Source organism: Anopheles cruzii, chromosome 2 (genome assembly GCF_943734635.1).
Source record: "Anopheles cruzii chromosome 2, idAnoCruzAS_RS32_06, whole genome shotgun sequence".
NCBI lineage: Eukaryota > Metazoa > Arthropoda > Insecta > Diptera > Culicidae > Anopheles > Anopheles cruzii.
The window spans coordinates 1,793,016-1,855,423 of NC_069144.1; the positions used below are offsets into that span (position 1 = coordinate 1,793,016).

At 51.3% G+C, this 62,408-nt stretch overlaps 7 protein-coding genes and 1 long non-coding RNA gene across 10 annotated transcripts; 6 read left to right on the forward strand and 2 right to left on the reverse strand.

Annotated features, from left to right (window-relative positions):
* Nucleotides 1-16,490: 16,490 nt before the first annotated feature.
* LOC128269457 (translation initiation factor IF-2) lies at nucleotides 16,491-21,123 on the reverse strand. 2 transcript variants are annotated; one of them, XM_053006922.1, is made up of 6 exons: nucleotides 21,068-21,123; nucleotides 20,564-20,995; nucleotides 19,762-19,773; nucleotides 17,137-17,378; nucleotides 16,861-17,070; nucleotides 16,491-16,795 (listed from the first exon to the last, which is right to left on the reverse strand). In XM_053006922.1, exons 2-6 carry the CDS (start codon nucleotides 20,580-20,582, stop codon nucleotides 16,709-16,711), a joined length of 570 nt encoding a protein of 189 aa, XP_052862882.1. In that variant the 5' UTR covers nucleotides 20,583-20,995; nucleotides 21,068-21,123; the 3' UTR covers nucleotides 16,491-16,708. The 2 variants fall into 2 exon arrangements, with proteins under 2 accessions (XP_052862882.1, XP_052862881.1); XM_053006921.1 differs by lacking the exon at nucleotides 19,762-19,773.
* A 778-nt stretch (nucleotides 21,124-21,901) lies between these two features.
* LOC128268014 (centrosomal protein of 131 kDa) lies at nucleotides 21,902-26,560 on the forward strand. The gene is made up of 7 exons (XM_053005001.1): nucleotides 21,902-21,934; nucleotides 22,056-22,905; nucleotides 23,026-24,327; nucleotides 24,586-24,859; nucleotides 24,930-26,006; nucleotides 26,061-26,354; nucleotides 26,428-26,560. Exons 1-7 carry the CDS (start codon nucleotides 21,908-21,910, stop codon nucleotides 26,558-26,560), a joined length of 3,957 nt encoding a protein of 1,318 aa, XP_052860961.1. The 5' UTR covers nucleotides 21,902-21,907.
* A 3,729-nt stretch (nucleotides 26,561-30,289) lies between these two features.
* Nucleotides 30,290-35,207, reverse strand: LOC128278249 (proteoglycan 4-like). Its single transcript, XM_053016931.1, has 2 exons — nucleotides 34,867-35,207; nucleotides 30,290-32,263 (listed from the first exon to the last, which is right to left on the reverse strand). The coding sequence occupies exons 1-2, from the start codon at nucleotides 35,113-35,115 to the stop codon at nucleotides 30,401-30,403; spliced, it is 2,112 nt and encodes a 703-aa protein (XP_052872891.1). The 5' UTR covers nucleotides 35,116-35,207; the 3' UTR covers nucleotides 30,290-30,400.
* Nucleotides 35,208-39,406: 4,199 nt separating this feature from the next.
* On the forward strand, nucleotides 39,407-44,373 carry LOC128278196 (sister chromatid cohesion protein PDS5 homolog B-B). 2 transcript variants are annotated; one of them, XM_053016870.1, is made up of 7 exons: nucleotides 39,407-39,873; nucleotides 39,947-42,311; nucleotides 42,379-42,515; nucleotides 42,573-42,649; nucleotides 42,722-42,984; nucleotides 43,053-43,355; nucleotides 43,398-44,373. In XM_053016870.1, exons 1-7 carry the CDS (start codon nucleotides 39,407-39,409, stop codon nucleotides 43,677-43,679), a joined length of 3,894 nt encoding a protein of 1,297 aa, XP_052872830.1. In that variant the 3' UTR covers nucleotides 43,680-44,373. The 2 variants fall into 2 exon arrangements, with proteins under 2 accessions (XP_052872830.1, XP_052872829.1); XM_053016869.1 differs by having other exon boundaries at nucleotides 43,053-43,328; nucleotides 43,386-44,373.
* A 1,299-nt stretch (nucleotides 44,374-45,672) lies between these two features.
* Nucleotides 45,673-48,283, forward strand: LOC128269336 (protein phyllopod). Its single transcript, XM_053006776.1, has 2 exons — nucleotides 45,673-45,990; nucleotides 47,235-48,283. Exons 1-2 carry the CDS (start codon nucleotides 45,673-45,675, stop codon nucleotides 48,162-48,164), a joined length of 1,248 nt encoding a protein of 415 aa, XP_052862736.1. The 3' UTR covers nucleotides 48,165-48,283.
* A 1,376-nt stretch (nucleotides 48,284-49,659) lies between these two features.
* Nucleotides 49,660-59,543, forward strand: LOC128268240 (polyadenylate-binding protein 4-like). Its single transcript, XM_053005279.1, has 4 exons — nucleotides 49,660-50,479; nucleotides 54,475-55,962; nucleotides 56,050-56,471; nucleotides 56,543-59,543. Exons 1-3 carry the CDS (start codon nucleotides 50,287-50,289, stop codon nucleotides 56,301-56,303), a joined length of 1,935 nt encoding a protein of 644 aa, XP_052861239.1. The 5' UTR covers nucleotides 49,660-50,286; the 3' UTR covers nucleotides 56,304-56,471; nucleotides 56,543-59,543.
* Nucleotides 51,459-52,018, forward strand: LOC128268241 (uncharacterized). The gene is made up of 3 exons (XR_008269131.1): nucleotides 51,459-51,604; nucleotides 51,674-51,728; nucleotides 51,796-52,018. It is a non-coding gene; the product is annotated as an uncharacterized LOC128268241 (long non-coding RNA).
* A 343-nt stretch (nucleotides 59,544-59,886) lies between the features above and the next one.
* Nucleotides 59,887-60,739, forward strand: LOC128268409 (uncharacterized). The gene is made up of 2 exons (XM_053005487.1): nucleotides 59,887-60,424; nucleotides 60,504-60,739. The coding sequence occupies exons 1-2, from the start codon at nucleotides 59,920-59,922 to the stop codon at nucleotides 60,737-60,739; spliced, it is 741 nt and encodes a 246-aa protein (XP_052861447.1). The 5' UTR covers nucleotides 59,887-59,919.
* The last annotated feature ends 1,669 nt before the right edge of the window (nucleotides 60,740-62,408 follow it).

The following is a 62,408-nucleotide window of genomic DNA, read 5'->3' on the forward strand; positions in this document are numbered from 1 at the left end:
ACTTTCTCCGAACCGCGCGAACGGGTGCGCCCCGGGTTGGCCTTCACCACGCTGGGTTGGCCAGTCCTAATTGTTGGTACCGAACTTCCGTTCCGCGGACTAAACAACCGACCGAGCGCGACCTTCGCGCGGACGAGGATTAATCGGGATGGTGTGTGCGTGTGTGGCCGTTGCTTTCTGTCACTCAATTAACTCAAGATGGGGGGGAGCCCTGAACACCGAATTACCGGAAATATTCTCGATCGGTCGATCGGTTATTATTTTATGAAAATAAACATCGACATCGGTGTGATTACGAAACGATGGCGACGACGGCGACGGGGTCATAAAAAGTGTACGGTCAACAAACGGGAACACGGTGCTCCGTGCGGTGCGGTTGATTTCCCGGTGTGGCTTACCCCAAATTTAGAACTCATCAGCAGTCGCCGGGCAGTAAGCACATCGCATCCTGCGAAAATAGAGCGAAACGGAGCGAAACGGAACGGAATTAGTTGGAATGTTGTTGGTAACCTTCAAACGCGGCCCACGTGTTACAAAGAAATCAATCAAACGGCGGACCACGGAACAATGTATCCGACGGCGGCTTCTCGTTTCAAACGATCACCGAACCGAATGACGGCTGCGAGAAGTCGAGCGGAGCGGGTCGAAGGGCGAATCTCCTTAAATTACACGTTAAATTTGATCCCTCACTTTCGCCGATCGATCGATCTTCGCGGTTCGCTTCAATTATGTAATTCCCATTCCGGCTTAATAATGGATCCGGCACACGGCACACGGAGTTCCAACCGGACCCCTTTCCAGACGGACGAAGTCTCAAGTGGTCGTTGGTTTCGTGACGTCCACAACCGCAGGGCATGAAATTAGCATAACGCCCCGAATCGTTGACCCCGCGCGAGCACCAAAAGTCATGTAAGTTTCGCGCCATGGCCGTGTGATTAGCCCGAGCAGCCAGCCCGGGCGGGTGAGTTAATGCTCCGTGATTAATGGCGCTCCGGCGGCTCCCGCTTTTTATTTTTAGCAACCAGCAGCAGCTCCAGTGCCACTAGTGCCCGGCCAGCCGGCATACACGTGCGATAAGAAGGCAGAAGGGTTCGTCGAGAAGGCGACCCAACCCAGCTAACCGGTATTTGGCGGTACGGATTGAACAGCAAACATCAAAGAGACCCCGCGGTCGTGGAAATCGGAGGAAAACTCTGCGCGGTCCGTGGCCATTAGTTTCGCGTTACACAAAGCGAAACATCGATGACGTTTGGAGGGCCCGGGGCGGCTCGAATTACTCGCCTGGGAACGCGGCCCATATGACGGCTCGCTCGTGCTTATCGCTTTCCACCGGCTCCAAACATGACCCCAAACGGAAGACGGAATGAGTCACACGCGGCTCGGGCTTATGAAACAATATCAAATCCGTCATCAATCCGGAGGGGGAGTTGACGTCATTTCGGGCGAACCGTCACCGGGATTAGTCAGCGTGTCAGCGGACAAAACTGGGACACGACTCGCACGTCACAAACGACTTTTGCCGCACGATTCGCAAGAGTTTGCTAACTAAGCGCGATAAAAGTGGCCAGCGGCATCCCCCCATTGGCGTCACATGGCGTCAGTGTCGGTCGGCAGTTCGCTAACCTGCCACTTGCGTAGTCGGCCGTTGAAAGAAGGTGCTGAAAGTCCCTCGACCGTGGATGGAACTGGATGATTCGTCACCTTCCGTGTAGTTTGAACGGCCGCCGTTCTAAACCTATTCCGCCTCGATGACTACTTTTCAGACGCATTTCCTGTTTGTTGACCCACTTTTCACCTTCCACTCCCATCGGCAGTGATGAGCACAGATCAGCACCACCACTCCGAAGTGGGCCGGCGCACGCAACAACACAATCGGCACTGCTGGGGCCACCAGCCAGCCGGCCGGCCAACCCAAGCCAAGTTTGGCCAGTACGGGGTGTGTTCAAAAAGTTCTGATAATTTTCTATTTACGCGGGCTACGTATGTTCGACTTTCGAATTTTTGGTGGCGTTTTATTGCTACTTATCAGTCAATATTTGACAACTGTTTTGCTTGGACAAGTTTTGGCTCATAGTCGATTTTTACTTCAAAAAATGGATGGCAAAGAATCTGTAATAAGTCACACCGATACACTGTCCGGTCGCCATGTAATAGGTTCGATTGTAAAGGTGAGATCGACGGTCGATGGGCGAACGTATGAAGAAAAACACTTAGAATGTTTTTCCTACACGGTACGATCATTGGGAGAGCAACGGGCCTTACCATGGTAGGGGGACATCGAGCTTCCTTTGAGGAAATCAGAAGTCTAAACGCGAAGTTTCTCCTTTGATATCCACCTTCAGACTCACTGTCCTCTGTTGGGGATCCTGCTTTATTTCTACTGCCCTTTTTGGGCTACTCATCGTTTTGCATACGTTTCCATCGTGTCCAATATGGAACTCAGTGTTTTGGCGTTTAATATTTTGTGACAGTTAGGGTTTTGGCGGTTAATACTACACCTAGCTCAACCGTTTATCAGTCATGCTACAAATCTTTATCAAATTTTGTGTGGAAAACGAAATTCAGAGCTCGGACGCAATCGAAATGTTGACTATGGCTTATCGTGAAGCTATTTTGGCCTAAAGCAGCGCTTATCAATGGTTCAAAATGTTCCCGAGAGGGCCGAGAAGATCTGAACGTCGAAAAGCCAACTTTGGTTGAATGTGAACAGTTTTGCCTTCAGTTTTCTTCGATTGCCGTGGTCGTGATGCATCACGAGTTGTTGCCAAAGGATAGAACGGTCAATAAGGAATATTACCTGCGAGTTATGCGCAATTTACCCAAAGCAATCCGTGCAAAAGGCGCAAATATGCGCGAATTTTTGGCCCATAAATGATGTATTCCCGAGATCTCAAATTACCGCTTCGTGGCCAACAAATTTTGGAGAAGCCAAATTTGAGTAGCCCGCGTAAATACAATATTACCAGAACTTTTTGAACACACCTCGTACCGCATGGAGTGCGATGCGCGTGCCCAACCGTCGTTAAGCTTTGGGCACGGCACGGAACGGGTCTAATCTACGATCCCCGGGATGCGAGTGCGTGTTATGCGCCACTAATCGCCACCGATGGACCGGTGGACGCCCTCCCAACATGTGTGCGTGCCCCAGCCGGCCAGTAACGAAAGATACTAATCCAGAAATAGTACCCAACAGCAACCAACCCGTGCTGTCCGTCCGTCATCGGCGGTCCGAGGCCCACCCCAGCTAACATTGTGTCCGGGGACCAGAGTTGTCCGGGGATCCGCGGGACGAAGCAAAGCGGACGCCTGGTGCCCCGTGGCTGGATTTTGATGAACCCATTCCGTGGTCTAAAATGGCGCGCTTTCTGTGCCCTAAGCCCTGTCCTGGGACACCTCACACGAATTTTTGAAAATAGACCGATCGCTCGCAGTCTGATAGTGCTGGGACGACCACCGCACTGCCGGCGTGGTTTCCTTTCTTTTTAAAAATAGACCCAAACAACGGCGTTGTCCGTTCCGTACCGGAGACGACCTCTTAAAAGCACATCTGTCTCGCCGGTGATGATGCTCCACTTTTCGGCCCATGATATTGATACACGCGGCGCGCTATCATCCGTTGGGCCTGGTACCTGGGCCGCCGACTGACGTCACAAGGATCGGGCGCCACAAAAGCCGTAATGTGTTATTTTCGATGTGCAAAATACGCAAAAGCAACATTAAGCCCCTAACCGGGTCGAAACCGGATTCCGGTGGAAACAGGCTGTAAGGTGCAGCGCAAGGCAGCAAACTGACTCCACACACACACACTGACGCGCTGACCATTGTTACCGGCCGGTGTTGTTGTTTCACTCGCGACCGGCGCGGCCACCGGCGGCGTTATAAAAAGATTGTTATTAACAAAACATTAAAAATAGCCGAGCGAAGCTGCGTGTGGCCTATTTTACCGCTCGCCGCGAGAGCAGACACTCGGGAACCACCAGACCGGCGGCGCACCGCATTAAAGAGAATTAGAACGGGTGTCACTTCCTGTGCCGATGATGATCCGGCCCACAATCAGAGCCCAATTTGCTGGCCATTAGAATGAATGATCTCTCTCTCGATCTGTCCATTGATGACGAACGCACGGAACGGAACCGGTTCAGCCCTGACACTGTCGCGTAACCCGGGGGAAATCCGTGGCGTGGTGGTCCTTAGTTGAGGCGCCAAACGGGGTGCTCCTTGGAGAGCACTTAGCAGCGGCCACAGGCTTTCTATTCACTCGCTAGTCGTGCGTTTACTAAAACGCAACGATGCGGTCCCACTTCGTTTCGTTTTCTGGTTCCTCTCTTAGTTTCATTCCCTAATGGACCTCCGGCCCAAAGACCGGATATGTCACGGCGCGAAACGGAAACAAAAGACCCAACACCGCCAACACTGACACGCAAGCGGTGCGTAAAAGAACGCGCTGTTTATAGGTGTTGGCCACTGTATTGCCAAGGCGAGGCAAGGCGTTAATGAATACACCAAACAAACCGCTTTTATCCGGCCAGCCACTGGGTCGGTCGGAAGAAACCTTATCCGTTACGCCGGTGCCGGTGGCCGGTCGGCCGCTGAATGTTGAGTGAAAGTCACGGCGAAGAGTACAGTTATTGATCACACACCAAACTTTTCGCCTTCGCGGCGCGGCCACCACGATCCGGTTCCGCGATTAATGTTTGTCGCAGTGCCCGGAGATTTATTACGATAAGCCTCAGGCCAGGTGTACTGTATTATTTAACACCACTTCACCCCAGCGGACCATCTTCGGCCACCTTTTGGGCAATTAAATGTGCGTTCCCCACGTGCGAAACACCTTCGATGGCCCGCGAGAATGGAGATGGGACATAACCTTCGATCGGCCACAATGTGACTCGCACAGAAACAGAAACAACCGCGCGCTACCCACATTGTCGTGGCCACCCGTGGGAAGCGTACCAGCTTTTGTAAGCGCCGTGACCGGAGTAGGTGGGTGTGTGAGCGCGCCCCAAAGGATTCGCGGTGAGCAGGCAACGAGAGAGCGAGAGAGAGAGAGAGATGAATGAATGGTGAATTATAAATAATGATGAGCAAGCAAATGAGCCACGCAGCACCGCGCCGCTGCGGTTTTCGGTGTGCGGATCCAACATCGAGAATCACCCACTCTCGGGCGCCCCCTCATGGGACACATCGCGCGCCCACATCGAAAGCACACCGTCAACTCTACGTGCTCGCTCTGCTTTGCCACGTTCGCACAGGAACGACCCCCGCGGACGGGGCGGCGAGCCCGGAGCCCGGCAGTTAATCCCGTGTGTGTCGGGTCGTAAAACGGGACAACCGTCAACTCGTCTTCCTTAAGATCTAATCGAGCCTCCGGTGCCATTACTCGGCAAATGGATGAGCCCTTCCCCCTCTGCCGGGGGCCTGCCTTCAGGGACTCCCCGCAATCCGGGGGGCTTCCTTCCGGTAGATGGCAGCTCGCTGACGGAACTCTTCTCGCGAGGAGTCATGACGTCATTCGGAGTTCGGAGCATTACCAACACGCGGCAGGGCATGGCAGCAGCTTCCGCCCGACCCCACACAAAGGAACCGCTCTGCTCCTGGCTCCTGGCCATCATCACAGCGCAGAGCGTGAAAACTCTCTGAGTGAGCGAGAGATAAACAATCGAGAGCGGAAGAGTGATTTGAGAAAAATCATCAAAGGACTCCACGCTCGACATTCGTTCGTAAAGATGCGCTCCTTCTCACTATGGCGAGCGTACTCACCGCGTGTGAGAAGATCGATCTGTGTGAGGAGTGGGCCGCCACGATGACTCACCAGAGAGCCAGCTAGATGGAGTTCGAAGTTTCAAAGCCCAAATCGCTGTGCCCATTCTGTGGAGTGTGACACAGAAGAGACACACAAAACTAGGCCAATTCGGTGGATCCTTGCCAGGACATTAGTTAGCGCCGTTTTACTGCGCGAATTCACAGCGTCGTTGTCGTGCGGATTTAGGGGAATGGTTAAAAAGGGCACATAAAATGTAAATTCCGTGGTCTGCCGACATCTTAACGGAGCTTGCCACCGATCGGATGGAAGAGCCATTAAAAAAACCGGGGCGCGAGAAGCGTCAGCAAAGCAAGGCGGATCGGGTGCGGGCCTGGGGCGGTCTGTCATGGTCAAGATATGGTCGAAACGCACACGCACGACGATGTGTGCCCATGTTTGGGACCGACTTGGGCGCCGACTGGTTTCGCACTCGGTTTCAATGTCAACCGGTTTTTTATTTGCGTCCACTGGAACACCCGGGAGGCTGACTCTGACTCACCGGAGGACTTTCGGCATTGTCTTTCCCAAAGTTATGGTCTAACTCTAACACACCTCGATCGGTCCAACACACACAAGCGCGTAAATTAGTGTGGCACGGCACGGCACGAACACTGGCAGTGGGCGCCGATGAATATCTTCAAGTGGCGGCGTCACGCAAGTCACGGGTGGACACTCTTTCACGTGCAAAAATCGATTACCGGCCGCTAGGAAAACATAGCACCCGAGTGTAGAGAGCTGGGACCCGCCGCGGACAACGCTATCTTGAAAACATTTCATTTAGATTAATATTTCAATCTTCGGAGTACGACAGCGACATCATCACGCAATTCATTTACGACCGAGTTATGCGCAATCTGCAATTCTGACTTGGAATCCTTTGAGGTGGCAGAGGCTGGCTGCTGAAGAGCACTTAATTCCTTAATCTAATTAACTCTTTCTAGGTCAGCCATGGAAACGCGGAGCGCCCGACTAGAAGTCGACCCAACGATGGCCAGAGAGAGCGAGAGCACGGAGCAAGGAAAATCGACTCTTTTCTTGTTCTCGCAACCCCGCGAGGCCGGAGACAGAATCCGCGTGCGCCCCGGCGACCCATTTTCCACTCACAGGCGGACACGACGCTTATAGCCGGAAAAATATGGATGCCCAGCTCCCAGCAGCAGCAGCAGCAACCGACGACGTCCTCGTCGTGGCCGTCGCCTCCGACGTCATCGTCGTGTCGAAGTGTAGTTTTGCGAGTTAATTTTATGATCCACTTGCACCCGAGGGGGGGTCCGGGCCGGGCATTACGTCTGTTGGCCGCGCGCGTGCCAAAAGTGCCACTTCAAATATGCTACTAATGTTGCCACTGCCGAGGGCCCAGGAGATGCGATGCCACCCACGGACAGCAGTCGTAAACTTTCCGTCGAAAGATGTGACGGCGGCGCATAAATAGACATCTGTTCGGGCCGCAGCTCTGGCCATCGCTGTCTGTCGCAAAACGCGGTTCACATCCAGAGCAAGGAAGGATCTTCCCCCGAAAAAGGCTTCGGGGCCATTCCGCTGGGTTGTTGGGTCGAACAAACCAAAACCTCAACCACCTGGTTTTGGACCAGATGCGAAATTAGCTTTCCCGTGAAGCGCCGCGAAAAATAAAGGGGAAAACTCATTTCCCTGACCGGGCCACCGGCTCGGGCCACACATCCATCACTCGCCACTGCTGGGGCCGACCGGTTTTTCACCTTCTTTCTTTCGCTAACCACACAACAAACCCACCACCGTCAGAACACAATCGATCGTAATCCCTGTAACGATCAGCATCAACTGACACCGACCGTGGGATGACTCGCCGGTGCCGGCGCCAGCACCGTCACCGGGTGTGGGTTTTTCCAACCCACCCAATCTGGGTTGGAAGGTAAACAAATCTAAATCACCACCAGTTTCGCCCGACATTCTGCTGCCTGTGGTCGACTGTCTGTGCTAAACGATATTAATCATGGGCCAATTTAAATTTAGCGTCCAGCTTTTGTTCAGACAAAACCCTATAAATAGTACGGAGGATGGCCACAAAACCGTTTGGTCCTGTCCAATCTCGCGCATCGGCAGAGAGATCGGAGATAGTGGATCCGGATTCCAATTTGCACTTCAGCCCGACACCGACACCGAACGACGAGGCAGAGTCGTTGAGTTCTTCCGGGCCTGAAACTCATTGCAAACTGAACCGGAACCTAAGGCGGTCAAGGATGGGGACGAGTTCATCAACGCTTTCGTGGCTGTTTTATCTCACGGAATCTCCGATGCTTTATCAGGGGGCAGAAAATCACGACGTCGCATCTCAAGCCCCGTTGTTGTGTGGCGGATGTGCTGACACTTGCCGTTTTTATCGCTTGTTAGTCGGCCTAGGAACCGGTAAGGTGCAGTACGAACAGGCGAGCATTGGAAGGATTTTCCTAAAAGGTTAACGATGCGTTGATGAACGGAGAGCTCTAAGACGGGGAAGGCAAATGGTCAAGAGGCGCATCATCAGCCTCTCTTATCGTTAGCAGAACAGAGACGGAGCACCTTCCAGTTCGAGGAGTGCCTTCTCTCTCTCTCTCGACTGACGTTTATCAGCGTCGAGTGCGAGCCGAGAACCAAATGTCAGACTGCAAATGCATCGGGGTCTTTTATCTCAAAAAAGCGGTGCCTGACGTCGACTCGGAAAGAGACGCTGCACTCGAGTGGCTGCACTTATCTAGCCGCTGCAGGGGCCGTTGTATTTGTTATTCCCGGCCTTGGAGGCAAGTACGCCGTCGTTTTTTTTTTCTACCCTTTCGAGGCAATGGAGGCAAATGCACAAGGCAGAAATGGCCACTGATAGGCACACGAATGTGTGCGTAACTCGGCTCGGAATATTCAACGGTATTCATAAACGGGGAGTTGCGCCCAGCCCACTGGAAGCCGTTCGCCGTCCTTGGCTTCATCAATCAATACCGGCCAGCTCTGCCAGCGGCGACCACCGAGGCGAAAGAGGTTAGCCACTTCACTACCGGCCCCGCAGCGTAATCGAAGCCGGATCTTCATTTGCTCGGGCCAGGCCATCACCGACCGCCGACGCAGCAATCCAGGTCGTCGGACGTCGGTCGGACGAAAAAAGAGCAAGGAAAACCCGATTCAGAATGCGCTCTCGGTGGTGGTGGCTTTTCCAGATCGGTTTGAAAATCGATACTCGGTTGACACAGTTCTCTGCCTTGGTGGGCCGCCGATTGCGGAAAACCACCCCTCGGTGCATTCGGTGGCATTCTGGATATGGGCCAATGCAGATTACGGAGGCTTACGAGCCGAGCGCACGGTGACATTTGCAGCAGAGCAGCGCTTCCTCTTTTGGCAACCCTTTTTCGATCCCCTTTGGAACTCTGCTCTTTCGCAGAAAAGTTCTAAAAGTTGTTGGAAAACTCCAACAACAGCTTTGTGAGAACTTTTCCGCGCCAACTCACACGGCTCGCTCACCCGATTGAGAGCCGACTTGTGTGAGAAAGTGTGCCGACGCGTGAGCAGTGAGCAGCTGCTCGAAAGCCGCGCGGTGAGACGACGGTCACTTTGACGGTTCGCTGCTTCTCGGTTTCGGTCGGTCCCACCTCGTATACGCGGATTCTCCATTCGCCGTGGGGCGCCCCACAGCCAGCGAGTTCACTGGGTGAGAAAATCGATTTTTCACAAATAATTATGTAAATCCGCTCGGGGCCCAGTTGCAGCACTCCGGAAAACTCGGTGACTTTTACGGGAAACTAATCGCAACTCATGCCACTTACCGCGATTGGGGCCGGAGTGCCGCGGAATTCCGACTAGAGAGACACTGGTGTTACACACACACACACACAAACCGTGCACCGTGAAAACTTCCGTTTCCGGTGAACTCTTCACTCCGGGGGGAAAACTCCTGTGAATTCAAGGGCCGCGCACACGTAAAACCAAAAAAATTACACTTCAAATAACACTCTTTTGGGTTTGTGACCACTTCAGGCGCTTCCTCCAGCGCACGCTAACCCCTTTCGCGGCGGAGTATCCCGATTTCCGGTTCAGCCAACAGCGCACACCGCAGCTCATCGACCACCGCACTCAAACGGGGCTGCACGGCTAATGAGCAGCATTTACCGAGCAACGGAACGGCGACGGCGTTTGTGAGAAAAGGAGCTGTGCGCGCGTGAGAAAGCTCTCACTGTACACGTCCTGGTACTCCAGCAGGCGGCGCACGGTGGGGCGGCTGCTGGGCGGTCTGTCACACACACGTTCAGCCCACGGAACGGAAATATGCTGCTCGTACACTTCAACAACCGAAAACCAACGGGGCACCAACACAGACGCACGCGCTACGAACACGGCCGCCAGGAACCGCGCGAAACATGAACGGAGCACGGAAAATTGGGGAAATTAAAATAAGACACTCGCAACGTCGAACTTTCAGCTGCCAGCTTCATCAGACTACTCCGATCTCTGGTCTGGCAACTTTCCTAGTAACCGTCTAAATTCGTACAGCAAATCTCCATCACTGCCTCCTGCGATGTGCTGGTTGACAGTTCACCTTTGACATTTCTCGAGCACGAACCGGGAGAGGCGCCCCCAATAACCGAAAGGATTTTATTGTGTAACGAACGAATCGCCAGACGGGCGGGGTGGGGAAGGCGAGTGGTTCGCCACCACCTGTCTCGTCGGGATGGAAAATCCCAAGCGTCCTACGGAGAGCTCTTGTGACTTCGACAACGGCGTGAGATGAACTGGTGCGAGTCCGTGGAATCCTCGAGAAAATCGCGACACTATTCTCTGCCGTCCGCTGACTCTCTCGCTCTCTCTGTCTGACTCCATTTCCTCCTTTCTGCCTTGGCTATTGCTCAATTTTCCCGGCATTGGATGAGAATGAGAGGGAACCTCCTTTCTAGAAGCTCCATTAATTTTCTCCATTCCAATCTCACTCGCTCTATTGATCCCGCTCTGCTCTTCGGTGGCCATTCTTGGTGGCCACAAGCAAAGAATGTTCGATCCTCATCCACCTACAACAACACCCCGCCGCTGGTGCCGTAGTCCCCGCCATCTGGGGCTTTCCAGTGAAAGTGAGTAACAGCTGAGAAAGCAGCGCTTGCGAGTGAGAGCGCGTCGCTCTCTCACCAAAGCGAACGAGCCCGACTTCTCTCACCTCTCGCGCGATCTCGCATTTCCCACGGGCCACCCGATGTGAAAATCTGTGAAAGGCCCGACGGAACCGAGGGAAAGTGAGGCCCGAGAAGGGCTGAAGTGTGTTGTACCACGGGAAAAAGCTATTACATAATTTTCCTCCGACGGCGGAGCAAAAAATCACGAGCACGACTCTCGAGGGGGGCTTACGACTACCAACAGAACTGTGAGATGTGTGTGTGCACGTGAATGTAGGCACACGCGGGGACACACACACGCACCCACACGTGCCAAAGGCCATAGAAAAAGGGATCGGAGAAAAATCGCCCAAAAATTCATCAATATTTGCTTTGGTTGGAAAAGCAACAAACGAAACGTGCGTTTCTCGTGCAGTTTTTCCGACCACCACTCATTAGGATTTTCTCACGCGGAGAAAAGGCGACCGAACGCACACAATCAGACCCAAGCGATGGGGTCAAGAAAGTCGACCAAAAATCAATAACCATCGTGGTGTTGGCGGCGCGCGCGATGGAGTGACTTTTGCCTCGGAAACGACGGCTCCTCCACGGTCACGTCCCCCCCAGCAGCAGTGAGCTTGCTTGGTGGTCAGTACGAGTCAGAGTCCGGTACGGAACGGGGACACCAACCAGCAATCAATGACGACGACGACGGCGCAGACGGAGCCCCGCACAAACCGTTCTATATTAAAGTCTCAAGCAAACGGCTTTTGTTCCGTGGCCGCGCTAGGTGCTTTCAGGATTTCACGTTTTCAAGTATCGTTTCGCACAGCCGCCCCGCATCGCCCATCGCGTGGTCACCCCGCGGATATATTCGATTTGATCGATTGCTTTCGAGTGGACGAACGCCCTCCGCGTGTTCCTTCAACATATTCAGGGTCACACACGCGGCACACACACGCAGGCACTGAACCGTGGGGTTCCCGGGGGGAGACCGCTTGGGTCGCTACGGAAAAGTGGACGCGGTTAACGAAGTCATTTTATCGGTTTTCCTTGTCACAATGCTGATGCTGGTGGGGGGCCAGCGGAAGAAAAGTGGGGCGCAGGTTCCCTTTTCACCTTAGGACACAAAATTCGACGACGACGTCGACACGGCAGCACGAAGCGACTAGCGCGCGCGACCACTTGCGGCGGACTTGCTGCACGGTCTCTCGCGGAAAAAGCGCCAGGCGGCCGGAGCGAGCTCATTTTCTCACTCGCTCTCTCTCTCTCTGGGGTTTTGAGTGGGAAAATTCAGCACGAAAACTCACGAGAGTGGACGACCCGCATCTCGCACGCTGTGAGAAAGATTTTCCGCAACGTGAGAGACCGACTCAGGCTCACTCAGGCGCTGAGTGAGTCCGTCGAACGATCGTCGTCCGACTACCAAATTTCCCGGCCAACGATTGGGGAAAACTTCATTCCACCGGTTGATCGGCAACCGCCACGTGGTGGTAGGTGACCGGGAGACAAACGGTTCTGCCGATCGATCGATCCATCATCGAGAGGATCCTGTCAGCTTCTCGGCACATCGCGACATTTGCAAACGGCCGCAACGCCACCAACGCACGCGACAGCCGTCTTTTTGTTGGAAGTCAAGGAAATTATTCCAAGATTAGAACAAACGATGAAAGACGCGGAGTGTCCTTGGACGCTCCGTGCTCCGTGCCGTGGTGATGGTGGTTGTTCACGAGCCGGGTTCGTGCGAGGGCCGGGTTCGTTCACATTTCGTCTTGTGGATTGTGATAAAAGGAAAAAGCAATGCGAAACCGGAATGGAGCGGAGCGCACGGCGAGTTCGAGAAATGGTCAGTGATGGCAAACCAGTGACGCCAAGGGGGGCCACTCTTGTCGAGATTATTAGATGGAAAACTAGACACTAGTGTTCCGACATTCTATCCGTAGGTGAAATTCGTACCAATCGGGTACCGAAGGCCTTTAGTTTCGATTGATTGTTTCGTGGAAGATGGACTTGTTGGACTTCGAAATAAATAATGTTCGCTTGAAGAAAAGGCAACGTTCGCTAGCACCGACCGCAACGCGGAGCATCCCGCTTCCGACGGACCCGACGGATAATTCCTTCCCCGGGGGCCAGAGCAGGAATACCGAGAGCAACGGGAACGGGAGCAGGATGGCCGGCTGGTGCTCGGTAGCACACACAAATGTTTATATTTAGCAGCGTGTTATATGGCCACCCAAGCCGAGACCAGATGCACCACCAAAACCGACACGCGCGTTGGTGGCCGCACGGTTTTGCGGGGGAACTCGCTCGCGATGCGCCGGACACGCCGAGCTCCGGTGCCGCCTGCCTGCCAACGCCTCCATTCTGCGTTGTGGTGGTCATCATCTTCCCCGCACGGCACGGCTCCCTCTCGTCCATGACCACCGCGCGTGACAGCCACGTAAAGCGCGATCGATTCGGTCATCGGCTGGGAATTCGTTCGATTCGTTGCGAGGCGTTATGCAACCACAGCGACCAACCAACCTAGCACCGCCTATGTTCCGTGGGCCGAGGTGGGCCGAGAACCTTGAAAATTGCATTCTTCTTTTCCCTCCAATTTTCACCAAATGACACACACGAGCCGCGTGCGTCACAATAATGATTTAAATGGCCGACACCGATTGTTTTACCGATTTAACATTCACGCGAGAGAAAGGTCTATTCCTGCCAACCTTTCCGTGCGCACATGAATGCTGTAAAGAGCGGTTAATTGAATCGTTAATTAATCTCAAGTGTCGGCCATCGGGATTTCCTTCTTTGAAGTCCAGTGCCCAAACGGACGACAATTGCCACTAGAAGCATTCATTTTGGTTGCCTTTTAACGGCTCGACGACGATTTCTTTCGATTTCAAATAAAAACTCAGAAACAAATATGAAACCGCCACCGTTGGCCTTACCGCTAAACAAGGTGGAAGGCAGCGGCGCGTGAAGGGGTCGATTGCAACGGGGCAAAAAAAGGCCAGAAAGAAAATGTGACCAGCATTCCAAGCCACCCGCTCGGATCTCGGAATGTGGGGTGCCGTTTTACCTTGCCCGTTCACTAATTGCACTCGGCCGAGGCGGGCCGGATGGCCACACAGCCACATTCTGTGTTTACCTGCTGTCACTCGGCTGTTGGATTTATTCGCCCCGGCGGCGGCCCTTAACGAGGTTAAGTTTCTGCTGTGCCTTATGGGGCCGTAAATTAACGAATTACCTGGCCCCGCGGACGTGTGTAGGCAAACGCACCCGTTGCCGGCTCCAGAGATAGGGGCCGCCGCCGGCGAGGTAAACAAAAACAAAGTTCCCGGCCGCCCGGTGCACACACAGAGATCGCGTTCCTGGAACACCGACCGACATCGGGGCGATCGGCGTTTTAATCGGATCCGCTCCAAACTTTGAATGACAGCAGATCGCGCGTCCAACGCACACACACACGCAGTGGCGTGGTCGATAACGGACCGGGCCAGGCCGTCACGATCGAACAAACAAACACTTTCGTCGAGGTTAAGATTATGGTGTGAACAAAACGGTTCCATAAGCCTTTTCCCAAGTCAAGGAGGAAAGCCGTGTGGCCCCATCGTGCCCCGCTCTGTGTGTGTGTGTGCATGGTGCATCCGCTCCACAAACGCATCGAGTACGTAACGAAAACCGCGGTTGCATAGCAATGCTGTCGCGCTCTTTCTCTCTCGCTCGCTTTCTCTCGCTCTCCTTCTTTCCCATCAGCTGCCTGCCAACTTCAGCGAATCGCACAGCCTACCAATCAATAAAGTTTCACTTCACGGAAAGGAAAACTCCTCGCTAATTGCTTCGAGGACCTGAGGAAACGGTTTAAAGCAAACATAATTAACGTAACACTCTGCCCCCACCATGCTGTCCACACGGGCACTTACCTTTGAATCCGCCAGGCACTGAATACGGGTCGAGTTTAGCTTTTCTCCCTCAATCTCGGGACAACCGCGCGTCTTCGCAACGCGGTGACGTATATTTTCGCTTCTTAGCAACCCTTTTTCTGCCAAACACACACACGAACACACTCTCACGACTCCGTTGATCGATCGAGCCAATCGATGGGCCTTAGTGGCAAATCAATTTTCGGACGTCACTTGCTGCCGCTTCGGCTTCGTTTCCCCCGTCACGTACTCGCGTAGTTCACCGAGCTCTCTTCGAGGACACACGCGGGCTGATAATGGCCAACTATGTTTGCGCGGTGGGGCCGTGTGTTTGAGCAAGTGTACGGCCGCCAGCAAGGGGTTTGCTGCCCTCCGGTGGCCGACTTTCGCTGGCGATACGTTTCACAAGATGCGATCCGATCGCATCGCAGATCACAGCCGCGTTTCGCCAAAACAGCGGCCTGTCACCAGCGTCACACATACACACATACACATTAGACGCTTTCTGCGGGGCACGATTTCGAAACAATTTGGACACCAACAGGATTGGACAATGCACCGGGATTGTGAAAATCGATCACGGTTGCCGAGGTCCGGTCGTTGAACGGGTGAGGGCGCGGAAAAACCTGATTATGGACCTCGCGGACGGGAAATTATCTATCCACACGCGCGCATTTTTGTTTGAATTTTGAAACTCTGTGTATTTTCTGACCTTTTCCACTGACTTTTCGATCCGACCCGCCGTTCCCGGGCTCTTTCGAAAATTCGAATTTCGAATTCTAAAACAACAAGAAGAAGAACTAGAAGAAATGCAAACCTGACTTTTGAACCTGACCTTTCTTTACCGAAACTGACCATCCTGTTCTAAATCTCTGTTGGTACTAAAAACAACTGACGGCGGCTGTCGAACGGTCATACGAGCGCCTTTTTTAAACGAGCCGTTTCGAAGGCAATATTTCAACGACCTCCGAATCGCAGGGAAATGCTTTTAAAATCATGGTTCCGGATACTTTTCGGACAAAACAAAACGTTTACGCGTATTCGTGCCATCCAGTGTGTATTTGGTGGTTTACAATATTGAAAGCGATTTCTTAAAATCTTTAGTTAACCCAACCACATAGGGCCACAAACAAGAAGCTTAGTGTTTCCATTTTGTATTACTTAAGCTGCTAAAAGAATTTTATTTTTCCACTTTAAAAGACTGGTGACCGACTGTTAAACCAAACTCATTCCGAATGTCGCTGATCGATTACTCGTGTGGCCATCGTGTGGCCGTCGAAAGTATGTAAAATTAAGCCCTTCCAATGGAGAAAAACACACACACGGAACACACGGAGCAGGTAATTACAACACGTTAAGGCGTCTGTTGGCATTCGGTACAATCTGCAAAAGTGCGAAGGTTCGTGGCTGTAAGGCGACGGCGCATCGGCCATTGGGGGAGGGCTTTCGGTTCTATTGGTGGTTCCCTGCTGCTGTGTCTAGCGTGTGTAGCCGGTCTCTGCTGGACTATCACATGTGGCGCATATTATATCGCGGTGGAAATGTGCTTATGCTTTGTACGATCAGTTGTATAAACTTCCGTATATGGCTTCTGTGTGACGGTTATGAAGCTTCGTCGTGCCTTTTTGCGCTCCGTCCCCGCTCTCTCTAGCTCCTTTCTCCATCCCTGGTCCTAGGCCGCTCGGACCGACGGTACACATTAATAGTAATGGGTTTTATTTTAAAAAATATCTTCCAAAAAGCTTAATATCATCACGTTGCTTGGCTAACAACGACGCAACGAAGCTGCTGCTGCTGCTGCCGACGCGCAAATCTGTGTGCAAAGAGCATATATCTTAAGGTGCTACAGGATTACTTCCGGAGATTCGTTTCGACGAGTTCCGTTGTCGCTCCGTGGGACACGTTGTGGCCGTTTACTTTCCGAGATTCAGCTTGCCAAGCAGCCCGGCAGCACCGGTAGCGGCAGTGTCCTGTGCCTTTGCCGTTACTTCGGTTACTTTCTGCAATCGAAAAGGATGAATCGATGTTAGATCGTTTCCCCGTCGTTTGCCCCCAAGTGACGGACCTGCTCCAGCTCGCCACGCTTCTCGTCGGCGAACCGGTTCGCTTCCTGCAGCTTCCGGTCGACTTCGGCACTGGCCAGCTTCATCCCTTCGTCCACCTTCTCCTCGGCCACCTTCATCTGCTCCTCGACCGCCTTCTCCACGACGACGGCGCTCTGCTGGATCGCATTCTCGGCCGCCTGTTTCGCTTGGTCCATCAGAGTTCCGGCCGCCTGGAAGAGAACGATTTCGTATTAGGACACATTAGGAGGCTGTTGAACACCATCCGGTGGACTCACCTGGGCGCCGGTCTCCGCAGCGGCTGATGCCTGCTGCTTCGTGGCATCGATTTCACCGGCGGCCGACGAAGCGAGTGCCTCGGCCTCGCCCTTGGTCTTGGTGAACGCTTCCTGCGTCTTCTTGGCCTGGTCCTCGGCCATGCTGGAGGCCGCCTGCACCTTCTCGTTCGTCAGATCCTGGGCTTCCTTCTTCTTCTTGTCGAACAGACCCTCCGCCTTGCTGCCGAGGTTCTTCAACGACGCTGTGTAACGGGACGCACCCCAAACCGGAATTGTAACGGAAAGTGGACATTCAGTGACCTCGTATTTCAAACATTATACGGCTGCTAGAATTCATTTTTTCGGGCCACCCCGACACGCGGGTGCGTTTGTTTACAAGTCAACAGAACCGGAAAGCGATGCCCCATCAACGTGCTACGAATTTGTTACATTCCCTTGAGAGTTGTGGTCGTCTGCGCAGTAGCAGGGAAGGCCACCGCCATAAAATAGTGTGGCACACATACACACCGGTGGGTTGTGATGTTGTGAGCCGACGTGTCGCTCGCTGATGTCATCCGAACAGCGCGCGTGGTGAGAAGCAAGCGCGATGCAAACCGCGCCAAGGTCGGCGACGACGATGATGTGTCGATGACGATCGGGAGCTGCTGGGAGCGGAATACGGGATACAATATACCCCGAGCCAGGCACCGTACACACAACGGAGCACATTCCCGGCTTCGCTGGGAGTTTTATGGGGGGTGTGCCCTCCAACGGGCACGCTGCTGGCTCGTGCTAGTTCTTCGCCACTACTCACAACGGCGCCCATCTGACCCCACTGGGGAGCTGACTCATGTAGTTCAAAAATATTATTCAAACAAAAGAACAGGTTGGAATCTCGCCAGAGCAACGCTAATCAATGTTGTGCAGTAAAGTGTAAACATTTCCATCCGAATGGAGCGGATGTAGGCGCGAGAAGCAAAAGGTCGTAGGGTTTTCGAAACACAGCGACCGAAAACGGACATTCCAACGGACGCTGTCTGATGGTAGCAATTGAGGGTCAGATTTTGGAGCACATTTGGTAGATCTGAGGGCATATAATAATCGAAGCTACATCAAAATCAATCTGAAATAGACTCATCATTATTACAGCCAGCCTAACCAACCAAAAAGAAAAACAGAAACGAACACTTAATGCAGCAAGCCACCGGACCCGGCCGACTACGGCCAGAGTTCCGTTTTTAGCCGGCGATGATGTTGGAGGTGGTTTGCACACGAACGCGATGGGCGATGATGTCATACGCAGTGCGCTACTTGAGACGTGCTGCGCTGATCGTCTTCACAACCTCAAGCCTCTTGAAACACGGGAAACCTCTCTCGCATTTATGCTCCGCTTTTCACTACTCTTCACAAGTACGTCCGGCCGTTTGCAGGAAGACCGAATGGCCAATCGAAACTGTGCAGGGACCGCAACATTTGAAATGGAAATAGAGGCCAACCGGAGTGATGTCTGAACTCCTGAACTTCTCTTGACCGTGCCCGGACCGCGGTTCCTTTCGGACAGATGTTCCCCGTCGGACCGGTCGATTGCCTCGCCCTTGCAGTTGTCCTTGGCGTGTGGATCGGCGGCGATGGAGTGCAATGTTTTATGTAACTCCAAATGTTAGTTATTTACTGCGAGAAGCCAGCCCTTCCCAGGAAGTGTTCCGGCTCTTGATATCGCTACGCTCAGGATCGCTCGTAGCGACTTTGTTGCGCGCGAGATGATTTATTTTTAACCCGTGCCGGACGGATTACTGCAGGATGAGAAGATAGGTTCTCGGCCATTATTTCTCGTGTGTTTATACCGGCGGTCTCGTTCCGCTTCGCTGTACCCGCTGAGCCGTGCGCCAGAATATCACAAATCTCGCTAAATCAACAATTCGCTGTATCTGCAGACGGAATTAACTCGAATGAAGAGCTCACTGAAAAGGGGCATCCTTGAGTAGGCATTTCGGTTCATTACAAACGAACACACGGGGCAAACGAGAGTGCTTACACGCCTCAATGAACCGTTTGGAAGGAATGTTAAAAAATCGCATGTCATTACAATTTCAAAACAGAAACCAAGCGGCGACCGGATGTCGGTCAAACCACACACACCTTTCGGGGCAAAAAAGCATCGGAAATCTTTGCAACGAATATGCTGCGAAAGGAATTCCGGACTGCATCGGGTGGGGATTAATTTGAAGGCAGTAATCGCTGCCACGAGGCGTTACTTAACCACAGCCAGAAGCCTTACTCTATAGCAGCGTTTCAGTCGCTTAGCAAATTCCAGGGCTCTGACTTCATCACGGCCCAGCGCTACATTATCGATTGTAGAACATTCTTTTACAGCATTGCGTCTGAAAGTCAGACGAACAACGCTCCGATGGCATGATAATAAACATTCTCCGCCACACCGGAATCAATAATTTTCTTCCAGAACTGGAGCAGCAATGTGCCGCCATTGGGAGGAAGAATTGTTTGCCGGACACGACTCTCAGTCTCGTGGGTTTGAATAATAAACGGGTTAACCGATCCTGGTACTATCGACGCCAGGGACTAATAGAGAAGCTTATCGGTGGCACAGTTAAAGCGTTTTAATGTTCGACTCTGTTGACAACTTACATTTGGCTCCTCCTGCGGCGTCCAAGAAAAAAGGGTGATGGATTCCAAAAAAACACAGTCATGAGTCAAAATATGGGGCAGTAATGATGTTGTGAGTGACACAGATCTTTGGAAAGGCGTGGAGGTCGCGCAAGTCGCAGCAAAAGAAGCAAGATTTAATCAAATTATAATAGCATTCAGCAATTACCGAGCCCTGATCGAGGGACCGGACGACAGATCGCTGATAGGACCACGGACCATCGGCACACAGGGGCCACCGAATTAGTTGACCCCCCGCTGTAGTTGGAGCATGACCACTCCACCACCACCGCAGCTTCCTTCGCCCGCTCCGGAAGAGGGGTGGTGGCTAATGAAGCGCGCATGATTCGAATTCCAAAAGACGCGACACGATGGCGGCGCGCATGTAGCGGCCGCCACCGCCATCAGTAATCTTACGAAACGGGACACAGAACGGCGGGGTGGTGGGGGAAATGCCATCAAAACATCTCCCAGGGCGTGTAAACGTGTGTTGTGTGGAACGGAAACGCCACCAAGGGACCGACCGAGAGCGAGGATCGATTAAAAATTCAAATCCATCCAAGCGCCGAATTCGGTCGGTTGACGACGATGGCCTCGCGGCGCCGCCGCATACCAAGTGGGGGGACCAGGAGGTTGGACTTTGGAAACTTTGAGGCATTCTTGGGGTGCAGAAAATAAACGAAAACGATGCGATGCGTAATAAGAAGCGTCGCCGCATCGAAATTGCACAATAAATTTGAAACTTCGCTGCGCCGGGACTCATCTTCGCTTCACTTTCACTCACCGGTGATTCCGCTGAACATTTTCTGGCCGGCACTTCTGGTGACTGGCGCGGGGTGGAGGCGTGGAAAACGTTGGCCTTGAACCGGCTCTCGCACGGGGCACGCGGGACCGCGGAAAAACAGGGGCACTTCTCGAGAGCAGCTGCGCTTGCTGCCTTTTTTTCGCCAACTGCAACTTCGCCGCACACACGCGGATCCCTCACTCGCGCGTTCCCTTTTTTCTGCGCCGCAACAAACGCACCGAGCACAAACACACACGCAAACGATGCACGTGGGCACGGTGGCACGGGGACACAGGGGGGTCTAATGGCGTCGTCCTATCTTTTTTCTCTCCTCTTCTTCGGCACCACAAACTGTCGCACAGATACAGTACGGCGTCGTGTGTGTTGGTCTTGGACCCAAACTGGTTTTTCAGCTTCTGGTTGGGGATGATGCTGAAAAATCGAAACGCAAAAAGGTGGTTACTGTGCGGGGTTTCCTCTTTTCTCGGGATGATTCGAACTTACTAGCGCTTCTCGCGAGTACGGTTTTGAAAATGCGTCTCAACGGTCCGAGCATTTACGAACAACTGCGAACGGGCCGCGAACGATTGGACCTCGACTCGCGGGCATCCGCGACGAGTGTGACGCGAAGCCGCGAGTCGCGCATGACGCTTCCTTCTCTGTCAGGACGGCGCATCGGCGTATGTGTCTATCGCAGTCCCTCACGAACACGATTCTTGCGAGAGCGCGGCCGCTACATCAAAGGGTTAAATTCTCCCAGCGGGCGCTTTTCCAGTGAGATGGGCCACCGAAGATCGGTAAGTTCACTCCGGAAAACGTGCAACCCAAGTGAGAAAAGATGACGAACCTCTAAGGGCGTGTTCTACTATTAGGGTGATCAGTGTTTTGAAAACTAAATCAGTCGCGTAAACGTAAGAAAACGCTCCCTAATTGGGTAGACATGTGGCAATTTAAATTCCACAGCATGCTGCGGGCCGACCGCTTGTTGACAGAGCTAGGTTCTACAAGTGTCCCGAGTCGCCACAACAAACCGAGCGTGGCGTCTCCATCACCAAACTCCTTGCCTAGTCACGTGGTCAGACGGTTTGTTTGCATTTTCGAGTGCCTTAGAAACGGACCTCAAAACATTCCAGCCCGCACAACGTTGCCCCTGGCAACGTATCAATGGCAGCGGTTGCCATATTTACAAGCGCTCAACAACAAAACATTTTGCTTGATTTGTACGACGCGGACGACGACGTTTGGCGCAGGGACTCGGCTTAATTTAGTGTTTCATCAGAGAAAATCACACTAAATGGCATGTGTTCGCCCGCCATCGCGTAGCGGATGTTTCTGTGCAGCAGTATGGAGCTAAGCCTGTATGGTTCGCAGGTGAGAAGAGGGAAATAGTGGCGATGGAAAGCTTGCCCACTGCCCAAAACAAGGTAGGTCATGGTGCGCCATTACGTTTGACATGCGATCCTTTTTTTTCGGTGCTGCCGATTTTTGACAGATCAGCCTAGCAACGCGCGAAAAGCCGAACAACACAAACCAAAGGGAGCGCCCCGGGTCGGCACTGCAGCAGCACAGCACCAACCGGCCATACTCGGGGCCCGGACCCCACGCCATCCGGCGTCCGCTTTCGGCCGACAGCACACAGTACGCGCGCCACCGGAAGCGCCCGTCGTCCTGCGGGAGCCCGAGTACCGGTAGCCGACTGACCTCCCCGTTCCACCAGCTCTCGAAGCGAAGCACCTCTTCGTCGAGTTTGCTGTTGAAACATTTGCTCACCGAACCGACCTCACGCTACTGGGAATCGAAAGTGCCCCCGAAGCTGGGTGGCCACGGACCGCCAGCAAACGCGGAACGTGTTGGCCAACTCCGCCGTCAGCAAACGCAATCGTCCCTCAACTCCAAAAGCAAACCCCGCAAACGATCGACGAGCGGTGGCGGTAGTAGCAAGCGGCCCCAGAAGCCAGACGATCATCGGAGTCGGCGGGCTAGACGTAGAAACAGTTCCGAGGAGGAGGAAGAGGAGGACGAGGAGGAACGAGAAAGCAGCATGGACGAGATGGACGATACACAGGAGTCGAACAACGAGGCCGAACTGGAGGGCATATGGCGGGGTAAGCCGGCCGAGCGGGCGGCCGACAAGAAACGGTCAGCTCCGTTGCCGATGGTCGCGGTACCGCTGCACCGGAAGCAAGGATCGGGCACGGGAGCGAAGAAGAACAACAACGTGTCGCCGGAGAAGAAGGCCCGAAAGATGGATCTACCCGGCCGGGTCAGCTTCAGCTCGAACGATCCGTACGAGATCGATTACAGTGACTTCGAGGAGAACGAATTTCACAGTCTGCGGGCGAGTCAGCCGAAGCCACCACGGAAAGCGGTGAAAGTGTCCAGCTTGAAGGGCGGCTTGGATCAGAAACCAGCGCCGCCCTTCGGTGGGTCCAGCTACACGGACGAGCAGCTGCTGGAGGAAGTGACGGTCCGGTTTGGTGGCGTTAAGTTTGAGGATGACCTGACGACCAGTACGTCGGGCTACGACACAAAGTGTGACGATGGTAAGGGAGCTCTGGCCAAGCATGGCCAAGCGAGCCCACCGTCTTCCCAGGCCGTCTGTGGTGTGAGCGAATCGAACCGAATCATCGAAGACTACAAGAAGGAAATCGAGGACCTTAACCGACGGCACGATATGGAGCTACGGTTGGCGGTACACCGTCCCCCGGACGAGGACGACGCCGGAGTGCTGCTGAGTTCCGGAGCGAAACCGTACGATCCGAAGTGTTTCACACCCTCGGAGACGCCCGAAGATATGTTCACGTCTTCCACGAAGGCCGCCGAGAGTACGACCGAAGACACGGACGTGGAGCTGGACCGGTCCTGTGACCGACGGCCAGCTAGACTGCTGGAGAAGAACGTCATCAACGAGTACTACGAGTGTATCAACGAGATCATCACCGAACAGTCGCCTTCGCGGCGCCCACAACGGACGCACCCGACAGACCCGACGCCACCGGATGCCAAGGAGGTGGCCTCCATTCAGCGCAACCTAAACAACGAATCCTGCGCCAAGACCGGCCCCAAGGAGAAACAGTTCGGCGGTTCGTCATCCTCCTCCGGAGGGTCACCGGGCGGCAAGTCGGGAAAGTCGGGCACGGGCGACAAAAACCGGCTGGACTCCGGCGCAAACCCGGTGATCAAGAATTACTTCAAGGTGAAGGAACAAAACATTGTATCCGATAGCAGGAGCAGCTTGGCGAGTGGCAGCGCCGGCAGCAGCAAGTCCATCGGGGGGCAGCCCAAAAATGTGCTGCTTTCGAAAAGGAATGCGAAAGAAAAGCCCAAGTCCGCCGACACGCACAAGTCCATTCTGCGTAACGCCAAGAAGCAGAACAACGGTGCCAATGGGACCGGCGGTGGCTCGCGGAAGTACTCCGTCGGTCTGTGTCGTGAGGATAGCAACATTTCCGAGTTTCACATGGACAAAGTCGTCAGCTGGATGTCCTGCAACGAGGACACGTTTCCGGTGAACACTGATGTGACGGCCACGCTGGACGAGGGCCGCGACGAGCTGCCGCGTAAGAGTGCCACAAGGATCAACAGTTCTCCGGTGACCACAGACACCACCGCCGATACGTCCGAACGTCCACCACCGGCGTACAGTGCCACGTTTGCGGACGCCAACCGAGATCCGGAGCGTCACGAGCAGGCCACTATCAGTAGTGTGCAGTCGAACTTTGACGAGGATTCGGTTGTCAGCAGCAGTGCCAAACAAAAGTCTGGTAAGTGGAGTCACTAGTCTAGATCTAGTAGGCAGACAGCGGGGAAAGCTCCATGGGCATCGTTGATCTAGTACACTTTGCACGTAGAGCTATGCAAGCGCGCTACACGGTTTTACACATTTGTTCCATACCTTTTTGCCCAAATCGTAAGTTATTTAGTATGTTTTCCGGTAGCAGCCTGATTAGTCTGGTTCCTTTGCTAGGTAAACCCGTTGCCCATTTGGCGGAGAATGTAAAATAATCCCCAACGTCCTCTAGATTTTCAAGCACTCAAGCACGAAGTCGAGTATCGGCTGAGCAACATTCTGGACTGCACCGACTCGCAGGCCAGCTCGGGCTGCGAAGGGGACCCCGCGGGCCAGCAGAAGAGCAAAGCAAAGGATCTGTTCTCGTACCTCGACCAGGTGGAGCGAAAGTGCGGAAAGGTGGTCTACAAAGGCACCACCGGCAGCAGTGCGCTCGGACCCTCGGATTCGGAGCGCTCGGAGATGGAGTTTGCGGCCGAGCCGGACTACATCGAGGCGGTGCCCAAGTGAGCGCCTGCATGAGCAGGATTTATCGGTGGACACTGTTTGACCCCCTTTTCTTGCCCCTACTTTTAGAATGACCGACCTTTTGGAGCTTCCACCGCATCAGCTTGCCCGACGGGTGATCAAACTGTCGCTCCGTGCCAACGAGCTTAGCAACGCGATGCAACTGTCCAAGGATCACATCGCCAACGTCAAGGCGGACAAGGTGAAGGCAATACGGACCGAAAAGTGTGCCCTGCAGGGGAAACTGAAAGAGCAGAAGAAGCACTACGAGGACATTATCGGCCGACACCAGGAGTTTATCGATCAGCTGATCAAGGATAAGTCCGGGCTGTGCGAGAAGGTAACGCAGCTGACGCGCCGGCTCGACTCGCAGAACCAAAGCTGGGAGCACCGGCTGAAGACGGAACTGGAGCGGGCCCGGGACACGGCGCTGGCGGCGGAAAAGATTCGCCGCGAGAAGTGGGTCCGGGAGAACACGAAGAAAATCAAAGAGCTCACCGTGAAGGGGCTCGAGCTGGAGATCAACAAAATGACCGCCACGCACCAGAAGGAGATTGCCGAGCTGAAGCGCCAGCACAAGGACGAGCTGGTGTGTGCGCTCGGCGAGCTGAAGCTTCAGTACGAACAGAACGAGGCGGACGTTCGGGCAGGGTTGGTGAAGGAACGCGAGACGATCCTCGAGCGCGAACGTCAGGCTCTGCTCGAACGCTTCGACCGGCAGGTCACGGAAGAGCGGACCATTTTCGAGCAGCAACGCCAGCACCTGCTCAGCGAGTTCGACCTCGAGAAGGAACGGCTCCAGAAGGAGGCCGCCCGGAAGGCCCAGTACGCCGAGGCTCAGCTGGAGGAGCTGAAGCGCGAGAACAGCAAAAACCTGGACTTTGCCCAGAAGGAGTACGTGCAAATGCTGAAGCAGCGCGAAACGAAACACCAGGACGAGCTGACCAAGTTGCAGAAGCATTTCGAGTCGGACTTTGCCATCTGGAAGCGGGAACACGAGCGAAAGTCGAAGGGCGAGCTGGAGGAGCGTGAAAACGCTATCCGGGGCCAGTGCCGGGACGAGCGCAACCAGCAGATCGATCTGATCGTGGCGAAAGTGACGGCGGAAACCCAAAAACAGGAGCAAGAGTTTGACACTAGAATGAGGTAAATGGCGTTGATTGGCGTCCTCGCTGGAGACTAACGTTTTCTTTTCCGTAGCCGGCTGAAGGAGAAACACGAAGCGGAACAGAAAGAGGCGGAAGCTGCCGAAGCGTTGCTGAAGCAAAAGTATCAGGACTCGCGGGTGAAGCTAGCCGAGGCGGAAGCGACGATTCAGAACATGAAGGCATCGGCCAAGCAAACCGATCTCCAGCTGAGCCACGCCAAGAAGCTGTGCGACGATCTGCTGCGCGAGAAGGAAACGATGCGCGACGAAGCGCGCCGTGAGGTGCAGAAGGACATGAGCAATATGCAGCGCGACAGGGAGCGTGAAATCGAACGAATTTACTGCAGGTACGGATACGGTTTTGGCCACTTTTGGGCACTTCCGATTGGTAACTTTCGTTCACTGTACACCCCCTACCAGAGTTCAGCAAGCGATCGACAAGAAGGATGCCACCATATCGGCGCTCCAGAAGGAGATCGCTGGGCTGAAGGAACGATGCCTGAAGCAGGACGCCATCATTCGCCAGCAGCGCATAGACTATTGTATAAAGTAGACCCACCGACGAAGGCAGCGTAAATGTTTTGTTTTTATCGATGTATTATGACTTTATATTTTGTAGACGGAAGTAGTACGTTGTACGATACATAAAAAAACAAAACTTTATAAGCTACAGCTGTCTACACCTAGTATTGCTTCCAGCGGTCCTTTGGTGGACCGTTTTGCCCGCCCTAAAGTATGCCGAAAATCAGTTCTTCAAGAGTCTTTCGCGTTGACCACCTTCATCTCGCCAATGTCGATCTTAATGTCCTTCAGTGTTGCCAGAAAGGGATCAGCTGAGGCCTGTTGGGACGTGTTCGGGACCGTCTTGGTAATGACCACCACATCCGGATGGTTGTTCGGTGCTTTCGCAAGGTTCTTCGCGAACGACACGTATTGCTGGCCGTTCGGGGGCTGTTCCTGTTCGAGCTTCTCCAGATCGATCAGAATGCGACGCACGGGCTTGGCGTCGCTGTCACGTCCGCGTCGAATCATTGGCGTGAGTTGGTCGGGGAGTGACCACCGCCGTCCCTCACAGTTCGGCAGTAAAGTTTCTTGGAGGATGAGCTTCAATTCGAAACAAATATATATCATTTTCAAGCTACTTCTGCAAGTTAGTTTTTCCCTTTCGAAGATGGAATTGACGACTGTTTTAGCGAGTGTCCAGAGCAGATCAAATTCCCCCGAAGGTCATTCGTGATCAACACAAACAGGTTTCGGGGATTTTTTAGCAAGTGATTTTAAACTTCTTAGAACCCCTCTTTAGGTATTCTTTCATTCTTCTTCACGCACAGTAGAGCTTCGGATTGATTGTACCAGCAAAACCAGGTTTCTTATCAATTACGTTACGCCAACAGCAGAATCGCGGCATCAGGAACAACGTCGACGGCTCACCAAGGGTCAGTTTGCTTTGGTCCATCATCAGCATCATGTGTAGAACTGCGAGAACTCTGTTCATTGCATCACTGCTTCTGCTGAGTATTGGTGCTTTCGGTCAGCAAGCATCCTTTTCGTACGATCTCCCGAGGGATTTCTTTAGCAGAACATCGATGGATGGTAAGTTAAAGCATTTTCAGGTCACAATAGTATTCACAGCATTGTGATCTCATCTCAATAGATTGCATAAGAAGATTCTATTCGAAGCCAGAAGAATTCCATTCAAAGCATGAATCTGATAGTGACTCTCGTGTGTATCGTGAATTTCAGCACATGGTAGGTACTGAGTGAAAATCATTTGAACATTGCTTAAATGATGCCACTTCTTTAGGTGATCATTGGTAGGATTGAGCCAAATGGAACATTCACCTATTTTTGTGGTGCGTCGCTGATAACCCATGAATTCGTACTGACTACAGCCTATTGTGTGGATGAGGAGTTCACGTAAGGTCCCGAAAAAGTTTCATCGAAAACATGAATTCAATCTTGAGTTGAGTATTTTTCAATTCCAACTTCTCCGATGCAGAGGTGTTCCGAACACGGTGAAAATTGGAGACACCGATCTCGCGAGAGAAGAGGATAACGAATATGCACAACACGTCGGAATCGGCCGCATTATTGTGCACCCGCGGTTCAGAAGATATAAGTTCTACTTCGATATAGCATTGATTCAACTGGCAGAGCCCATCAGATTCTCGGCGGCAGTCTGTCCGGCGTGTCTGTGGCGAGAACCTTCGCTACCTCCTGAGCCAATGGATGCCATCAGGCTCAAACGTAAGGGTTTTGAAGAAACCTTGACGTTGATGCGGGTGAGGTTAGGCAAGATTGAGCAGTCTAGTTGCAACGAGCAAATAAAACGATCTTTGGTTTTGACGAACGGATTACGAGACGATCAGTTCTGTATGAACCCGAACTATCTGTTTGAAGCCTCCGAGGGTGACATAGCTGCACCGATCGACGTGAAACGGCCAACTGTGGGAGGCTTTGTAGTTCCTCTAGTCGTGGGCACCGTATCATTTCACCGTACACGACCGACCGGCAGAGCCGATCGAAGTCTATACTAAGATCAGTTCTTACATCGATTGGATCGAACGGGAGGTGAACCAAACTTTGACCGGTGAAGGTAAGCCTAACCTACATGATAAGAAACAGTGGCAAAAGCCCTTATATTGTATTGCTTTCAGAATGTTCGAAACATTTGAGCTGCTTTGGGCCCCAAAACAGTACAGTCACTATAGCTGATTTTCCAAGACACAAGTCGCTTCAGCGGTTTGGTTTAATCTGGAACGACACTGCGCCGTCCCTGTACGATTGTGGAGCGACGCTGATCGACTACCAGTATCTGCTAACGTCCGCATCCTGTGTCACAACCAACCGCGGCGATCCATTGTATGTTTCTTATGATGGCAAAGAACGTATCGCCGTCGAAGAAGTTTATGTGTCCCCGAGCTATATTCGAGGACGTCCAGAAAACGACGTCGCTCTCCTGAAGATAGCAAAGTTCACGAATAAAAAGGTACATCGCCCGTCCTGCCTTTGGAACCGTCATACTGACGGCGAATGGAGCACCCATCCTGTAGTTAGCGCATACGGACCATCGGAACCGCTCTTGCCATCGGACTCCTCGCAGGGGGTGAACAGAACCATCTCGATTAGACCTAAGCACACAAAAGATTGCAAAGCCGATGAACTTCGCGGTAGTGATTTGATCCGCTGCCTCAATAGAGTCCAGAAGGTGCCGCCACTTTGTTCGGTGAGTTACGGTTGTAACGGTCGTAGATCTTTGCTGAGTCACTTTTGCTTTTCCAGATGGACTACGGAGCCCCGGTGACCAATGATAGAGGTAAACCAGAGGATCCCAACTACATCTATGGCGTAGTATCATCGCTCAATGAGGGTTGTGAATCAAAATTAATTATTACGGACGTTTCGCCGCACATCGTTTGGATTGAAGATACCATCATAAGCGGACGATACATATTTTCAGACACGAGACATCGATCCCTGGTGCCCATAACATTACGGTTTAATTAGCCTACTAAGTGCTGTGCTATTATAACAAACGCATATTTTTCCATTTTGGATTGGATTAGGTTAGCTTGGGTCACCGCAAATACTGGGTTGTTCAATAAATTCGGAGCGTCGATAACAGACGACGCTGCTACGAGCCTAATTTTTTTTGTTACATTGGTACACTCTTCATATGAACGTATGTGAAGTTTCATTTCAATCAGTCACTTAATGTTTTTTACATGCCATTTAGAATCGACGTGTAACAGTATTTTTTGCAACGGAAAAAAACCAAGTATCGTGCAGTGATTTATGAGCGAATGTTGAAAGTGTATAAGGACTCTTCGCTTTCAGTTAGTACATTAAAAGGTGGTTTCTGGATTTAAACGTGGTCGTACAAGCCTTCAAGCCGATCCACGTCAAAGACGCCCAAAAACAGACACAGCTCTTGAAATCGTAGAAAAAATACAGCAGCGTATTGGAAAATCGTCGAGATACTGAAAGAGATTTAGTATAATGTCTAGCCATCTCATTGAGCAGCAGTATAACCAATATCAAAATGAAATTCGTAAATTGGCTTCTCATTGGAACAAGTGTATTGCTGTTCAGGGAGACCGCACTGAAGAGGGTATTTCAACCCATAAAATTGTGTTTTTCTTATTGAACCTCAAAACTGATTTAACAACCCAATACGGTAGGCTAAGGCTTCGTACGAAGAAGGCAGCACAAATGATTTGTTTTTATATATATGACTTTATATTTTGAATCACATCAAACGGAAGTAGTACGTTGTACGATACATAAAAAAAACAGAACTTTATAAGCTACAGCTGTCTACACCTAGTATTGCTTCCAGCGGTCCTTTGGTGGACCGTTTTGCCCGCCCTAAAGTATGCCGAAAATCAGTTCTTCAAGAGTCTTTCGCGTTGACCACCTTCATCTCGCCAATGTCGATCTTGATGTCCTTCAGTGTTGCCAGAAAGGGATCAACTGGGGCCTGGGACGTGTTGGGGACCGTCTTGGTAACGATCACCACATCCGGATAGTTGTTCGGTGCTTTCGAAAGGTCCTTCGCGAACGACACGTATTGCTGCCCGTTCGGGGGTTGCTGCTGCTGGGGCGGATCCTGTTCCTGTTCGAACTTCTCCAGATCGGTCAGAATGCGAAACACGGGCTTGACGGCGCCGTCGGTCTTGCTGTCCGGGACGTCCGCGTCGAATCCTTGGCGCGAGTTGGTGCGCTTGACCGTAAAGTTTGGCCGCCCGTGCGAGATCAGCAGTTTGCGTGCCGTACCCGACGCCGCGCTCCCGTCATTCCAGCGGTTGAGCGGACTTTTCGTGTCCTTCGTTGCCTTCTCGAAGACGTTGGTGCGTTGTCCGTTGGCAGGGGGCGTCACAACCGTTGGTGAGGCCGGTTTCGGGCCCCGTGGTGATGCTGGTGGTGGAGGGGACGCGGCTGCCGCTGCCGTTAGAACCGGAACCGGTTCAAGCAGCGAGACCGGCAGCTTGGCGATCGGTTTCGATGTTTCCAGTATGTCCGTGTGGCTCACGCTGCTACCCGCCTTGGTCAGGGTTCGGATCTGGGAGGGTCTTATCGAAGCCGTTCCACTGCGCACCTGCGGAGACAGCAGCTCCTTCGGAGTCGCCGGTGAAGACGTGCCACCGGTTGAGCTACCCGTACCGTTCGACGTTGTGTCGATGGTCAGTGGTTCCATTTGCTTCGCCAAGTTGTTCGAAGGCCTTGGACTATCGGTAAAGCTACCGATCGAGACGATTACCGTTCGATTGGCCGCAGGATTGGACGGAGGCGACACAGTTTTTGCGTACGGACCGCCGATACGGGCCTGTGTTCTTGTGTCTTTCACCCGTGGCAGGGTATTTGAGTACGCATGGCCATTCGCTGGTTTGCTGAACGGGCCCGGGGAAGCAGCCGGTGTCGTTCTGGGTGAAAGGACCACCTTCGGGGAGGCAGTTCCATTGGCTTTGGGGAGTGTGCTGGATGCCGCTGGAACACCATTCGTGAACATAACCGTGCTGCTGGTCACTGTCGTGGGAACAGTAGTAGCTTTCGGGGAAGCTACTATGGGACTAGTGGTGGTCTGAGTGGCCACAGCCAATGGAGACTTCGGTGGAGTGTTCATGCTCTGAGCTGTCTGACTTTTCACCGAGAGGCCGTTACTTTTGTCCGTTCCGTTGGTAGCCTCAGGACGGCTCGGATAAACGGTAGGTACAATTTTGATCGAACTAGAAGCTACACTCTGAGGCTTCACACTGTCCGCAACAGGCGCCGGTGACACTGGAACACTTTTCTTCCACGGCGTAGGGCTAATGGTAATTGCCGTTGGCTTTCCATTCGAAAGGGGAGCCTTCGTGGGTAACGCGATCCCATTGGCTGCCGGTCGCGTTGCAGGACCGTTCACTTTCTTTACCGCCACAGGACTTGGTTGCGTATTTGCGAAGACCGCCCCACGCTCCCGGTCGATCACGTCGACAATCGTCTTCAGTGGGTTCTCCACCCGCGGGGTATCGTTGACCGGCGAAACCGATGGGCCGTTCACTTTGAGCTGCACTTCGCTGCGCGTAGCTTCGATCGCCCGTTCGATTTCTTCGTTTTTCGTCCCGTCTCCCGCCTCCATGTCCTGGCGTTTGATCTTTCGCTTCAGCGTGCTGCGCAGTTCCGCCTGCAGGGCATCCTTCATCACGTCGATCGCCTTGTCGTCGGCCGGGGTCACCGGAGAATCGCACGATCCTTTGCCATTTTCATCCAAAACACCCTAAAACGAACGAAAGTAAAAGGTTAGCTATGTTTAGAGGCCTTCGAAAGGATGGTAAATAGGACATGGGATAGTGATGGCTATAAAGGCAAGGCAAAACCGTTTGTCCTTTATACATATCGATAATAACCCCCATTACTGTCAACGTTATACGCTGACCGAGTAGGAAAAAAGCGCCCGAGGTTACGTGACCTTTATTTGCTTTAGTCACTAATGTAGTTAGTTAATTACTGTATGTTTATCCAGTTATCGAGTATACGTTAATTCTTCGCCAGAAACCACAGCACACCCCGGAGGCTCCGGGTGTCATTCAAGAAAAAATAAATACCACACTCTGCGGTTAGAGGTGGCCCGGCTGGCCGTTCCTAGTGGCCCGGGTGTGGCCACACCCGATCGGCAAAATGCAACAACAACTGTGCAAGCAATGCATCACCCGCCGGCAACGTCACTTAACGCTGACAAGCGCCGGTTGTTGGACGATCGACGTGATTCATGTTCGTTTAAGTTTATGCCGCGTTCGGCGGTAAAGTTTCACGCTAAAAATGATATTCCATTTTACGTTCCTTCTTAAGGGGGTGGCATCCCCGTCCGCGAAAGGAAAAAAAAGCTTTATCGATTGTTCTCATTCGCCGATTATCGGGCCGACGGTCGGCCACTCTTGCCGGGCCGTGATAGGAATGGTGGAAAAATGTCGCAACATTCCTAGGTTTTTTGCGTCTACCACTTGCCGTGCCTTATCAGCGCACCCCCGAGGCATTATCGATGAGAGGTGGAGGTAGAAGGAAACAAGAATGCGTGCGTCATTCCAACCTTTAACCGTCCCGGGGTCCGGCCCGGGGTTTCGTTTTGCTTGTATCCTGGTTACTGAACATAAAATTTAAGACGAAATCGGTCGCCTCTGCGGTCGTTTATGAAATCACGCATAATGTTGTCAAACATTAAACGCAAAAACCCGTTTGATGAAATCATCAACCGAACGATCATGGATGAGATGAAGATGGTCGAAGCCATCAGTAGATGATCGCGCATTCAACTGGAGACAACCATTTTTCTATTGCTTTCGACAACGATCATCATCGAAAAATGTAGGTTAAGGAATGTATAATATGAACACCCCTAAATAATTGCATAAGAAATGTCTCTTTTTGGCCGTACAGAAAGCATTGCAGCATTTTCGCAGCTACCATTGTTTCTATCTCTAATTTCGAGATGAAAATTATAATTTGCGGCGTCTCCTCACGGGGACAATCATCATCCGGGAGTCGGTGTCGCCATCGTCAAACATTGTTACCCCCTTTTTCAACACATCTCGACGGTGTCCCGGAAAAGACGGCACAGCTCTCTTTCTCTTGCTCTCTCTCTGATCGTGGTGACCTCTGGCCACCGGTACGGGCGCCGCTTCCGGAACCGGAGTCTTTGTATTTTTGCAAGCCCGGCACAAACCGGCGCAACGTGACCCACAATGGGCAAGGCAATACTTTGCATCCAATGGGTAAGATGGCAAGATCTGAGAGACTGGAGTTTCCGACAGCGACATTCCCATGCCGGGGGCGGCGGCCGGTTGTTCCCACGAGCTTCATCCCATTGTTCATCCCGGTGGCATTGGGAACCCAAAGGTTGGCACTCCCCGGCGCGCGTTAGGCGTACTAAAAGGCCCCGCGCCGGCCACTAATTGTGCTAAGTAGCACTCTAATCAGCAGCACAAACGCGCCCGTTTTCTCCCACCGATTGATGGCTTTCCAGTATAATTGATGCCTAAAAATCGCTGGTCAGCCAGGGGCCCCGGGGAGCCGCTGCGCAGGGTAGAAAATATGAGGCAGGCAACACGGTCAGTTCCGTCCATCTGGCGGTCCCAGCACCACAATATTAGAAGCCTTATCGACCGTTTCTCCATCTTTATCAATAATTCGATAACGGACCCCCGCATTACCACGTCGGCGGCACACCATCACCCCGTTTGGAGTTTGGAGCTACCATAAAACGGCTTCAAGGCCGCACGGGGCTCAAATCGAGCTCGGGGAAGGCGCTCGAACCATCTCAATTATCTCAGCTGGATAAACACAAACAGCCACCGCACCGCCTCCCGATCCCTAACACCACGACGCGCCCCGTCAAAGGTTGACGTCAGCGGCTCGCAAGCGGGGGGGAAGGTTAGCTTACTTGCGGTCGGAACTTATTTGCATGCGCGGATCTCGGAAGCGCATCTCACGGCTAGTGGCAAAACCGGATCGTGCCAACAAACCGAACCACGGCAACGTTACGTTTCGGTACGTGTTTATGAGATAGCTCGTCGGTGATAGCGATTACACTTCGCTCCACAGGTTTCGAGTGCAATCCTCGAGAAATCCTTAAGCCCTCCTCATGGCTACCGATTGCTGTCGATCGTGTTACATTGGCTTCAATAAAAAGCAAAAAAGCCGCCAGTCTGTTAACACGTGTGCCCTATAAAAACCCCTGACCGCTCGAGGCGGCCGCCTTGAAGTCCCCACATCTCCCTGGGGGCACGTACCGGCCACCGTTTGTCGGCTTATAAAAAGGGTGGCATTAGGTGCAACAAAATAAGGCGCAAACAAACTAATCGCGTATATAGCGGGTGATCTTACGTTCGATCGTTGGATGAAGCCCGGTGTGCTGCGATCGTTCGTTTTCGTCGGTTTCAGGTTGATTCCGCTACGGATGGCGGCCATCAGCTGGTCGTTAAAATCCGACTGATCGCCCCCCGGCGAAGTTCCATTCTGGTGTCTCGTTGGCGATGGTGAAGCGGCCCCACTCGAAGGCGTCAGTGGCCCCAGGGAGCTGGTGTGCCCTGGAGTTGGTGGCGGCGGTGGTGGCGGCGGAGTGGTCGAAATCATTGTTTGTCACACCGGATACCGGCAGCGCACTAATATGTGACGCCAATTAGATGCAAATCACGCACCGATGCACAACCGATTTGAAGGACCTCCCTTGGTCACAGTCCTATCCTTTTGAACACAGTCACGTAGATTCACTCCATGTGCGTAGGGTTCGCACGTTAACACCGGGACAGGTTGAGCTCACGACTGGGCCGTGGGCGTACTTTCCCAGCCCGACCCGTCAACCGACCCGATAACGGAGTGGGATTCGGTTCGCATTAAGATAGGGCCGGCCGAGATATCTTATCATTCGCGCCCAGTGTTCGATTTTCGATTTCGACGCAGAAGCGGCCACCCCTGTCGCCCGCCCTGTCCTGTTTCCTGTTTAAAGCACCAGCCGACACCAGCGAGAGCGATCTTAAAATTCCGTGTTTTTGTTCGCCGATTGGGCTCGCGCTTCGAAAGTGGCTGGCGAGAGAGAGAGCCAACCGCGGGCTCCACTTTAACAGTTTTGAAACACAAATCAGCGAAAGTTCGAAAGTCAAAAAAACACACCACAGCCACGGCCCCGTATCGACGCGCCGCGCGCAGGTTAATGGGTTCGGGTTTATTGGGTTACTTTCTTATCCAGTTATTAAGACACCAAACTTCACGGAATCACGTGTTGCCGTTGCGCGAGAAGTAGTAGCGCGCGCGCACTGCGCTGCTGTTGATGCTGCTGCTACGAACCGGTCACGGTGACTGCCGAGTTGTGTCTGGGGTTCGCCCAGCGCTGTGTAGTAGGATCTGCGGCGGACTGTGTCTCGCGGCCGTGGAGTCGCGAGTGAGTAAACTCTCACACACGGTGAGGCCGGTCGGTCCACGGGGTCCCAATAACGGATGACCCTGGTGCCTTACCTCACCCCAACAAGATTCCAGCAAATCAAGCACGTGGTGATTCATCATCAACGTCTGTTTGGTGGATACTGTTTCCGTTGGCTGTTCCACATTGATCCAAAAAACAACAACACGATGGCCAAGTGTTCCGGTGCATTTACCCATCCGTTCGGCCGGCCGGACTCACAATTGGGTGCATTCAAACGTTCTCATGCTGCCAAAGAATGGGCAGCTTCTTCGCGACTCTCTACAATGGCTTCATTTCTATCTATTGAAGCCATCTGAAAAAACGGAAATTTAGAACCCTTTCCTGTTCGCTGACCGCCCCGGGGCCACTCGAGTGGGTATCGTTCATCGGGTATGAATCAACCGGGCGCGATCGTTTCGAGCTGCGTCTCGAACTCGACACTGATAGCGCTTCCCGCTGACCATAGCAGAACGCGACGATTGATGAATATTTTACAAGTGACTCCGTGGTGTGTGAGTCAATGGCTATTAATCATCAGTACGATCGGCGACGATCGTCCAACACACGTTGCTTTCCGGTTCTGCCACAAAGCACGAAGCGCGTTGTGACGTGCCCTTCGACGCAAAAGTAATGCCGTCTACCCGGTGCGACCCGCGGAAAGTAAATCGCTAGCGAAGCAAACTGGCGACACTGCGATTACCTCCTTGCCGAGCTATGTAGAAAATAGAGAACCTTGTCGTTCATTAAGACGTTTGCTAGACAATCGTGAAAATGGCGCCTACGTCTGCAATCGACTGACTACACATTTGTAGATAATAGAAACAATCACCCATCGTGAAGTAGCCATTTCGAAATGGAAAACAGATCGGCAGATGATAAGGATGCAATCATCGTCGATATCTCCCTATCAGTAAATGCAGCTATTTTTGGTATTAAAATCCAATTAAAACCGCCGTCTCCGTGACGCAATCTCCTTCTTTACGGGTAAAAACTGCACACCATAGAAACATCAAATTGAACAGTCTTGGTGGTCATTTAACGGCCATAAAAACCCGCTAAAATTGTAAATCTGACCTTTCCAAAACCGATGCAATACTGTCCCGCGGGCTAAATGTTGTCCCCCTCAGCATATGACTCAACCACGCACAGGTGGATCGAAACGATTTCTGGTTGCGCGCTTAGTTTGGTTTTTTCTTTCTTTTCGTTTACTTTTATCACTTCTCATCGATATTGGAACGACGTAAGACTTCGGGTTGAAAAAGAAACCAAATCCATCATCAACAGGCAGGCAGCACACGCGGGTGATTGGCGAAATATCAGTGAGTCAGCGAATGTGGAGACGCGATCGAGGTACGCAAAGTATGAGAAAAAATCGACCACGCAACATAGGCAAGGTGGGGAAAAACAAACGAACCATTTGAAGCGCAGATGAAGATCAGAAGCATACGCACAGCATACGCGAGCCTTCGTCGGCTCCGCCTAAAATTGAAACAGCTGAGTACCACTCCTTGGGGTTTCTTTGATTTGTTTTGTCTTTCTAACTGTATTTATTCTACTTTGGATACCAACGATAATTGAATGGACGGCTGTGAGCATAAATCATCCCTCCCGACGTCCAGCTCAGTCAGTCGGAAGCCCACCAGACGCGGGGTTGTGTCGATTTATTGCACTGTTTGGGCGATATGATTCACCACGAGACACCGGCACAGTGATAAGATAACTTGCCCGAATTAGTTTTATCAGTACGAATATTTCTCACCGTATTTCGATCGATCGAAGAAAGTTTGCGCACCGAAACGGCGCGTTCCAGATTCGCAGCGGTCAGTTACAGTTCACAGCTCTATTTCCAATCACCGATGGCTTCGGCGGCTTCCTCTGAACGTCTGCCCAACCCGCCACCAGCACCTCCTGTGGTTCCGGCAGCACCGGTTCCCCCACCACCACAACCCCCGGCCGGAAGTAGCTTTTGCGCGGGTGCTCCGAAACGTGTGGTGAAAATCGCAAACCTGGGCGGTGTTCCGGCAGAGGACGCCAACGATCAGCTTTTGGCCGAAATCCGTACCGGGGTTAGCCTGAAACCGACCAAAACCAAAGACCGCAGCTCGGCCGTGATACGGCGAAGAGGAAACTTCAAGTAAAATATGGCGATCGATAGTGCGGATCAACGGTGGAGATAGTTTTAAAAATTCAAACAATAGCAGCCCGTGATGCCACGATCTGAAACATGAATAAACTAAACAAGGAAACGGTTAATTTCACTTTCTGTGATTATCATTTTGAAAGAAATTTTACGCAATTTTCAAATAGTTCTTTGACGCAGCTGAGTGCCCCGAGCCAAACGTCAAAGTTTGACAAAACACAGGGTAGCAAAATTCGCCGATTTTTTGAGAAGCGCTTTTGCTACGACCGAGTGATTGAAACAGTTGCACAAAGGCCGGCGATGCTCGCTGTCTCACTTTCTCGCGCCTGCTACAACGTGTGCGCGAGCAGGCTAGATGCTCTTTCTCGCTTGTGCGCCGGGTTACACTGTTACCAAGGAGAGAGCGAGATGAACATATCTCCCGGAGCGCACGGCGAAAAGCGAAAAGCACACTCACACATTGCTGCACGGTAGCGGCCGCAGCGAGCGAAAGGAAGCCAAAACGGTAATCATCTTCGCAACGACAACGGTGAACAAATCCGAGCAAACCGTAAAATTTAACCCAGAAAGAGGCCCCCAGCAAACCCAGGCCTGCTTAGCACTCCGGTGTTTTCGTAGATCTATTTTGCGCACAAAGTGTCGGATGCGGCTAGCCAAAACCAAGCGCATAAGTGGCCAGAAGCGGGTCTTGTCAGTGGTGCTGCAACGCGCGCGAGCCGTGTGTGTGTGTCTTGAATTTTCGTTGTGCATTCCGCTGTGCCGAGCTATTGTTTTGGAGAGGCCCCGTCGATAACACACACGGCAGAAAATGTGTTACGCACCAGCGAGCTAGGAGCATTGCGCACACACAGCACGCAAAAGGATCTTCTGTTTGGTGCCAAACGGACCGAAAGAGTGAGAAAGCGAGAGAAAAGTGTGCGAAGAAAGAACTCATTTTTAGTATCTGTTGTTTTATGGCACAAGTCAAATCGTGTTTCGTACTCGTTTTTGTTTGAAGACAGAAAGCCCACCGGAATCGTAGCAGAGCATCGAATCATTGGCGTGGCTTGCGCGAACAGTTTTCTAATAAGCGCGCTGTAGAGCACCGGCGGCGAAAGATCCGGAATCGAGCCAATACCAGGAAAACGGAACTCAGAACGTGCCGGGAGTTGAAGAAGTTGCAAGCGTTTTTAATTCCTTCATCGGTAGCAATGGTGTACAATTTCTAACAGGCGATTCCGATTGTTGCCGGATCGACGGACTACAATAGAGACATTCAAAGCGACAGCACACCTAGAATCAGCATCCCGCTCTCGAGAAGTAAACAAAACTTGCCACACGCGACCATGGCGGACATCACATACCCGGCTGGTTGCCGGCCCATCAACGAGGAGCTCGGTCAGGACGAGTTGATACGGCGCCTTAAAACGCTCACGCACACACTGCAGGCGATGGGCCAGGACGAGGGCATGTACACGCACTACATTCCGCTGGCCGTTCACCTGGCGGACGAATTCTTTCTGCAGCACCCGTCGCGCGACGTCCAGCTCCTGATAGCGTGCTGTATCGCCGATGTGCTGCGTGTGTACGCACCGGAAGCACCGTACAAGGATCAGGATCAGATCAAGGGCATCTTTATGTTTCTGATCCGCCAGCTGAGCGGGTTGCGCGACCCGAAGGATCCGGCGTTCAAGCGGTACTTCTATCTGCTGGAGAATCTGGCCTACGTCAAGTCGTTCAACATGTGCTTCGAACTCGAGGACTGCCAGGAGGTGTTCTGCACACTGTTCAGCCTAATGTTTCGGATTGTCAAGTAAGCGGGAACCCACCGGCCGCCTTCATTTGGGACGTATTTTACCCATCTTTTCCCCACCTTCCCTTTCCAGCGACGAGCACAGCCCGAAAGTGAAATCGTTTATGCAGGACGTCCTGGCGCCCCTCATCACCGAGTCCGATTCGGTGTCGTACGATCTGCTCGATCTGCTGTACATTAACATCGTCGACCCGTGCAAGACGCAAAAGCGGAACGCGTACGAACTGGCCAAGGAACTGATCGTCAAGACGTCCGACACGCTCGAGGTGTACACGCAGGCCTTTTTCAACCAAATTCTCATTCTGGACAAGTACGAGAAGAACTACCAGATTATGCCGAAAATTTACGACGTCATCTACGAGCTGAACGTGATCGCTCCGGGCATCCTGCTGTCGGTGCTGCCGCAGCTGGAGTGTAAACTGAAATCGTCCCAAGAATCGGAACGCCTGCGAGCGGTTTCGATGCTGGCGCGGATGTTCTCCGAACGCGGCTCGACGCTGGCCAAGCAGTACGGTCCGCTGTGGCGCCAGTTTCTCGGCCGGTTCTACGATATCGCCGTGCTGATCCGGATCAAGTGTGTCCAGAGCACGATGCACTTTCTGCTCAACCATCCGCACCTGCGCAAGGACATCATCGACATACTGCGCAACCGGCAGCACGATTCGGACGAAACCGTGCGCTACGAGGTGGTCATGGCGATCGTCGAGACGGCCAAGCGTGACTTCCAGATCGTGTCGGAGTCGGAGGATCTGCTCGAGTTCGTGAAGGAGCGCACGCTGGACAAAAAGTACAAGATCCGCAAGGAAGCGATGAACGGGCTGGCGTTGATCTACAAGAAGTACCTCAGCGATACGAACGTGCCGGAGGCGACGAAGAAGGCCGTCAACTGGATCAAGGACAAGATCCTGCACGGCTACTACATGACCGGGATCGAAGATCGGCTGCTGGTGGAGCGGCTACTCATTACCTGCCTCGTACCGTACCAGCTGCCGGCGAAGGTGCGCATGAAGAAGCTCTACCAGCTGCTCGGTACGATCGACGATAATGCCACGAAGGCGTTCATTGAGCTGCAGAAAAATCAGCTCAAAGTGCGGCGCAGTGTCGCGGACTGGATCAAACTGCACCGCATCAAGGAGATCGGGCCGGGGCTGCAGAAAGACATGAACGCCAAGTGCTCGAACATCGCCAAGCAGCTGCCCGATCCGGTGAAGGCGCAAGAGTTTTTGCTCAAATTTTCCGCCCAAATGCGCAAAGATCCGAAGCTGCTGGCCGAAATGGAGACGATCCTGAAGCGGGACGTGTCGTGCAAGGAGTGCGCCGACACGATGGCGATCGTGCTGAAGAAGCTCGGCCAACCGATCCTCACCAACACGTACTACAACACGGTCAAGATGCTGCTCGAGCGGATCGCCTCGGTCATGGTGGACAAGCAGTCGATCGTGGTGCTGATCTCGCTGATCCAGGAGTGCATGAACGGTGGCACGGAACTGATCGAGGAGGTCACCCTACCGACGGATTCGGCCGGTGAGCGGGGCCTCAAACTGCTCACCGTGCTGGCGTACGTGTTTTCGGCACACTTTCAGCACGAAGAAATCCTGCGCCACATGATCGGGCTGCTCAGCTTCGACGAACCGTACGTTGCCCCGTACATACTGAAGGCCTTCACGTACCTCGGACGCTACAAACCCCTGATCGATTCGCATCCAACGGTGCTGCGCGAGCTGGGTCCACTGTGCCGCGAGTTTGCGATCGTCGGCACGCCGAAGCAAGCGAAACACGCCATCCGCTGTATGTTTGTCAACACCCAATCATCCACCGGGGGCAGCGGCTTGGCGGCTGCGGCGGCGGCCATTTCCTCCAGTGACGGCGCTGCTGCTGCCGGTGGCTCAGGGGCGGGTGGTGGTGTCAGCGATCCTTCGGCGATCGACATTTTTCCCGAGATCGTCGAAAGCTTGAAGGTAACGCTGCACCCGCAAAGCGAACACTACCGGACGGCAATCGTGACGCTCGGTCACATTGCGTACAATTTGCCGGAAAAGTTCCACGTCCACATAAAGAACATTATTTCGCGCAAGATCGTGAAGGAACTGCTGGTGAAGGAGACGGCCGACGGGCGTGTCGGGGTACCGGCGAAGGAGTGGTGCGACGAGGAGGAGCTACCCGAGGAAACGCGCTGCAAGGTGGAGGGCCTCAAGACCATGGCCCGCTGGTTGCTGGGGCTGAAGAAGGACGTGCTGTCGGCGCAGAAAACGTTCCGCATGCTGAACGCGTTCATCAGCAAGAAGGGTGACCTGCTGGAGCAGGGTGGAGCCCTGTCGGCGGCGGAAAAGTCCTGGCTTCGGCTGAGCGCCGGTAAAGCGATGCTGAAGATCTGCGAACAGAAGGGCGTCGGTGATCAGTTCATTGCCGATCAGTTTTACAATCTATCGCAGCTTATGGTGAGTTCGAGGGGCGGGGCGGGTGGCAAGCTCTTCAATTAATGGCTCCATTCTGTGCCCATTCCAGACTGACCCGGTACCGGAAGTGCGCGACACTTTCGTAAAGAAGCTACACAAAGGTCTCAACAAGGGCGTCCCGCACAAGTGCCTGCCGCTTGATTTCATGGGCTATTACGCGCTCGGTGGTCGGGAAACGGATCGAAGGTAGGAACCCGTTGGACCGCTTTTGGCCTCTAATGATAACACTCAACGTTTCCGTAGTTTGCTGCATCAAATAAAATCAAACATCGAAACGGACGTTAACCGACGGCGCGAATACGTGAAAACGTTTGCCACAGGTAAGGCACCGTAGGGCTAATGCTTTCGACAGATGGCACGAACTAAAACTGCCCTTTTGCACCGAATTCCAGTGGAACGAGCCATGAGCCAACTGCCACACATCCTGCCCGATTACATGCTGGTGTTCGCGGTGACCGTTCTGACGCACGACCCACAATTTACGCGGCCTTCCGATCCGGCCCAGCTACGGCAGATCGAACGGTGCCTGTGGCTCGTCCTGGAGCCACTGGTCACCAACAAGGAATTCTTCTGCCTTGGCTTCTACAAAAACCTGATCGAGCGTATGAAAAACCACAAGGACGCCATGAAGCCGGATGATGAAGAAACGAATCATGTAAGACGGGGAACACGGGAAATGATCCCTGTTCGATTAAATGATCTACTAAATTTTTTTTTTTGCAGAAACTCTGGGCCATTTGTGATATCGCGACGGGGCTTATACTCACCCGGCTCACTTCGTACGATATGCGCGAGTTCCCGGTGGAAGCTCGCATTCCTTCGATGTACTTTCAGCCACAGGCGGAAGACTTTCAAAACACACGCCACTACATTCCAGAGGACATGTACTGCCTGACAAAGGACGGTGGCAGTATGTCCGTGGTGTTTGTCGGTTCATCAAAGTCCAAAACCTCACCCACCATCGCTGGGGTTTCGCTGCCCGGAAGCACGACGCTGAACGTAAGTGTAGGACCATATGACTGTGGCGTTTTGATAACCCGAAGTTCTTGTTCGTAGGACCGCAAGCAGCTTCTAGCGAAAAATACTCGCCTCCCGCAACTGCAAAGCGCCGACGGAACCGACGGTAACAACGGAGCGGAAGACAAAAACGGTAGCACGAGTAGACGTGCGGCACGCGGTGGTACCGGAAGCTTCCGTCCTGCTGCTGCAACGGATGAGGACGACGATGAAGGCGATGACGAGCAATCGGTCCACCGTGAGCAGGACGATGAGGATGACGACGAAGAAGAGGCAGTGGCTGGACCCCCACCGGCAAAGCGAGCGCACAAAGCGGCCGACGACAGTGCCTAAGATGCGGAGCACCAAACTACCGTAGGCTGCTCGTCAGTGGACAGTTAAACTACGGGACACACAACTGGGGGACACATATTATGTTGTGTTCGGCATTCGGCGTTCTTTTCCTTTTTCTAAGTTATTTGTATATTACGATCACGAATGAGATGAATTACACGGAAGTAAGTTGCTTTATTTCGCAAGCTTTTCTTCACACGGGGGGAATTCAGGATTAAAGTACCGTGCAGCAACTCGAGCAACAGTGGCGTTACGATAGGTAGTAGCGTGTTTTAACATATAGGACGGCTTCGTAAGACACAGTAAGAGCTTCACTGCGAAAACAGTAAACCGAGAGCGCAGCGTTATTACGGGGTGATAGTTATTAGTTATTTTACGAACTAGACTACGGCTAATAGTGTCGCTGAACGCAAAAAAGTAAACCAACAACTCTCATTTTTACTATAAAACAACCCCCCGCATTGTGTTGCCTGTATCGTTCGTTTTGTGAGTCCATCGTACACTGTAGAACTCTACTGTGTACGCGCGATTAGTATTTGTATCGAGCACCATCATTCCGGGTGTGCCAGCTTTTGGGTGGGCACGACGCCGGAACCGCTCAGGCGTGCAAAACATGTACAGTTTAGAAGAGACCGGGACATTCTCGATGAGGTTCACTCAAACAGAAAGTGACGTGACTGAAGATAAGTTACGCAAATCAAAGCTAAGAAAAACCAATCGTGAAGAATCTATTACAACATAAACATTACCCCAGACAAAAGCACTTTCTGTCTTTTCTTTATTCAGTAACCGATTCAGAGGTTGTCCGAAAATGTTTCATAAAAGTGAAGTACTCTGAATATTTAGGTTAAAAATGCATTTTTTCATTTAATTCAAAGCAACGGTTGCTTGGGATCATTTGGGCTTTTCAAAATGATGACCAATGATTTCGCGCCACAATCGATTCCTGAACTGTGTGTTTATCATGCTCTCTCTCTCCCTGTGCCCCTCTCTTTCTAGCGCAGTCGCTTTGTCTCGGTCGCACTGCAGGGTTCGATCGGCGTATTGTTTCACTATTTATTAAAGCTTTTCGATCTTAGGCGATTTACGGGGTCCCAAGTTCACTGAGCTTGAAAGACCAATTCCGGTATATTTGTCGCGACGCGTCACAAACACGCCCGCGGGTCCTACTTGTGTCCTTTTCTCCCACACGCATTCTGTGGTAGGTCAAAGGAAAGCTGCGTCTGACATCTGCCCTCAAACACACGTAAACTGCGCGCGTATATACGCGAGTGTATGTGTCCCTAGGTCCCGGTGCACGCATACAAGGGCATCGCTACGCACATTGGCACACGTGCGCACGTTCTGTGGTGTGGTGGCGAAGAAGCGCACCGCAAGGACAGGAAAACATCTGCTGCGCCTACCTGCGCCTGCTGTTAGTCCGCTTTTGACACCGTCGCCGTCCGGAGTTCACACGGTGGCCCGCGCGCCTTTCTCCGTGCACCTTTGGTGGAGGAGGATTTGACACCGTTGCGAGGACATCGTACGGTGGTCGAAAAGAAATAGTGCCACAGCAAGAGTATCCGCAAAAGTGTGGGTGGTGGTGTATTGAAGCAACGCCTGGCCAAACCAAAGAACTTCCTGTCCTGCTCGGAGCGTTTAGTGAACGAGGTGGTTCCGCACCTTCGTGAGTGGCTCCTTTAGTGCGTTTGTATCTGTGTGGTGTGTAAATCTCACGGTTCAGTTTATGCAAAAGTCTGTGCGTGCGCACGAGCAACGCGACAACGTGATCGAATCGAAACCAACGGAAGCGGACACCAAAACGGTTCAATAATCTTCTCCATCGCAGCAGCGGCCACGAGCGGGCGGGCTGCCGATTTAGCAAAGTTTATCCTCCATCACCCGGTAAAGGACGCGTGAGAATTTAATCTAATTTAGAGGTTCTCAGTTCGCCACCCTCAAACCCGGGACCGGAACTGGGTGTTGAAATTCGTGGAGGAACATCGCAGCCACGATGAGTAGTGCTTCCTCGTCTACTGCGGGAAGTAACGCAGCCGGACCACCGGCCGCCGCCAATGGACAACCGGGTGCTGCGGCGGCGGCAGCGGACGGAAGTGCCGGAAGCGATGGAAGTGGCAATGTCGAGCAACCTGGCTCGTCGGCGACACAGCAACGTAGCGCCAACACCACCGGAAACGGACCAGGAACGGTACGCCGGAAGGCGAACGTGTGTCTCATCTGCGGTATCTACACCAATCTGTCGCTCAACATCTTCGAGCCACGGAACGGGCCCAACATTATCGATGTCATCTACGAGAAGTACAAATTTCGGGTAAGCTCGCACCCGGCACGGGCACAGCTTGGACTAGCGTTCCTCCGTGTGCTTCGAAATAGAGATTCCTTTACAACAAACTCCTCGGAAGTCTCCGATAGGTGCGGTGCGACGGAAACCGTAAACGGGGCCCGCGAGGATTGCTCCGTTTATTGCCCCGAATTATCGATTTTCTTTCCGACGATGTTCGCCCTCTTTACTGTCCCCGTGTGACGGGAGGATGTCCATTCGGGAGGAAATTGGGAGTAACCTAGCACAAGAGCGAGAGAGAGAGCGGTGGGCCACGGTATAATAGTCCAGGCGTTGGGTGTAAACAGGAGTGTATAGGACTCTCGTGTTTCCGTCCTACGCGGCCATTCGTACGACCTGCGCCTGCGTTTGTATGGGTAACACGTGAGTGCGAGCGGGCGTGTGTGTTGGAACGGTGTCCGTATGGGGCCTTTGCTCCCACGCGCCTGCTCTCTACCTTTTCGGGTCACTACTTCGGCCGAGGGACGAAACCGTAGACATTTATGGTTTATGTCATACGAGATTGAGCAAACGGACCAACGTGTACCGATGGCAGAAAGGATGGTTGTGTTCGTAGCGCGCGGAGCGGGACGAGAACAATGGGGTGTGCAATGTGTGCGCCACAATCCACAACCGTCGTGTCCGTACAGCTGGCTTTTCCCGCCCTCGGCCATTAATCGCTGACGAACCGCTAGGCTTTCTCCGGTCAAAAGCACTCGGATCACTGAACTCGCTGTTGGTAGGCCGATTTATGTAACTCCAAGAATCCTTACCAGTGTGCTGTTATTTCTTTTTTGTTTTATAGAAACCATCCAATTTAAAGGATTCTTTGTGAATCATTTTATACAGAAGATAACCGCGCGGCGGTGTAGCCAATCTGCAAAAGAGGCACGCACCCAAAACAACATGAAAATGTGATTTCCAATATAAGGTCTCTAGGACGAAAGGGCTGCTTTGAGCTGTTTTTTGACTTTACTTTTGACTTTATATTACTTCATGAAACAACATTTGGTTGGTCAATTATTTTGCCAATCTAAACATGTGGCGAATGTTGAGCACCAGTCATAGACTGCTACGATGCATCTCTTTGCGAAGAGTCATCTTGAGGCAGCCGGCAGATCAAGCTGCACTTTCGTATTCACTGCTTTTGTGGAACTTTTGTTTAAATGTTCTTTTATTGATGTTTTCCAATTTATAATCTATTCTAAAACGTCCTTACTCCAACTCCCACACAGGCCGAACGAGGTGATAACGCGGACAAACACATCTGCTTCAGCTGCAACAACTGGCTGATCAATTGGTACTCACTGCAGAATGCATCCGGCTCCCGGACGTACGAGCCGGCCCCATCGACCAGCCGCTCATCGGACAGCAGCAACAATCGGCACAGTCACAAGCGAACAAGACATTCCCGCGGCGGTGGCGGAGGAGTTGACAAAGAAAACCAGCGGCAACAACCCGATCGCGGCCTGCGGTCGATGGAACAACAGCACGATCAAGTCTCATCGACGACCGTGCCCACCGACGGGGATAAGGAACCGGATGTGCTTATCGTGACAAAAGTACAGCCATCCAATACCAAAAGGATGCGCCATGTTGGGTCCTACAAGCGTTTGGTAGCACTGAAAGAAAGCAACAGCCAAGTGCTTCCACTGGCGGGTGTAGGCATGCGACGGGCGGTTCAGCAACCGGATGAAGATGTGCCGGAAGTGACAAGCACGACCAGCCCCACAGCCGACCCGTGTACGGTGATACGCAGGGTGTTCGAGGGGCAGCTAATCCGGATGCTGCAAGGGCAGGGTACGAGCGTTACTCGAGAAGTTGTTCCACTTCCTAAAGGAAGTCAACGTCAATCACAAACCCCACCTGCCCCCGTACCGTGCGTTGCCGGCAGACCCACGATCCCGACCGGTGTGGATGTGAACGGGAATGCCAGGGATGAACCGGATGCCACAAACATTGACATCGTTTTAAGCTTCAATTCTACCATCTCCGAGGTGATGAACGTGGTGCCATCGTTGAAAGCGCTTCAACCGGACTCTCCCGTCGATAGTGACGAGGATAACGATGTTGCGGTTCGATCTTTGCTGAGCGACCAACGTAAGAAATACGAGGGACTCACGGTGTCGGTCGTACGCGAGAAAAGTGGTTCCACCGGCCAGTAGCAGTGTTGACCATCGACCATCGTACGCTCGATGCTGCCGGTTTCAGGCCAATTTTGTCATCCGAAAATCCCCAAGCATCGGGAGAACGCTTTTGAACGTGTCAATGAGTCGTGAGGAGTCGTCGTTAGTTGTTTAGCAAAATCAATCATGTCCCAATTTTTCCTCGTGGTGAGGATAATCAATATCGTTGCCCAACGTATCGCTTTAGCGGTTGGTTGGAGTGGAGTTTTAGTGTAAAGCATGGCAATTGTTACAACTATTATATAGGGGAGAGAACTATAGAACTACCCAACACAGGGTCGCAATGTTTATTATGTGTCCAACAAGGTTCCCTCAAGGCCCAGATTCGATTCGATTCTGCAGATTATGGTTGATGGCCAAATCGGCCGTCGTTTGATTTTTATTCATTTCCATTTCGTTCCATCCATCTTTCCTCTATCCGACATGTGTTATGTTTTTTGCGAATTTTGTGTTTTCGCTTAAGCTTTTAGAATATTTCGATCTCAATTCTATTCCAATTACTAAAGACGCTAATAAATTAATGAAACGTATATGAATAGCCGTATTTACTTTATATGAAATCCCGATGCACGAAGGGAAAAACATGTCGAAATTAGAAAAACATGTTACGTGACTAAGAAATCGAGGGAATTACGTTTTTTGTATTCAAACCATAATAGTAATCGTAACTGTGCAAATTATGCTGAAGAATCAACAAATGTCGAACAGTAGCTAATAAATCAATAAAAAAATATTCCAAATATGCCCATTTATTTCGCAATACATAACTTTTTCGCCTATGGCACAATCTGAGGAAACTGAGACGAAGTATTCCCTCATCTAAGTAACCATTGTGACGATGTAACGCATCAATTGCGTTTCGGTTGGTTCGTAGAGTGGACGATCTTTTCATTCGTCCGGAGCAAACATTTTACTAGACAAATAGAAAACGCATAAAAATAGGGAAACTAAAATAAAAACCATTTCCGTGCGAAAATTGTACAGCGCGATGTAAGGTTGCGAAAGATCATTTGCCGTTTTACGTGTGCTTCAAATGAACGAGAGCTTCAACGAAATTGCGTTCAACGGTGAACAGTGATACGAAGAATTAATGGAAAAAACATCGCATGCGGCTAACTAAAAGGTAACAAGTTCCTTTTCCCTTATTATCAGTGAATCCGGCAGAAAGTGTAGAAGCGCAGGAGCGCAGGAGCGTTTCGCTGCTCAAAAACGAATTTCCCATAAACCGTCACTGTGCTTACTTCGATTCAAATCGCCAATCGATCTAGATAATTTAGAACAAGCATTCTTTAGTACTGCCACATTCGCGTTTCTAAACGGGCATTTCCGTCTGTCAAATGAGGTTCGATCGGCACCGCATGGAGTGTGTACCTGGTCCGCCACGCATCTCTCCATAGAGTGGTGCGAAAGAGACGACTAGAGGTAGGCCACAAATCGCAGTGCACAGCGACTTCATCGGCAAAACGCACCGTGGACGGCCATCAGACAAAGAGTGTCGCTGACGTTGTGCGGTTGTGTGCTTCTTGAATAAGATCGCACAACCACTCACACTTTTTTTGTGAATAAAAAATACCAACAAAAATACATAAAAAAATATTAAAAAAATAAAAAACACCCCAAAAAAATCGTAAAACAGTCGAAAAAGAAAAGAAGAAACCCCGTGCTCTCCGCGAACACCACCTTCCATCTATCGCAACTGAAAGGAAGTTTTCATTTCACAAAAAAGTCTTGCAAAAGTGACCGCCAATTGAAGCGAAACTCGATCGTCGTTCCGTGCGTGTGTGCATCTGAGATACAAAAGATAAAACCGAAAGTTTCATCGGTTAGTTTTTCTTGCACTTCAGAAGCTCTACATCGCGCTTGGTTTTCTGCTCTTTAGCCACGCGAACCATCATCATCATCGTTAGCACACGAGAGCCAGAAAGGAAGTTTTTCCTGCTTTCTCCCGGTGGCCGTTTCTAAGAAACCGAGTGAAAATTTAACGAAAGCAGCGCCGCCTCTTAGGAAGTGGAAGTGAAAGTTCGCGAGACTCAAGGCTTGGACCCACCAGCGCTCGCCAGCAGCTTATTTGCAGCCCACTAGCTGAGGAAACAGAAGAAAAATGAATCCCGGAGGACCGAACTACCAGATGGCATCGCTGTACGTCGGCGATCTGCACTCGGACATCACCGAGGCGACGCTGTTCGAGAAGTTCTCATCGGCTGGACCGGTGCTCTCCATCCGCGTGTGCCGTGATCTGATCACCCGCCGCTCCCTGGGCTACGCGTACGTCAACTTCCAGCAGCCCGCTGATGGTAAGTTTCGTCCCCTTCTTTCGACCCGTTCAAGGCGAAACAGGCGAGTCTTGTGCATGATTTGCTTGCACCGGGTGCATCTCTTCCGGCGTGAGTCATCGGAAGAAAGGCGCCCTTTTTGCGCATTCCTAACCTACACGTGCTTTCTTGTTCAGTGCGAGCAATCCGTAACGCAGAGTTGGCGTATGGTTGCCGCCGTGTTCCGCCATGTTGGTTGCAAACGTTCTGTGCACCTATGGTTATCTCGCTTAGCCGCACGCAAGCAGCCCATGTGTAAGACAGAGAGGCGAGATGCAACTGTCAGTTGGATAGTGACGTTGTGGCGCCTCCTAGCGGCTGATGGGACTACCAAAGCGCCACATTTCCATAGTTGCCTACGTCGCAGCATTATCGCTTTGCGTTAGAAGAAGAAAAGGGGCCAAGTGCGCTCTCTCTGTCTGTCTCTCTACATAACATTTTGTCTTGCCGGGTACGTTGCAGGAAATGATTTTTTGGTCTTGCCATACTGAGAGTAAACGACCGTTCGCGATAATTTTAAAGCCACAGCAAAAAGTCCCGAATTCCCTTAAATGGCAGAATCACTCAAACGATTCCCAGTGAACAATTTTGAGTGCCCGAGGTACCCCTCCGCCTGAGGAGGGGACGAGGAAGGCTGAAACGAGTGAGCTCGAACGCCCCTCTGCCTGCGGCGACGACGAGAGGGGGCGGGCGCGACGCTCGCTGCAGTGAGCAGGCCGGCTCATGAGGGTCCGCTCGTAGGCAGCGGCGGAGCGGAGGAAGCCACGAGAGGAGGGAGTTTCACGCGCGAGCTTGTGGGTTTGAATTACCTGGGGAGGGAAGGGCTGCAGGCCGAGACCCGAAGCGACCGCGAGCATGTGGAAGACAAACGGACGGGGGAAAGGGAAAGGAATAGAAAAAAAGAGACAGCGAGGTCGAGCAAGCCGGCCGAAGCAGTCTAAAACTGTCTGAGTCCAGGAAAGCATGCTGCCGGGACTTAGACCAATTTTGTTCTGCAAATTTACCTTGCTCTAAGTGCCATTTTCTCAATTTGTTACTCCTAAGTGTAATGTTCCAAGTGCAAGTGCATCTCGTACCATCATGTTTGATCCTGATAAAATAATACAGGTAAGTTTATTGGACAGTGTTCAGTGACAGCGAAATAATGTTCAAAAGTTTTCACTTTGCTCGTTTCAGTGTCAACTGTGTCACAACTGTGTCTCGTCATTTGTCTCGTCAGTTTGTGGAAAAGGTAAGAAAAAATGACAGGATTGCAATGCAAACAATCTAACAACAATTTAATTTCTTCTCTTCCTTAGAGAAATGCATCGAAGACCACGCGTGAAATAATCTACGCACAAACATAAACCCGGCTGGACCCACCGACAATGTGTGTACGCGGAACAATGTGTTCGACGGATGCCACTACCGCCACCAACGCAGACCTCACACACAGCCAACGCTGCATAGCGCCAGGAATGCACGAATAGGTAGGGAAGTGAAACCGTGAAATAGACGAGTGAGCGAAAGAGACGCAAAATAAATGGCACTGCGCATGTCCAAACCGACACGAAGCATTTTCACTTCGGGAACCGACAGGGGATACGAGAGAAAGAAAGAGGGAGAGGGCACATATATGAGAGAGGGAGACGACAAGGGGCACGCTCGAGAGAAAAATCGAAAGATTAATTTCTGCCATCGAAAGATTGGGCCATCTCACAAGGGATTTAGATAGGCGATTTACATTAGTCTTTCGATAATCTTTCGATTTTCTTTCGATCATCTTTCGATAATCTTTCGATGCTCCATAGTGAGAAGAGCGTCGGGCACTCAAAATTGTTCACTGGGTTGCGTTTCTCAAAGCGAAAATTTTAATCATTTGATACAGTGACGTCATTAGAATGCGCCGACTTCACGTGAAAAGCGTGTTGCTAATAAGTTTCGCCGCCTTATCGTACACGCCAACTAGATTGTGACGATTTTAAGGCAGCTTCCCCTTCAATTTTAGCGCAAAATGACGAATCTATGCGAACGAAGGGGCGTATCGTCAAGGACATTATCAGTTATGAGGAAAGCGATAAAGCGCTTGGTATTAGGGGTAGCAAAAATGCATTTGTACTCTTAGCTCAGCGACCACCAGCAACAGCTTATTACAGCATCGACACAAGCACAGTAATTGAACAATAGCCTACTTCATTCGATTAGATGCAGCGCGATGTCACCGGCCCATGCACAACAGGAGAGGAGGGACCCCACGAGACATTGGGTGCATTCCATTGTTGAATTTGTAATCGTCCTTGAAGAGAACGGACTCGAATCAAGACCCTCCGCCCCGAGGGACCGCCGTCAATCGATGGAGGGGCACTCTGTTCTCTCTTTTTTTATGTTGCTGGTTCATGGGGACCGACCACAGCACTACGCACCTCAAAACAAGAAACCGATGCAAGAAAAGCCTTGCAATGTGAATGTTGTTTTTCTCTCCCTGTTTGGTGTTTGTTAGCAGCAGGTTTGCCGTTTCTTTTGTCTCTCCTTCTCTGGCGGCCTACCGATAAGGCCGCCGCCGTGCCGTGCCGTGATGTGTGTCGCTTGTTCACATTTTCTCACGCGTTTCGCCGCTGCCACGTCGTGCACGCAAAGCGCGAGCCTCCTCTTCACCGAACGCCTCTGCACCGCGAGGAGTAACGACCATAGATTAAAGAGGTGTTGCACAGTGGTGGTCGGCATGGGTGATGCCGGAGGAACGGCGGAGGAGCATTGGATTGTGGGACACCACGTTACGTGACGGTTTCACTTTTCACCATCCGTCACCGGAGACGGCGATATGTTTTTTCCGTACGAGGTCTTTTCCGGTACCAAAAATGTGGCCCTCTGGAATCTCGTTTTTGATGTTGGTGGTCGGTGCTGTGTAAAATCACTATTTACGATTTGATATGTGATTGGAAAGCTACCGTTTATTGCACGGACATGTCTAGCAATCAATAACTGGGGTGTTGAAACACGGATAGGCCAGTCCAAATGTCGCAAGAGTATTTTGTAAAATAAAAATGTTGATGCTTTTCGCTTCCGAAGTTTTGTAACAAAACCTTGGTTGAACAGCACTTTCCATCCTTCCCAAAAACGGGAAAAGTTATTTAAATGTTTTAATTATATGTTGATTGCATGTTGTAGCTGTTTATGTATTTACGAAACGGCCGCGGTACGGTGAGCGACAGAGACAAGGCACATCCCTCCGAGAACCAGAAAAATAAATCGATACAATTAGTCATCATTCCATCATGATGCTGGTTTACGCCCGGCCCCAGCATTGGGAATCATAATACAAATCACCCAAACACCCACCCGTGTGGCCCGCATTTGGACGGCCACCGGTCATGGGACTAAAAGCTAGGGAAGAACGACATATATCCACTCGCGAGAGGGGGATTGTTAATGTAATTATGATGTATGCTGTATGTGGTACGTGTGCATATGCACTTTGCTCGTGTCGTACACTTTTTCATCCTTTCCTAATTAGTTGCAAAAGGGGGTGTTTTTAACCCAACCATCCGTCCCACGTCCACCCGCCGATGCTCTGAATGTCCAGCGTACCGAGTGCTACCACCACGTAGACACACATCACCGGTTTAGAGGCGTAAATTGCGACGCATGGTGCAATTCTAATACATGTTTACAGTACATGTCTGCTTAATGCTCTTGTCGTGAATGACGGAGCGATACAGAAGAGGGTGGCTTATACATTTTTTCTTCATTTACGGATTAAAACTTCAATTATTGCTGCGTAATTTTATATTTTAGATTGGAAATGGAAGCAATTGTCCAGTTTTTGGTTTGAATGAAACGCGGCCAACAAGGGCACGGATACAGACAGACAATACATAATTTATAAGTTTTGTTTGGGGGTGGGTGGTCATTGCAACATCGTTCCCTTCGCTGTTTATAATCGACCTGACAATTTGATATCATTTGATGCACATCATTTTCGACCTTTTCTGTTTTAGCTGAACGCGCTCTGGATACTATGAACTTCGACCCGATCAAGGGCCGCCCGATTCGCATCATGTGGTCGCAGCGCGATCCATCGCTGCGTAAATCTGGCGTCGGCAACGTGTTCATTAAGAACCTCGACAAGAAGATCGACAACAAGGCAATGTACGATACGTTCTCGGCGTTTGGCAACATCCTCAGCTGCAAGGTCGCGCAAGACGACAAGGGGCAGAGCAAGGGCTATGGGTTCGTGCACTTTGAGACGGAAGAATCGGCCAATACTTCGATCGACAAGGTAAACGGAATGTTGCTGAACGAGAAGAAGGTGTTCGTGGGACGGTTCATCTCGCGCAAGGAGCGCGAGAAGGAGCTCGGCGAAAAGGCGAAGCTGTTCACGAACGTGTACGTGAAGAACTTTGGCGAGGACCTGACGGAGGAAGCTCTGCGCGATATGTTCGAAAAGTATGGCCCGATCACTAGCCACCGCGTGATGATGAAGGACGGCAAGAGCCGTGGATTCGGTTTTGTGGCGTTCGAGAATCCGGAAGCTGCCGAGCGCGCGGTGCAGGAACTGAACGCAAAGGAGCTGTCGGATGGCAAGGTATTGTACGTGGGCCGCGCCCAGAAGAAGAATGAGCGCCAGATGGAGCTGAAGCGTCGCTTCGAGCAGTTGAAGCTGGAGCGTTTGACGCGCTACCACGGCGTCAATCTGTACGTGAAGAATCTGGACGACACTATCGACGACGAGCGGCTGCGCAAGGAGTTCGCTCCGTATGGAACCATCACGTCGGCGAAGGTGATGTTGGACGAGGGTCGCTCCAAGGGTTTCGGTTTCGTGTGCTTCTCGGCACCGGACGAAGCGACGAAAGCGGTCACGGAGATGAACGGTCGCATTGTCGGCAGCAAGCCACTGTACGTTGCGTTGGCCCAGCGCAAGGAAGAGCGCAAGTCGCACCTGGCCAGCCAGTACATTCAGCGTGTCAACAGTCTGCGCATGCAGCATATCGGCCAGGTGTACCAGCAGAGTGGCAGCTACTTTATGCCAACCATCGCTCAGCCGCAACGCTTCTACGGGCCGCAGGTGGCACAAGTGCGCACCGCTCCGCGCTGGTCCGCCAATGCGCCGATTCGTCCCAATGCCGCCAACCAAAGCGTGGCGGCCAATGCACCGGCCGGCGGCTACCCCGCGATGACCGCTGCGGCGGCCCATGCCGCCAACAACCAGTACCGCCAGGCGGGTAATGTTCGTGGCGCCAACCAGCAGGCTCCGAATGCGCAGTCTGCTCAGGCCAACTCGGCAGCTATGCGCAACTCGGCACGGCCAATCACCGGTCAACAGGCTGGCGCCAACATGCAAACGCGTCCGGTTGCCCCGCAGCTGGCCGCCTCACAGGCACGACCGCAGAACTACAAGTACACGCCGAATATGCGCAACCCACAGGTTCCGCAGCAGGTCCCGATGCAGCCGCAGCAAGTTAGCCAACAGGCTGTCATCGTTAAAGGTAACATAACATTTTTGGTTTTACACAACTTAAAAAACAGCATTATCATGCACTTAACACAAATGTTTTACGAATCGCTCGTTACAGGACAAGAGCCGCTTACGGCTACGATGCTTGCCGCTGCTCTTCCGGCCGAGCAAAAGAACATGCTTGGCGAGCGACTGTTCCCGCTGATCGAAGCCATGTACCCGGCGCTGACGGGCAAAATTACTGGCATGCTGCTCGAGATCGACAATTCCGAGCTGCTCCACATGCTGGAGCACCATGAGTCGCTGAAGGCCAAGGTTGAGGAAGCCGTCGCCGTGCTGCATGCTCACCAGGCCAAAACGCAGTCCAACTAAGTTTTGCAAGCTTAATGAAACCCTTCTCTCGTCGCAAACGTATTATTTCCGCCGCTCCCCCGATATATCGCCCCAACACAATGGTGTAGTTTCTGTTTTTGTCATTTTGCATCTACGTCGTGGAATTGTTGTGGAAAGATAACGGCCCCGGATTCACGCGTTAGTGAGGTAGGTTGCCATAGAAGGTGCTGTAGGTATTCAGTCAAATATTTAATTTTTGTTCTCTCTCGTCCCTCTAGCTACTTTCGAAAGGTTGAACCACTTCATTTGCTGCTCGGATGATGGACATCCATCGGTTATTGATGATCGCTCAAATATTGGAATCCGATTTACCTGGTGGCCGCTACAGTACCATTGACAGAAACGACATTATTTCCTTTAGATTACTGATTTCATTGTCCTCAAAAGAGAGGCGCCCCTCAAATAACCCTTACAATGGCGAGAATTTCTGGGTGGTCCGGCGGATTCACAATTATATCGTCAAAATATTTTCAACTATTCACAAAATAATATTGAATAAAAGCCCCGTTCAGTTTTTTTTGTAGCGCGAGAGAGGGGCTTACATTACGATTTCTAATGCTTGTGCGGCGCGCTCTTCTTCCCGCACGCACTAAAGCATAATCAACATAATATCTATCAAATATTATATACATTGAAGAAGAAAAACCTAAATAATATAATGATAAAAAGCTACAAAAAAATGGAAAACAACTATAAAATCGCAATTGATGCAAAAATGTAACATTAAAAAAGATCGTAAAACTGGCAGGAAAGATTCCTCTCTTTCTAGCATTGAAAATGGAAGTATGTGGCCGCAGAGACAAACTGAAATGCTACGCAAAAAAGAACAGCAACAGAAAATTTACGAAAATCGCAAAAACAAAGCAAAATAAGGAGAAAACCCCTGTTTGATGGTCTACGAAAGCGCCTTCGATGGATGAACCATTTGTAATCGTTTGATAATTTGCCTAGGGCGATCTATTACGGGACATTATGATGTAGAAACCCGGGAAAGCGTACCACTAGAAGGACGGACATACAATAGTATGAATGCTCAATCTATCTAACGAAGGAAAGCCACAAAATCAAGGTTTTGGCAAGTGTATGCTGTTTATATACGTAGGTAGGAAAGAACACCCGCAAAAATGTGTGAATTTCGTTGCAAACCAATTTGGAGCAAACAAAAATCATTTAAGAAACAAAAAAACAACCAAACAAAAGATCCTATTTCAATGAGATACAACAGAGCAACCGATGCGACAGTCTGAACATATAAAAGAAATAAAAGTAAAAATCTTAAAAATAACCAAAAAAAGTGAAAATACCCATGAAAACAAAAAACAGAAAAACTGACGTAATGAGAAGCAGGAAGAGAAGATGATTGAAAGGGGATTTGCGGCTAGTTGGGGGCACACAAAACGTGGAACGACAGATAGCAATTGGCTTCGATTGCCACTCTTCTTTCCCACTGGTGTGCGCATCACAACAGATCGCGCGGACGCGCAAAGGCGGGCCGTAGAATGAGAGAATGAAACAACACAACAAAAAAACTGAAAAATCTGCAACTGAAAATTAGACAAACAAAAAGACGAAACACAAGAGAGATCAGACGGCGAGAGAGGCAGGGAAAAATATGAGTAGGTCATCAAAAGAGAGAGGGGTGGTGGAACCACTTTAAATGGGCATTCGAGTGCAGTCGAGAGAAAGAAGCACGATCCTCCTCACTTCTGGCCAAAATTAAGCAATTTTCGTCGTGTTCCAGGTGAAAAGAAACACTTTTCTTTTTGGTTTTCCCTTTGCATGTTTCGTCGTCGTGTGTGTGTCTGTGAACATTCACTGTCGTCATGAGCATTCTGAGAACTAGCTTTTTCGTGTTTAGAAATGTTACACAACGCTTGGAAGGGGGCGCAATAAGTTATTCATTGCTAGCGAAGCGGAGGGCACCAGCGTGTACGATGATGACCCCTTACGGAGCAGGTTGCAGAACCTTCGTCTACACTAGTTTGCTGGCCCCACGATCAATTCGTGCTCCAATTTTTGTTTAGTTTGTTCCGTTGCACGCGCTTCAGATGAATCGAAAGTTTCAAAAAGATTTGTTCAGTTTTTTACGTGAAACCACGCGCTGCCGGTAGTGTAGCTTCGTTCGAAGTCAATTTGTTTTGTGTTCCGTCAGTAGAACTTGCGAATCGAATACTTCTTCTACCATCGGAAGAAATGTTTTTCGGGGCTTAAAGAACACGACAAGCCTTGTAGTTATCGACACTCTTGGGCGAGCGGTTCTTGACGAGATATTGATGGTAGTAACAGCTTTGTTGGACAGACGGTTAGCAGAAAGGGACATCGTAGTTTCTGCGATTCTACAAAGAGCAGGAACACCGCAGTGAGAATGATCTTAAACATCATAAAACGAGAGTGGTTCTCTTTATCCGTAACGGATTTTCGTCCCACAATGAGTTTTGCTGCAAGTGGCTGCATCTATGGTTAGTGGAGAAGAGGATGTGTCAAGGGCCAACATTTTGACCGCTAACCGCCCTATGCAGTTGGTGTTCGCAAAAGTAATGGGAACAAGAAACCTCCAAAAGAAGCTACTTAGACACAACCTCAGTTCCCACTATCCTTATCCTTGCTCTGACTATGAAGACACCATCACGGTAAGGTGTGCGAAAAGACGAAGGAAGGATAATATTTGTTTCAAAACGGCCCCCACCGACAGGAAAAACACCCACTTCAGTCAGTTTCAAGCAACTACGGGGGGCTGCATAGGTTTATAGGCGGGACATTTGAGATACCCTCTCGAGTCGAGCTATAGCAGCAGATCAGATACGAGGATGACGCTAGTAGCTTCGCATAATTTGAACTCTCGAAAATTGGAAAATTATGAGAACGGAGAGCGGTAAGGATGATGGTAAGGATTGTTGTTCTGCATACTAGAAAACATCTGAATGAAACTTTGTTCCACAACCTTTCCCGGCTCGCTCTCTGGTTCTCTTCTCTGAAATCACATTGAAGCACTCCAAAACATTTTGCGGTATATGGTCAATAAGGCGAAGGTGTATACGTCGAATCCGTAGAAGCATGTGTGTCTTCACCAATTGGAGATGTAAAACGTGTGCATTGGCCATGATTTTCGACCATCAAAGAATGCTTTCAGTTCAATAAATCAGTTACAGGATTTTGGGTCAACCTGAAGGTGTATAAGAGAAATTTTCAAAATACATGTTTCAATTTCAATAAAACCGATTTTACGTTTACTTTTAATGCACGTGGAACATCGAGCAGCAAAGTTTCTCATATGAAGGTATCTGGTCGGGTAAGTTTGAAGTCCACAGGACCGACTTCAATGCGCGCTATAGCACGTATTAAATTTCAAAATATTTCCTTACCTTATGTGCTTTTTAAGGATATGATGGCAACGGGTAATTTCTTCGGGTGAACTAACGGATCTTTTAAAAAACTTCAAACCGACTGTCAGATAAGCAACCAAAGTATTGGTATTTCAAACACACATACCAACACAAATCAAAACTGAGACGGTTCATTTTCGGTTCTTCAGTTAAGCTGTGACGGTTTATCGCGCTATCGTAATCCTTTCGTAGCTTCGCATTGTGTTTGCAAAATGGGTTTCAATCTCTTAGTTTCTAACCTTCATCCAAACATTACCAATCAGCAGTTGTTCAACTTGTTCGCACCGTACGGAAATATCTCTTCGACAACGGTGTACCAAACGGGTAACTCGCTGGGGCATGGCTTCGTAAATTTCTACCACGCGCAGAATGCGACACGCGCCATCGTTTGTATGAACGGACGCGAAATCTATGGCTTTCGGATCTACGTGGAGCCAGCACCTCAATGCGTAGGGAATCCAACCATTCAACCACAACAACAGGATGCTCGGTCGATAGGGCTACAATACATAAACGATATGATAATGGACAATATGGGCTTTTATTTCAATAAAAGCAAGCAGCAACCTCTGAGGCAGGCAGCAACCTCTTGCCCGGGAAATGTGGGTCGGAATATTCCTCAAATAGCCGAACCACGGAAAACACCTAAAACTCCCCCAAAAAAAGCCCAAACTAAGTGCACGGCGGATGCGGCGAAGGAAAACAGCACTGTTTCAGGTAAGGTTGCTATTTTGATGAACTGTAACATTTTCCACGATGACACGATGAAAATTTGTATTTTATATCCTCTATTCAGTCGCTGCCAACATTTTGCATGTTGTCGACCGCGCGGAACAAAAGAGGATACTCGGTGAATGCCTGTTCACAGCGATCAAGGCCATTTGTCCGCAATTGGCTGACAAAGTAACCGGCATGCTGGTGGAACTTAACAATACGGACATACTGGACATGCTGGAGCATCCCGAAACCCTGAAGAAGAAAGTGAACGCAGCATTTGCGGTGTTACAATCCTACTACAAAGCCCAAACCTAATACGTGTAATGATAAAATAAAGTAGTTTTTGACTGACAGTGAAACGGCAAAGGTACAGTTCCTTTCTTTTTGCTTTGTTGCGGCTAAACAAGTACGGAACGGAAGAAGAGCGTTTAGTAGAGTTGCAAAATATAGATTATTCTACGACATTGTAACGGTTTCCGGCGAAAAGCTTTTCCCGCTTCGAGTGCCCTTATGTGTGCGTGAAGCCGCCAAAAATCACTTCTCTATCGACGAATGCGAAACGTAGCACTGTTTGACTCTTTCACTCCGTTGGCCCCCCCACGAGGTGCTCGCTCTTTTTCGCCTTGCCGCTCTTTTGTTGTCATATTTTCTGCCTCAAGTGATACAAGTAGTAGAGAGAGCGGCTACACGAGATCGTAGCAACCGTCCTTTCAGTCTTCTCGGAAGAAAGTGGTTCGCCCGTAGAACAGCGGGCCAGACTGTTATCGTTGAAAGAGTCGAGCGAAGTAAACGGCCGAAGGTGGGTGATAACAATCTGCATCTTTTTTTACTACAAATGTTATTATTGCGGCAACGAAAGCAAGTTCCGGCGAGTTAAGCCACAATTGTTTCCTCCTTAGAACACAGCACGCTGCAGAATCTGCATAGGCTTCGTGTTCCCTGTCTGGTGAAAGATATGTGACGGTGTGTGAGTTGGGCACAGATTTGGCAGGCCATTTTGAATTCGATGAAGTTTCATCTGCCTCATACGCTGGCCCAATATTTTATGAACTCGATTGCCGCGAATGTGTGGACAACGAACAGAAACGAAGCATTTAATGGTGCAAGACACATACACTTCCCATTGCAGTCGTATATTTCCCCGTGCCTCTCCTGTCCGAATCCGTGGCGCATTTTCCGTTGTTTACTGTGTCCCAAGCGGTTCCATGAGTTGCGCTCGTTCAAAATGGCAATGATTACTTTTCTGTCCGATCTCGGACACATCTTTGATCATGTTTCACATTCAACAAATTTGTAGACTGGCTTTAACTGACTTGGATTTGTTTTCCTCTTTTTTTTGCAGATTTGTCCTCAGTGGGAAACGCTCTATAGACATCATTGACCAGTAAAAAAATCACTGTGCTATCGCGCGATCCATTTCCCGATCATCGGCTACAATGGCCAATCTCAACGGCGAATTCAGTTGGAACGACCTGAACGCCACACCGGTCGAGCAGCTGATGAAATATAGTGCCCACAAGGGATACGATTGTCCCGAGTATAGGTACTTTCGGCTCAAGAACGGCATGATCCAGTGCAAGGTGAACGTCAATGGGTCACTGTACTCGACATATCCTGCGGAATTTGCAAACGAGTTTGAGGGCCAGTTCGCCGCCGCACTCAAGGCGATCGAAGCGATACGGGCCGACGAATCGCGCCACAGGCACGAGGTTTGCCTGGAATCGGATTTGGAGGTTGCGAATCGTATTTACGAACTATTGGCCAACTACCCGAACGGTTTGTTCAGCAAGCGGGTTCCGGAAGCGTTCCTGCAGACGCACCGGTCACTGCTGCCGGATCACTGGTTTTCGATCATCGATCGATATCTGGACCAGCTGTTTGTGGTGGAGGACGGACCGGGGGATACGATGGTGTTTGCCTGTGAGCAACCGTCGATGTCGGATGCGGCCTCCAACACGTCGGAGGCACGGCAGATGGCGGTGAA

Bases quoted from the DNA above. Each gene is read 5' to 3' on its own strand.
- LOC128268014 (XM_053005001.1), top strand. From the start codon at position 21,908: ATGGAGCTAAGCCTGTATGGTTCGCAG. The intron at 21,935-22,055 runs GTGAGAAGAGGG...GATTTTTGACAG, and splicing joins TAAGCCTGTATGGTTCGCAG to ATCAGCCTAGCAACGCGCGA. The intron at 26,007-26,060 runs GTAAATGGCGTT...TCTTTTCCGTAG, and splicing joins GAGTTTGACACTAGAATGAG to CCGGCTGAAGGAGAAACACG.
- LOC128268240 (XM_053005279.1), top strand. From the start codon at position 50,287: ATGAATCCCGGAGGACCGAACTACCAGATGGCATCGCTGTACGTCGGC. The intron at 50,480-54,474 runs GTAAGTTTCGTC...TTTCTGTTTTAG, and splicing joins CTTCCAGCAGCCCGCTGATG to CTGAACGCGCTCTGGATACT. The intron at 55,963-56,049 runs GTAACATAACAT...CGCTCGTTACAG, and splicing joins ACAGGCTGTCATCGTTAAAG to GACAAGAGCCGCTTACGGCT.
- LOC128268409 (XM_053005487.1), top strand. From the start codon at position 59,920: ATGGGTTTCAATCTCTTAGTTTCTAACCTTCATCCAAACATTACCAAT. The intron at 60,425-60,503 runs GTAAGGTTGCTA...TCCTCTATTCAG, and splicing joins GGAAAACAGCACTGTTTCAG to TCGCTGCCAACATTTTGCAT.
- LOC128278249 (XM_053016931.1), bottom strand. From the start codon at position 35,115: ATGATTTCGACCACTCCGCCGCCACCACCGCCGCCACCAACTCCAGGG. The intron at 32,264-34,866 runs GTAAGATCACCC...CGTTCGTTTTAG, and splicing joins GCTTCATCCAACGATCGAAC to GGTGTTTTGGATGAAAATGG.
- LOC128269336 (XM_053006776.1), top strand. From the start codon at position 45,673: ATGAGTAGTGCTTCCTCGTCTACTGCGGGAAGTAACGCAGCCGGACCA. The intron at 45,991-47,234 runs GTAAGCTCGCAC...ACTCCCACACAG, and splicing joins ACGAGAAGTACAAATTTCGG to GCCGAACGAGGTGATAACGC.
- LOC128269457 (XM_053006922.1), bottom strand. The intron at 17,071-17,136 runs GTGAGTCCACCG...GTTCTCTTCCAG, and splicing joins CTGCGGAGACCGGCGCCCAG to GCGGCCGGAACTCTGATGGA. The intron at 16,796-16,860 runs GTCCGTCACTTG...TTTCGATTGCAG, and splicing joins AGCGTGGCGAGCTGGAGCAG to AAAGTAACCGAAGTAACGGC.
- LOC128278196 (XM_053016870.1), top strand. From the start codon at position 39,407: ATGGCGGACATCACATACCCGGCTGGTTGCCGGCCCATCAACGAGGAG. The intron at 42,650-42,721 runs GTAAGGCACCGT...ACCGAATTCCAG, and splicing joins CGTGAAAACGTTTGCCACAG to TGGAACGAGCCATGAGCCAA. The intron at 43,356-43,397 runs GTTTTGATAACC...GACCGCAAGCAG, and splicing joins TAGGACCATATGACTGTGGC to CTTCTAGCGAAAAATACTCG.